Source organism: Centruroides sculpturatus, unplaced genomic scaffold, assembly GCF_000671375.1.
Source record: "Centruroides sculpturatus isolate CEXI.00-Female unplaced genomic scaffold, Cexi_2.0 scaffold22, whole genome shotgun sequence".
Taxonomy (NCBI): domain Eukaryota; kingdom Metazoa; phylum Arthropoda; class Arachnida; order Scorpiones; family Buthidae; genus Centruroides; species Centruroides sculpturatus.
This window is the reverse complement of record NW_019384323.1, coordinates 1,397,844-1,469,932: the sequence shown is the minus strand read 5'-3', so window position 1 is coordinate 1,469,932 and position 72,089 is coordinate 1,397,844. Positions and strand designations below refer to the sequence as shown.

The 72,089-nt window shown below is 28.6% G+C and overlaps 2 protein-coding genes and 1 long non-coding RNA gene across 4 annotated transcripts in view; 2 read left to right on the top strand and 1 right to left on the bottom strand.

Moving 5' to 3' along the window:
* Nucleotides 1–14,661, top strand: part of LOC111626067 (mucin-17-like) — a 105,026-nt gene extending 90,365 nt beyond the window's left edge. Inside the window, exon 12 of the mRNA XM_023369355.1 lies at nt 13,600–14,661. Within this exon, the coding sequence (XP_023225123.1) occupies nt 13,600–13,771 (172 nt within the window). The 3' untranslated portion in view covers nt 13,772–14,661. The remainder of the gene's footprint in view (nt 1–13,599) is intronic.
* Nucleotides 14,662–17,278: 2,617 nt separating this feature from the next.
* On the top strand, nt 17,279–50,761 carry LOC111626336. The gene is made up of 3 exons (XR_002756875.1): nt 17,279–17,699; nt 26,476–26,676; nt 50,220–50,761. It is a non-coding gene; the product is annotated as an uncharacterized LOC111626336 (long non-coding RNA).
* LOC111626324 (slit homolog 3 protein-like) lies at nt 32,958–67,701 on the bottom strand. Of its 2 annotated transcripts, none has more exons than XM_023369649.1 (2): nt 67,505–67,701; nt 32,958–36,130 (listed from the first exon to the last, which is right to left on the bottom strand). In XM_023369649.1, the coding sequence occupies exon 2, from the start codon at nt 35,701–35,703 to the stop codon at nt 33,046–33,048; it is 2,658 nt and encodes an 885-aa protein (XP_023225417.1). In that variant the 5' UTR covers nt 35,704–36,130; nt 67,505–67,701; the 3' UTR covers nt 32,958–33,045. The 2 variants fall into 2 exon arrangements, with proteins under 2 accessions (XP_023225417.1, XP_023225424.1); XM_023369656.1 differs by lacking the exon at nt 67,505–67,701 and adding an exon at nt 48,695–48,803.
* Nucleotides 67,702–72,089: the final 4,388 nt, after the last annotated feature.

Here is a 72,089-nt window from a genome sequence, read left to right as displayed (position 1 = left end):
GCCAAGAGTGTAGCCGAATGTTCAGTTTTCGGTATTCGGCAAAATCACCATTCGTGGCATCACTAATATACACAGTGCAACTGGAAAATCCAGTAACGGGGACAATTGAGAAGTATATAGGGGCAACGACAAGAATGCTCGCTTGCCGTATCGCAGAACATCAGGAGGATATAAACAAAGGAAGACAGACCACAGAGCTCGCCAGAACAGCAGGGCTATAACCCGTTATGGTCAAAAACAGTGTTGCTCAGGAGCTGTAATAACAGAAGAATTGTATTTATTTGGGAAGCACTCCTCACAATGACCACAGACGCATGCAATGTCCCCACACTCGACTTGCCCAAAATATGGGTTATTTTATACCAGCATTTAAACAGCAAAAAGCGCTAAGAGTCACACAATTAGTACGATCGCTCCTCAACGCATGCGCTGCTAGTCATGTGGATTTAAGATATTTCGAATGCCCGCAAAAGCTTGTTGCACGTGACCAACGGAATTATCGAACGTTATAATTTAGAAATTGACGAGAAAAATTTTCCGTTTTCTACTTGGAACACTCTGCACGTTCTAATTTTCAAATTTGTTCTTTTTCGCCTGAGGACGACAATATAATACTCGTCAAAAGTACTTGCGATATAAGAAAAATCGTATTAACGCTGAACTCAGTGCTTGTTATCAAGAAGTTAAATTTTTTGTCCCAGAAATTGTGAATGCTGGATATTATACACTTATTTTGACACAGGGATCTCAAGAACATTTTTCTTCCTTTTTGATTCAGTTTGCTTCATTCTTGTGTTTGATTGGATTGGGCGAAAAAGCAGACTGATAGTCTGAGAGTTGTTTTTATGTTGGTGTACCATCATGTTTTGAGTATAGGGTGAGCTTGGTATTAGTTGTCTGCAGAAAAGCTAGTCATTGTTTGTAAATAATTTTTTTTTTTAGTGTATAGGTTTTGAGTATGCTCTGGTGTTCTTTTGCTGATTAGTATGCTAGTTTTTGTTTGAGACTATCAATGTATTTCTGTAAATGGCTATTGTGTTATTCATGCTGTCTGTTTTAATTTTCCTAAATATTTTCCTAACATGTTTTATTTAATTTGGTGTTATGTTGGTTTTAGTATATTGTCAGTCTGCCTAATTGTTATCTAATGTTATTTATTTGTTTCTAGTCTTGTTTTCTGGGCATGCTTATGATTTGTCTGTGTTTTAATTGTATCTGTTCATGATTGTAATTTAAGTCCATGGTATGCAACTATATTGACTGCAGCAGAATAAACTAATATATGTATGTCTGAAAGTATTGAATGTGTTCTGGTAATACTGTATATGTGTATTTAGTAGTGATGTAATGAATATTCGGTTACTATTCGGTATTCGGCCGAATACCGAATACCTAAAATAGGAGTAATAAATAACAAAAACACAGTAAATTAATCATTTTGGTATTTAACGTTATTAAGTTAGTGTTGTTTGTTTATATTTATTTATAACTTATAACATGCACAAAATAAAAAAGAACATAATATTAGTCACTTGTATTCACAATTTATAATTACAAAGATCAGCACACGTACAGACCTATTCGTTCGAGAATCATCGCACATCTGAGGGTCTGACCCTGCCTATCCTTCTTTTAAAGCGCTTGTCTTTGCTCTTCCCTTTCTCTTTCCTCTATCGCTCTAGTTCACGTATGCATACATCACAATACACGCTCACAATACTTTCGATTCGTCACTTTTCCATCGTAGATTTCCAATTTTATAATTACGTGACTCTTAGCCTGGTGATAATGGAGAAAAGAGACAGAGGACATCAGTATAAGTCACAGTTATGATTTCGCAGATTCGAAACAGCTTGGTAGCCCGAATGACCCCAGGTTTTTGCCTGTACACACTAAGTGACTGTCATTACAAGCATTGTAATGACAGTCACAGTACAAACACTTGTTTGGCATTGACGGCCGCGAAGTTCAGGCCAATAAGCTGCCTTGGATTGTTCAATTATGTTATCAACTCAATTTCATATTTATTTTCACATTTTCACTTTGCGGTTCTTCTCTGTTCTGTTATTTACATGTGTAGGTCATTTCATTGTTGTTCACATTTGATATCATCACTTATCACATTCTGCCATGATGCTCATGTCTGTCCACTACAACTCTCAAGAATTGATGCGATTGGCGAAGCGTAGTGACAGCGGGCCAATAGAGATCAGGGTCCTTATTATAATGCGGTTTGCGTGCCAATTTTCGTACGTGCGTTAATCAAGCCAAATAGTTTGGCCGAATATTCGGTTATTTGGCCACGCTCCTGGCCGAATATACTATTCGTTGCAACACTAGTATTTAGATAGTGTGGCAGTTTTACCAGTTTGTTTTAATATATGTATTTTGGGTTCTCTGTGCTGGTTCTACTCTAACATATATAGGGAGTGTTTTTGGAATAAATTTGTGATTGTGTTTATTAATTCTATGACTGTAGTCTCACAGGTTATAATTGTTGTATTAATGTTTTCATTGATGTATGTTATGCTGTATATATTTTCATGGATGACTGCTACTGTCAAGGAGTGTTTAGTCTTCTGTGTGATAGTATTACTGTACGTTGATGTATCTGTTGTTCATTTTTTGGTATGTTCAACCATTGTTTATGAAATATAGTTATGTACAATTGTTCTTTTCTGATTAAGAACTCTCTGCACTGTAACAGAGATGTAGGTATTTTTGTGGGAATTTGTCATGTAGTGTCTGCAGGTTTTCATGTCTATTTCAAGTTTTGTAATAGTGCAGGGGTCATGCTGCCTTTTGCAAAATTCATGGCAATTAGAGTGGAAAATAGCTGCAGAGCAGTCCACCACAAATTCACTCAGTAAAAATTGATTTTGAGAAGACTTTCAAAGGCATAGGCTGAGTGGCACAAAGGATTCAATTTCACTTAGATTTGCTACTCACGCTATAACACAAATTTTACTGTTAATAAACAAAAAGTTGCTTGAGAAGCTCAATGATAAAAACTGTGGTTTTTTTTTTTTTTTTATATTGTCAGTCATCCTTTCATTTCTGGTTGGTACAAAAAGTTACAGTAAGCGAAAGTAAAAAACCTCCGAATAAAAGTTAATCGTTAAAGCAATAATTAATAGTTGTTACTGCTTGAGTTGTAAAGATTTTAAGATTTTCATTCCAAGAAAGTATAATTTTCTTTTATTTTGAATTTTGATTGAAGTTTTGAAGTTTCCTTTAATCGTTATTTTTAACCTTTAATATAGTAATATTTATTAATTAAAATTTTAAAAAATTATCTTTGCATTTATTCTAAAATTGTCTTGGCAAAGTACAGTTTGCTACATTTTTCTGTTCTACTAATTTACTACTATTGTGAGAAGCTTAATAGTTAGAATTTGTTATTAAAGAACTCTTGATAATGGTCTATAAACTAGACCAAAAACATTCAAATTCGACGTTATATTGCTTCAAACATTCAAATTCGACGTTTATTCTTCAAAAATTACAGCATCAATAGTGTATAAGATTAGTAACTTTGAATACTGACTAATATACATGTACAGTAGAGCATCATTTATCCGAATCTATTGAGGACTGGGGTTGTTCGAATAACCAATTATGTACGAAAAAATATATTAACCTATCCTATGTTGAAATTTTTCTCCATTGCCTGTTGCTTTGCATTGAATTTTCGTCAATGTTAAGCCAGACATAACTTTTTTAAAATAATAATTGTGGCTATTGTATCGTTAAAAATTATTTCTTTATTTTGTACAAACAAAATAAATACAGTGGGTGATCAGTCAATGAACATAATCTGTTCCAAGACTTTGTTCGTTAACCAATTATTGATTTACCATAGGTTTTTATGGGAATTTGATTAATTCGTTCCGGAGACTCCAAAAAGTAAAAAATATATAGAGGAGAAGGTGGTATTATGGAACCCCAATTACATTTTAGTGAATTGTAAACAAGGTATCATAACTACACCCACATTTTTTGTGCGAAAAGTACTGGTAACTAGTAAAATAAATGTTCCTAATTGGATTTTTCACTAGTGTAATTATAAGTATGGTTTTTGAAGGCTATTACACAAAAAGTCCAAAAGTAGGCTTAGAGAAAATAGGGTGGTAATATGGAACCTTACAGTATATTTTCAAAAAAATGCTTTAATGTAGCCAAAAACAAATAGGAAAGTACAAAAAATGTTAAATAATTACCAAATTATTTACTCCAATGTATTTTATCGTAAAAATGATTTTATAATAGAAAAATATGACCTCCATCAACAATATATATTCCAGCAGCTCTTTTTCAATATTCTCGGAAAGAATTGACTTTCTACCTAGTGTCTTTTTCACAAATTGCTCCAGACGAATGTTTGCTTGTAAAGAGAGAGTTCGAAGGAGTTGAGTTCCATATTACTGTAAAAGCATCAATGGGGTCCGTATTTCACGCATCGCCATCTTGAATTAACTTACGTCTGTCGAGACCAAAATTTAAGAAACGTGAACATCACACAGATTAATATGTACCCCTAAGTCTCTGGAACAGAATACATGCACTAGTGTACCTACAACTACACGATTTATATTTTAAAAATAATTAAATTCACTTAGCATTCAAAACTTGCGAATTTTGAAAAAAACAAATTTGCTGATTAAATACGGACAACCGTTTAACTGAAGTAGAACGGGTTTTCCCCTTGCTTTGGATGTCTGCCTAGTTCAGTTCAGCCACATTCCGCTACAGTTCGCCTTTATTATCAGTTTGAAATGGGGTGGTTCCATAATACCCGCAGTGTTCCATAATACCACCTTCTCCTCTACTTTTTTACTACGTTTATTTATATGTAATAGTAAAAATACATATATATATAGTCTTGCATTTTTATTAGTCATATTTTTTTGCTTGTGGGGGTTAAAGAATCTGTCCAATGTTGATTGCTTTTCTCTTTTCATCAGGATTTTTCAGAAGAAATTAATAGAATTGTAATTGTAAAGATTGCCAACCCCGTTAACCTTATTCTGGTTTGGATGCCACTTGGATGATCGTCATTCTGATATCCTCCCACTTCTTCAAAAGATCTTTAGTAGCAGATGCAGGGCTGTGGAGTCAGAGTCAGAGTCGGAGTTTTGGTGTTTTAGCCTGAGTTGGATTGGTAAGGAAAAGTTGGAGATGGAGTCGGTAGATTTTTATGCAACTCCACAGCCCTGAGCAGATGTCAACATTGGTCCTCTTTCATCTTCCTCTTTTTCAAAAGAAAACGCATCTCGCTGAGTTTCTTGGTATTCTTCATTTGAGAGTTCTTGGAGTTCTTCTGTCGTCAGATCAGTTTCAGGTTCCATTATGAGCTCTAAAATGCTCTTTATTTCTCAGATGTGATTTTCATGACTCCATTAGCAGCTTGAGACTTCCTGATATATCTTTCATAGCTAAGATTGTGCCTAATGTAGACCAGTTCAAGCCATTCTGCCTAGCAATATTAGACATCTTGTGCCCACTTTCTGCCTTGGCTATGATCTCTTGCTTTGTTTCTATGGTGAGCACAGTTCTTGACACTCCTCTTTTTAGGCTCCATATTATCAGTTTATTTTTTAAATAAAAAAAATTCAGAAAAGCACTTAGAAAAATTCAGAGAACAGAAATCAACTAACCCACAAAAAATTATTTAAGTGCAAGGCCCAGATGAAATTCAAAATTTGATATTAAAACGTTAACGAATATCCGATGAGACAGTTAAACTTTCATCTTTCATAAATAAACCCCGATGCAAAACTTAACAAGTGCATGTCAAACAGTCTCGCGAATACTATAAAAAATTATTTGTCAGAAAGGTAAACAAACAGCTGAAATTACAAGGGAGAGTTTCAAAATTCGGAGGAATATTATACTATCCGATCGGTATCTGGTTGACGTTGATGTTGACATCTCCCGTGCTCCGAAAGGTTTCGAATTGTTACTTGAAGACAAGAGAAAATCAATCGGTTTTCGTTATTTTCCGTCACTTATTTTTGTTTGTTCAGTAAAGTGTTCATTAACCGAACATGGGTTCGTTGTCCGATCATAAAAATCTTTTCCGAAAGTGTTCGCTATCCGAACCATTCATTAACCGAACACCCACTGTATATTGAAAAATATAAAAATAAAAAAAAATTATATTTTGGAAGTTAATTTAGTATCAAAAATGTTTGATTCAGCATGACACAGTCCAACTGGAACGCTTTCGGTTAACCGATGTTTTAGTTGATCAGCTTTTGGATAAACGATACTCTACTGTACTGTAGTTTTTAATAAAACTCCATCTTCTAGAATATAATATTTTTAACCAATAAAATGAATTTATTTTTTTCAAATGATATGATACTCTTATACTCATAAGCACATTAATATAAACTGACTCAGATAAAATTTTGTATTTCAAATCATATTTTTACACAAGAAAGTGATTAGTGTTGTTTGTAGGATGTATCCTGAAAATTTGCACAAATATGAATAACATTTTCTAGTAATTTTAAATAATTGCACATACACATGAGATAATATATATTCTTTTTATAATGTTCTTGGTTCCATTTATTGAAAAAGTTTATGTAAGTAACACTCGATGTTAAAAGTGGAACAATTAAGTGATTTCAATCAAAGAAATGTAATTGGCAGAATTTTCACTGAAAATTGGGAAAATGGAAATCTTATGCAGTTAAACATCTCTCTGCAGTTATACAGTGTACAGTATTACTTCAGGAGTAGAGCAAGAGGAACATGCAGAAAGAAGAATGAGAAGTGGTTGAAAGAGGAAAATGACCAAAAGGAAGAAGAGCCAATTGGAGGAAGAAGTCTTGGAAAAAGTTGGACAAATGCTTAGAAAATTGGAAAGAAGGTTCAAAATTTCACATGGACATGGTTGCTGGATTCTGAAGGAACATTAAATGACACTCAAGAGCAAAAGTCCTCTCCAAAATACACAATGAAACAACTTGCTGTTCAAAAAACCCTTCTGTGGAAGCTGCATGATGGAATCTTGAAGATCTTAAACAATCTTGATGTGGTTATGGACAATGAATCCTATTTCACTTTTGATGGAAGTGAATGTGCTGGTAACAATTACTATTTCATGAAGAAGGGCTAGATGTGGATCCCAAAGTCATTCAAAAGCCATTCCAAGTTTTCGTCAAAGTAATCAGTTGGTCCAAAGAGATGTTTACAGACCTTCATTGCTCTATTACAGCTGTCCATTATGAAAGAAGTGCATGACAACAAATGCATTCAGAAGAGGCCATTATCCTTTCTCTAAAGAAATACTATCCTGACCTAGGATATGTCTTCTGGCCAGACATGGCCACCACCCATTGTGCTCATGACAGTTTTCAAGTTGGACCATTACAGAATTTGATAATCTCCCATGAAGCCAACATTTCAAATGTTGTGCAACTGAGACTGATTATGAGATTTTGGTACTATCTGAAGCAAAAAGTTTATGGAAATGATTGAGAAGTTGGATTCACAAAGAAATTAGAGGGTAGAGGATCAAGGACTAACTGCCATTTCAAAGCTGACCCATTCCAGAGGCTAGTGGAATGGGTTTAGACTGAAATTCTAATTACGGCATTGATCATCTCATCTGAATGTTAACAACTTATCTGTACCTAAACATCTTTATTTCAAAATAATGAATTTCAAATAACTTTGAAATTTGTGCAGAGTTTTTAGGATACACAGACTTATTTAATACGGATTTTTATCAGATACTAGCAGATGAGCCTAGCATTGCTCAGGGAAAAAGTATTGATAGCAAAGATTAAGATTATTAGATTATAGCTGATCTTACCCGTTTTATTGAGTGCAAGAATGCCCCTTCTCTTCTGAGACTAATTAGAAAATTTTTAGATATCTGCTTACCACACCAGGATAACAATAATTAAGACTCACTGCAACCACTAACCTAACCAGTGCATAGTACCACTAAGTGATTAATAAACATTTCTGTAACTCTTTCTGGGTTCTTCTTCAGGTTTACTAAATTCGAGAAATAAGCTGGGTCTTCCAGAATCATTTATAAATATAAATTCAAACATAAAATCAAACATTAAGACGAAGAGTTCAAATAAAGCAAACTTATGTGCATGCGCTCTTCATGTCAACTTTATATATGAAATGCTCATATACACACACGTCACCTATTGTAGGATAAATGTACTATGCCAGAAACCTTCACGGGAGTGTATTAAACAACTTCCCAAAGTTTCATGACAATTGGATAAATGGGTAGTAATGCATGAAGGACAGACAGACATACATTCATTTTTACATATATAGATAACTTATATTAAAATAATATCTAAATTTTGCATAATAAATGGCATTATTAGGAAAAATTGTTTAATTCAAATTTCAAAAATTATAACTGGAAATATTGGTTTGAACTTCAGATAATTTCATATTACTTGATTTTGTTTATAATGCTGTTTAATAATACATTTTATGAATTCTTTCTCTTTTTAGTTATATAATTGCATAAACTAAAAATTAATAGTTCATCTGTGTTTTTATCATGAAAACTCCCAAAGTAACATGAATATTACTTCATAATTTTACAAATGTTATATGAATTTTTAGAATGATTAATTTATTGAAAATAAACAAATATTGATTATTCAGCATGTTTAGAGATAATTATATGTATATTTTATTTTTTTTAGTTGTTAAATACAGAAAAGACTTGTTAATAACAACAATGACAATATAAATAATAATTATTATTTATAAAATAAAATAAAACAATTGTATATTACTTTAAAAATTGTATAATTTAAGGTTTAGCTGATTGATAGGAAAAGAATATATTCATTAAGATAAAATATTTATTTTTAGAAGTATATATAAAAACTCACTCACATAAAAATTTACAAATTCATTTCACTTAATATAAAAAAAAGAGAAGTGTTAGTATAAGTGCAATAAAGATGGCTGTTTTTAAGGAAACTAAATTTTTTTTTATTTGAGAAACATTTTTATATCTAGGGCCTAGCTTCAGCTCCAAACTTTAAAAAACAAAAATGAAACAAATATAAGATTCTCATGATATTGCTAGCAATTTCTAAGTTCAAAAGGTCATACATGAACTTAACTGATCTTAAATGACATTGTTGAACATTTTAAAAATTGAAGAAAAATAATGCATGGTTTTAAATATATTGTTCTTTAAATGTTATGAAAAAGTTGTTGACAAAATCTCAAGGTTGTAGGTTGTTTCAGTCTGTATATTGCACAAAACAACAGTATACTGTACCATATGTGCAAATAGTAAAAATTAAATTACTAAACCAAAACCTATAGATTGGTTGTTTGTTATATTGTGACAATTTAATGAAACATTTTATTATTTCTGCTATTTTCAATTCAGTATCTTGAATTCATTTATATGCATAATGAAAAATAAGTTATTTAAACAATAGATGTTATCTCTTCATACTACCAGTTGTATATTTTCATTTTTTAGTTCATTTTCATTATGTCATTCCTAAACAGAAATGTTCTGATAAAAACGAAAGTAATTTTTTTAGAATAATTAACAGAGTTGTGTATAAGCATAAAAAAGAAATTGGAAGCAGATATGATGCACAAAAGAGTTTGTAGTTGAATGATATATCTTGAATTTCATTTGAAAATTTTCAATTTAATGGCGTTAAAAGAATTTGAAGTAAATTAATTACTTTCCAATACTGAAATACATTACTTAAACACAGACAAAACTTCTATGTTTTATATGCCTCTTTAAGATGTCTCTTTATAACAAACAAAAGCATGTAAAACTGCTAATTTTAGGTAATATACTGGTTTAGGTGTTTCATTTGTATTTAAGAATTTGAAGTAATTTATATAATACAAACACACACTTATATTTATTTATTTAAGAACAATATGTTCTTAAACTGTTCATACAGTTCTTTCACTGAAAACATAATTATGAAATATTCTGTGCAGCTTATATCCTCATTCATCTTTTGAAATTTTCTTAAAATTTTTGACTTATTACTAATAAAATCTTCAGTTATGTAATTTTATTTTCTGATTCTCTCCAATTAATATCATCATTTATAATAATTTAAAAATAATATATCAGTAGTAGAAATATTAGAACTGATGATACAGTTAAAAATTTATAAATGTTGTGCTGTATAAATAATGACTTTTAATCTGATATAAAAATTTTTGAATTATTGATGGTAGTAATTTTTTCAATTTTGTTAGTTTTCCTGCTGTTATGTGTACATAACAAGAGAAAATATTGGAATCATGTCAAATTTGACCCTCTAAATTTTTTGCAAATCTCCATGTTCTGAGACCTCCTGAGCCCAAAAAAGTAAAAAAAAAAAAAATCTGTATATGTGTATATTGGTGTCTATTTTGTTTAAAATCTCAGGATGGGGTAATTAAGAAACAAAATTTGGTGTTGTGGTTTGTATGTGAGGGGCATTGATGCTATTAAAGTTTGGTTGTGAAAGGTAGAACGGGTGGTAAGATATAGGGGTGTCATGTCATATTTCAAGGGGACTTAATGAAGATTTTATTCATTATTAACATTTATATTTTTTTATGAAACTCATCTCTATCCTCAAAATTAAGGTTTTTGCCATTTTATAATAATTATATAATAAAATCTGATATAATAAATATCATTTTATAATAAAATCTGATAACAAATGGCACCACATACAATCTTATATATTATAATTAAATAAGATATATTATTATAGTATATTCTGTAAAAGTCATTTTTTTAACAGTCAGGAAAGTTACACAGTTTGTTGCTGGATTTTTTAAAATTGTATTATTAAAAGAAAGTTTTGAAAAATGAAAATGGACAATATTTTCATTAAATTTAAATATGTATTGCATATAAAGATATTTTTCAATACATGTATTTTTTGCTATTGCTTCAAAGGGAATGGTGTGACTTTGCAATGTCATTCAAAAGATATTATAGGAAAAAAATTATTAATAATTGAAAATTTTATTTGGATCCAAAAACTGATTGATTAGATTTTTAACTTCAAAGATATTTGCATTTCTCATTGTCTCAAATAATTGAGAAAAAGACAGGTTTACAATGTTTATGATGATAAGAATTAACAGATTCTTATTTCTCCTAGTTTTATATAAGTGTTGAAGCCAGTGAATATAATAAGATACTCAAACACTATAAAATTAATCTTTTTATGTTTAGTATTTTTAATATTTTATTATGTTGAAGTCAAATTGATTGAAACAGACAGTGAATAGTGACTAATATGAACAAAGACAACAGATTAACTCAGCAATCTGGACATTTGGCATTGATATTGTATATTGTACTATAATGATAAAGGAAAAAATATTTAAATTGACTGTTATTTGTATATTAGTTGATGGTTTTCATAAGTCACCCAATCAATAAACTTGCATAATTCAATCTTCCAACTAGTCTTATCTCAGTTTTTTATGAATTATGTTATTGAGAATTTCCCTGCAGAATTTCTGCCAATTTTCACATCATACAATTTATTTGATTCATTCTGCTTCTGTTTTTCTTTTTCTCCTAAATTTGATTGTTTCTTAATGCCTTCCTTCCAGATGCAATGTAGAAATATTGGGATTAATCTACAAAAGTGATGTGAAGTGTCAGAGTACTGTCTAAATATGGAATTGTGAAAACTTCATTTGACAGGTTTAAGGCCATAAAAAAATCTTAAAAAGCAATTGCACCAAAGATTTCTTAAAATGTTATTCACAGAAAGCATATAATTCATTGTATTGTCCATTTAATAGGGGTTTGAAGAATAGGAAGGATACGAGGATATTTTTTTTCTATTGTCTTCAGAACGGTAGTGTTCACTTAAGATAAAAATACATCAATAGTCTTATTATTATGTAAGGGGCAGACTTTTTGTTTCCTAAACCTAGGTTTCACTGTATTATTGTACAAACTAAAAGATCACTCTCATATTATTTTCTGAAACTATTTATTAAAGTTTTTGTTTTTATGAAAAATATTTGTAAACCGTTTAATATGAATTACCTTAACAGATATTCAAATTTCAACAGATATTGATTAAAAAATACTGTGTATTACGAATAAATTCCTTTCTAGTTTTTCTGTTAGAATCCTAAGTATCAGTTTTCATATTTTTTAAGTAAATTTTTTATGTTATTATATAATAACTATCATTTTATATATATTATTTAAGTGTAATTTATCAATTTGAGTTACTTGTTATTAATTATGAGATTATCATAGAACGACAGATTATAATTGTGTGAAAATGCTTCAGATATTTAATCTTCCTTTTTTTTATAAATTGATTAATAAATTTTTCTAAAATAAATGAAGTGAATATCAATAATTGTTAACAAAATGTTGTCAGTATTGCTTTGACTCATTTAAATTTCATTTTGCATTTTGTTTATTCTTTCAAATACAGTGGTGCCTCGTATAATGGACGCTGCGAATAACGAACTTTCTGTTTGGCTGTTATGTGACTCGAGCAACGGACTTTCCGTTCGGCAGTTACGTGAGGCGACCAATGGACTTTCTACGAACAAGTGCAAATGATGTTTCCACTCTTTTGCCGTTGCCAATGACAATATGCTATTTTTATAATATATTAGTATTATTAGAATATATTATCAGTATATCTGAAGNGAGAAGCGCCTCAAAGTAAAGGTCAGCTGCATCATGTCACTCTGATATGTGTAAAAAAGTACATATTATAAAGACTGTTTTAGTTTTTGGAGGAGTTTTACTGGTTTGTTTTAATATTCACATTATTTTTTCACATGTATTTTTGTAAATTATATTTAGATGTATTTCCACACGTTTAAATATAATTTAAGAAATATTCATATTAATTTATGTTATTGCATACACAAATACTCATATTAATTTATGTTATTAATTATAAAAGTATAATTTTGATATTACATTTTGTATCTTTATTGGAGCTTCTAATACGTATAGTCTATGAAATTATATCAATCATATTTATCACGAGATAATAATTTTAAAAAAAACTATGAGAGGAAAAATTGATTTAATAATTCTGAAAGATTGATTAGTTTAATTACAATAATTCACAATTTTTCTAGAAATCAATAAAGTACCAAATTATTATGATTAAAGTACACCTATATATTTTGATATGGTGAAATTTCATAATATGCCAAAGACATTTCCGTAAAAGTTAGTACAGAAATTCGCCACTATGGTATTTTTGAGCTGCATACAATAAAAAACAATTATATTTGCAGGGATATTTTAAAGTGTGATTTGTCAAGTAATTTTCGCAAATTTTTCAGCCTTGAAAGACAATGTCATATCGCATGAGAACCAACACAGATCATCAATTTTTATCGCCTCTTAAACACTGTCTATTGTCTTCACACATATACCGCTAGAACGGAGGCCACATTAAGCAGCATCGCTTGCATTGCTGTGGTCTTTGTATGGCATAAGTGCCTTCTACAAACGAAATTTTGTTGTTTGCAGAGCCAAACGTGCAATGTGTGAGTTTTGGTAATTATTTTAATAGAAATGATTAATCAAGATTTTTAATTTTACAGAGGACGTAAAATGAATACACATTTGGAAAATGCTATCCAAGAAGCAATGCTTGAATTAGATAGACAGACAACAACTTTAGTGAAGGGTTCTTCAGTTGCTTCCCATTCCCCACCTATTACTAATAGCCGAGCAGGGAAATCTCGGGGACCTAAATATCGGAGACTAAGATAACAAATCTGTGAATCTGTACATGTATTTAGCGACAACTACTTGTTATAGCCATGGTGATGACTTGTTGACTGATGTTCTGAGTAACACTTTCTGTGTGCCTCACTTTTCATTAGATTATTATGAAGAAATATCATTGGCCTGGTGGTTATCATAAATCCAGCAAAAACACTTCTCAGTTATGCACCTGCAATTGTTTTTGTTTATTTGGAAGTTTTAAGAATGTCTGTTGGCGTTGAAGCTTGTAGTTTATGGGCCAATCATGTGTATAAAAAAATCCCTCATTTTTGTCTGTATACTCATCATGTAAGCACCACAAAGACTGGTGCTGTTGACAGATTTCTCAACTGCTTATTGGATCTTTTGAAGTATCCATGAGCAGATATCATCCTTGAGGGATATGACAATAATTGACAGTGGAGAAACACAAATCATTGGACACACCTGTTATCGCTTAGCTGAGTTAGTTTTGCCAGATGAAGAGTGTAAAAGTTGACTACTCATCGAGTGCAGTTGTTTCTGTTTTTATAATGCATAAGCATAGGGTGATGCGTCTATGCTCAATGTAGTTTATTTCCCTTAAATGGATTCGGTTGTTGACGTTGTGTGTGGATGTGCTTTGTGCACCCATTTTTAGCCAGATGCTCCTTCAGAGATTAAAACCTTATGCACTTCAAACCCATTGTGTGAGTGTCTTTGTTTGCATGTTAAAAGTTTTGTTAGTACAGTATATGGGAAATACTGGAATTAAATTGAAAATTTTACTGAAACTTAATATTGTATCTTGCAAAAGCAAAATATTTTGCATTAATTTGAAATACAATTAATAATGATCAATAAACGTTGTTTAGTATTCCTTACTCTGCCATACTGAAAATAAGATCTACAAATTATTCTTGCAAGCATATTCTAAAGAAATCAAAGTATTTTCACAACATTAAATTACTAAAAAATTGCTAAAAATTTAACTTTTTTCCACATAACTAAAAGCTGATATCCACAAACATTATTTAGAAAAAAATAAAAACCTTTTTAAAGTAATAATTGATGATCATTAGAGCATCAAGAAATAATTTATAAATTAATATAACACAGTAAAATTTTGATAAATAACATATCAAGAATATGCAATATGTTTTAAATTTTATTCTAACAACCATAATTATTTAAACAAAATTTTAAATTTGTAAGAAAAAAAGGAATACTATTTAAAAATATAATCAAAAGTTAAAACTATTAAAAGTTTATACAGACCAAATGATCTTTTCTAGTATCCTTTTAGAATATTTACCAAACATACTTTCAAAAATTTTAATTTTTTTAATACTTTCAAAACCATTAACATACTATTACAAGCAATTTAAAATATGTTTCAATATAAATATGGTCAATTACAAGGTTAAAATAGTTTAGTTATTTAAAGCGATTTCATTTTATTAAGATTTTTTAATGAATATTAAAACATTGCATAACAGACACATTTAATTAATGGAAATTTACATTACAGTCACCATTTTGCCAAATATATTTAATGTATTCTAATAGTATAGTTTTAAACTGAAGCTATCAAAAATATTCAGGAATATTTTTGACATCTTCAGTATAAAACTACTATAGATAACATTTTAATAAAAAGATGATAAAACTAAATCATATTTAGTTTGAATACAAAAATTTTCCTAGTTTATTGTTGAGAAATTTATCCTTATCTTTACAGATCATCTGTTTAGTAAAGTTTTATAATTTAAAAATAATTTACTAATATTTGATTTATTAAATTACAAATGATTATTTAAAAAATGAAAAATAACTCTTTATTTCCAAATATTTAAAGTTCTCAATTTTAAATATTTGGTAGAATAGTAAAAATTGTCAGAGACTTTTATTAGATGGACCTATCTTATATTAGTTTAAATTAATTAAATTGGAACTCTAATACAAACATTATCTTCATTTAGGAACAAGCTGAATCAAGGGTTAATAAATATATTTCTTCAAATAATTGTTTATTTAGAGTAAAATGTTTGAGTCACCATAATATTTCGTAGATTTGAAGACTAATATAATTTTATGTAGTAAATTTTAATAAGAGAAGAGGAAAAACATGGTTAATTTGAACAGTAAGTTTAGCTTAGTTTATTAATATTATACAGTATCGCAAAATTACTGGCATGAGAAATTGGATTATAATTATTTACGTGTATATTTATGTAAACTATAATCCATTTTCGTATTGTTAAGATTGATAATAAATATGGGCTTTCTAAAAATATGAAAATGAGAATAAAAATAAAAGATGATGCAATACAGAAAAACGAATTATATTTTTTGTTGATTGAGTTACGAAACTTGCATAAAATTTAAATGCAGTTGGATCACTTGCATACAAAATAACATACTATTTGGAAGAAGGAAATTTATTTAGTTCATATTTATTTTAAATCGTATAGATGACAAATGAATTCTGATGATAAAAAGACGTAATAATAATAAAATTTATGAAAACTTTTTTTAATGTAAGCATACGTTTTTCGCATTGGAATATTCATATGAAAAATTGAATAATGACTCAATGACAACTTCTCAAAAAATAAACCTATATCCTGACATCTATATATACTAACAGATGGCAGCACAGTTTATTTGATAAGATGTAGAGAAGAATGTTATATAACTACCTAGTCTTAACAAAATTATTTCAATAATAAAAATGTCTATTAATACATTATTTTTTACTTTAAATATAGAATTTAATCTTTATTATTTTTAAAAACTGAAAAGCATCAAATGTGTGCTATCAAGAAAAAACTGTTTATATGATTATAAATTTTATGTTACAAGTATCAGTTTAATTTTTTAATAATAATTTTATCAAAAAAGGTGAAAAATCTGGAGTAGAGGTAAGTGAGCCTCAATTGGAAAGTAAGTTGTACTTAGTCGATTATCTTGATAGAAAACGTAGCTATCTCCAGATTGACTTTATCACCTGATAGTAATGCTTATCAGTAACAGAGGAATTTCATCAATAAACTGCCCAACACATCGAAAGTAATTTTGGTAATATGTGTAAACTTGGCTTTGATTATTGGCTGAGAGATGTAAGTAAAAACAAATTTTAACGCTAAGAACACATTTAGTAGATTCTGTTTCTAGAAATAAGTTTTTTTTATTAATGTTTTATTCAAATAGTCTCAAGCTCTCGAGAATTTCGGATGAGATGATTATTTGAAAAAATAATTAAACTCATTAAATTTTAATTTGTAAAAAATTAATGTAATTAACAAGTTTATTATTATTATTATTATTATTATTATTTAGTATAAATGGTAAATTTGATCGTTTTTAATTTATGTTTTTTTTATTACTACCAAATAAACGTTCTAGTAAATTAACTATTGCTACTTAATGAAATCAATAACAATGTTCGATTCTTTATGACCAATAACTTTGTTGGTCATATGACATTTTATTTAATTGTTCGAAATTATGTTTTAACAATTATAGTTTTAACATCTGTGCTGTTTGCATATATTATTCTGTCTAATTTTACTAATTTTAATGAATTATAAATAAAAAGGTCTCAAGGTTATCATCGTATATACTTTACTTTTTCCATAATTATCTTTCAGACTTTTAAGATTGCCATTTATTATGCAAACAAAAACGATTTGAAAATGGTCTTTTCTATATTGAACTGTAGTATCTTGAGTATTAATGTTCTCTCAAACTCCCATCAACAGAATGAAAGCGTCACATTTATATCTTCTGCCACCATTATCATTACTAGTGGATAACTCTCTTATGGCATGTAATTCGTCTTCTAGATAAAAACACCGTCAACACTAGATTGAAATGTTCCGCCTTCACATTTTTTTCCATTTCGTAAATGTTGGAAACTGAAAAACTTTAGTCGATTCTTATCTTTTCTGCTGTAAGTTATTGAATAATCACTTATTATATAAGGTCAAAATATAAATTTGATAGTTTTTCTTGTACAATTTTGTCTTCGTGACGGTTACAAATTGAACTTATTTGGTAAGATGTATTTTATATTATTGAAAATGTACAGATTTCTAGCTACAATCTTTTGAGATTCATGTAAAACATAGATAATGTATTCGAAGCTCGGTGAAAGATATTACTGGAAAGAAAACGAGAAATCTAGTTAAATCAATCATGAATTTCAATATTCGTTGACATTTGGCAAGATACTTACTCTTTTGAAATGTTTTCTCCTTTATAACGGTCGTAAGAAGAAAAATATATGATTGATGCTAAATTTAATTTATTAAAAAATAAATTTCTAGAACATGAGAATAATTGTCATTCTCTGATTCATTTTGAAAAAAATAATATTAAGCTGCTGTTAGTTCATATTGGCTTTGAAATATTGGGAGAATATTGAAACTTTTGACTCGGTTTATCGCAACTAAATATTTTTAATGGAAGAATCGAGCTTATAGAGATATTAATGAATTTGAAACAATTAAAGGAGTCGTGCCATAAAGATTTTACAATGGATTAACGGAGATTAACTATAAATAGCAATTATCCAGTGGGATCCTGAGTTGTAGCATTAGTTGTTTGTTCCCTGGTCGTGTTAATCTTCATTTACTCCCGGAATATTAAAAGATAACGTCACCTGGTTGATAACGATAAGAGTAGAAGGGTAATAAAATCTATCTAGCGCATGCTATACGCCTCTTTTGCAGGATATTAATTTTACATTTCCTACTCCGAAAGTAACTCTTGTTGCTTGGTAAGAAAACTTATAGCATCTTTTCGGATGATGTGAAGAATTTCAAACTCTTCCAGAGTGATTTTCGATAAAAATTATAATCCATCAAGATAAATATAATTTTTGATTTTAAACGGGAAAAAAATCGTTTTATACTTCTCTTAAGAAAATGAAAACTCAAGCTATCGCGTATCCTGTTTAGATGGCTATTTAAATATTTAATTTTATTTTAAATTAAGTACGAAAGTTAAGATGATAAAGTATTTATAAATTAAACTTTGTGTACGGTAATTTTCTCCTCATTCTATATTTAATTAAGAAATTTATAAATCTTTTCTTTAATATTTTGTGATTATCGTAAGGTAAGATTAATTTATGGTTAAAATTTAGTTGTTTATCTTAAAATATGTTTTACTATTAACAAAACTGATGATATAAAAGGAAAGTGCAGCTGAAATTTAGAATTAACAATGGTTATTGTTTAGTTTAATTAGTTTACTGTTATAAATAAAAATTCAACATCATCATTATAACTTATTCTGTAGATGAATTTTAATAATAATAGAAATTAATTAAGTTTTTCAATAAAGAAAAATTGTATTTTGTCAAGGCTTAACTGTGGTAATTTAACCAAAGGTATGTTTTTTTTTTTTTTTTAAATAAATTTAACTTTTAAAGGTGTTTTTAATGCAAACTTATACGCATGTTATAACTAATATTATTTAATTTTAAATACATTTTTATCTTAGAAGCTAATGAAATTTTATTAACTGTGTGAAAAACGTTCGCATAAGTTAGTTAATCAAGTTTTCTTGATTTATGGTATTCTTATAATGCAATTTCTAATAATGATAATTAATAAAATTTAAACAAAATTTCATTACCCGGAAAAATTATTATAGAAATTTAATTTCAGCAATAAAATATTGAAATAAGTTGCTAATGGAATTTATTTACTACAGTAAATTTTATTGGAATATGATTTTTTCCAAAAAACATTTTTATGAAATTATCCTTTTAGTGCATGATTCTCCGGCAAAAATTGATGAATTATTAAAATTAAAATTATATTGCAAAAAAAGGAAACTTAATTACAACAAATAAATTTCATTGGAAGCTTATCTCAATACTTTATTATTGTAAAAAAAATTTTGTTTCCTCTGAAAATGGTAATTAGAATGCATTAACCACTTTTATTGAAATGGTTATTTCGTGAAAGTTTATTACTACAATTGAATTTCAGTTAAAAGCTTATCATCAATAAGTTTCTTAAAAAGCATTTTAATAATCAAATCTGAACTATAAAATTATAATAAGCTTATCAAATATTCATTTAGTTAATTTAATAACTTAAAAGTAATTTATCCTGTTAAAATAATCCCATTTAAATCAATTTCGACAATGTTGTTTTAACATTTTTTTTAATTAAAAATTTTATTTTTTAAAAAAAGAAACGCCGCTTCTTCTTATTGATGCAGAAAAGAAAACAAAAGGGGAAAATCGAGAGTTTTTATGGTTGCTTCTAGCTAAATTTGTTAAAATTAGAAGGTAAACTAGAATATGTCGCTTAAATTACTATTAAAATTGATTATTACACTTGAACTGTATATCAGTTCAATAAAATTGAAGTATTTTTTTAGAATAACGTTTATCGATCCTACTGATCTCTCTCTCTCTCTCTCTCTCTTCATCTAGCATTCAATGATATAACAGAATAATTTTCTTATTATTTAATTAAATTTATAATTCTATATTTAAAAACTTAAACTTTATTATTTGTACATATTTTTATTCTATAAAAGTATTTCATTAGAAATTCGTTTCTTTATCAATATTTCTTCGTTCAGATAGAGATAGAAGCAATTTTAACTTTCTTATCCGAAAATTAAATTTTCTGATTTATGTTCCGTCATCATATAGTAATTTTCTTTCTGTTTTTAATATGTTTTGTAAAACTAATTTTGAAAAATTTATCTTTTAGAACTTATCGGGATTCGTAAAATTAAATTTATTTATTACTTTGAGTGAATCTTGTGATTCTTTAAAAGTTTAAAAATAAATAAATAAATAAATCCAAATCAAATATTTCTTTTAAAAGTTTCAATATTTTCATATAGTTCTGATTGAATTTTTATTCTGTTTTTTAAAAAAAGATTCTTTCTTTAATATAAAACAAGTTGAAAAAATCACGAGGTATAATTGATTTTTCTAGCTAATATAAGATCATTGATATGACTCAGGGAAACTTCCTGTGGTGGAAAGCCATTCTAGGATTAGAAGAAAAGCACAAGAGTGGACTTACATCACACCATGAATAATAAGAAGTCTGCTTTATTTTTGGCTGTTTCATAAATGAGAATAGTTTCTCCTGCTGAGGGTTGAACGACCTAGATATCATTTGCTTTAATTTCAAAAGTTAACGGTATTAAAACACGAATTTAATAGGGGAAAAAATTGCATGGTTTCTTTACAGAGACGATTCTCGGGAATATAATGTATGAAAAACGCAAATAGTTTCGATTCATAATATAACTAATAACTTAAGGAACAAAGTTTATCTAGAGGAATGAATCGATAAATGGATGAAGAAGCCGTTGTTAATTAAATTATGGCCTATTATGCATTTTATTGTATATGCTCTTGGACATTAATCAAGAGTCAATGTTTTGATGATTAGAAATCGTCTCTTATCATTTTTCTTCTTCTAGGATGAAAGGAGTTGCTTTATTAAAGGAATTTTAATATAATCTTCCGATATGTTCGATCAATTTATTAATTTTATTTTCGGCTTTAAGTTTAGATAGACTAGTCAGTTGCTCCTTTCAAGATTCATCTGTTATGGACGGTTAGTTGATTATTGCAATCGATAAAACTTTACACGTGAGAATTTTTGCTTGTAATAGAAAATTAAAATTTGTTCTATTGGTTTTATTTTTATATTTAAAAATATTTATACAAGTTTGGTTTACTGTTAATCAATTTTATTAATTTATTCGAAAAATATATTGGATTTACTATATATTCTGATCTCAAAAATGGGTAAATATCTATTCTTTTGCTTTCGTTTAATATTTTGCATAATGATAGATTGTTTTTGCATCAAACTATAGATATAGATGTTCTTAAATTATAAATAGATGATATATAGATTCACATACGTAGAAAATAGATTATATCTAGTTCCTGGATATAGACTCTACATATATCATCTACATACTTTACATAATGATCTCTGGGATAAATCGGTATTGATAACTCTCCCAAAGATCATTATGTAAATGTAATTTATTATAAAGATAATTATAATATTCATAGAGATGGATCTGCAGTAGTTATTACATTTTAAAGCAATAATTCAATATTATCTTTTAAAATATTATCCTAATAACTGGCGTTAATATAGAGAATATAAGTTTTTACAATGTAAACATCCAGGAAAAGTCTTTATCGATGGATAGATTATTTTTTATGGAGTGTTTGCAGTGTAAACGTAGACTCTTCTTTACTTTCAGGCGTTGCGTACTTTAAGGTATTTTACATTTTAAAACTTTATCCAAAGAATTCTCTTTTAGAAGTTTCTTTCGCCATTCAAATGTTTTTCGTTGATGTTCACAGTATTGCGACAATGTGCTGTCATGTGTGCAGGTAAAATATCTCTTTTGGGATGTATAATAAATGAATCCAATCGATTATTCCGTGTTTTACAATAGTGAGATCTTATCTGCTTAACGGATATATATTACGAAAAGATTTTTTATAACTGCTATTGATTTTCTGATTGTCCTTTATCTGCATCCTATATCTGATAGATAAGTATCTTATTTATTGTAACATTTTATAAAGTTTTTTAATACAGTTTCATTTATTTTAAACTACATTCGGTACTTCGTGAATATTTATACAGAAATTTAAAGGAACTTCAAATAAAAAAAATAAATTCTCTTATCGATTGTTGAAATAGATGTTTTAAATACAACGCATTTTATTAAATTTTTAAAAAGTTAGATGTTTCTCTTGTATAGTCAGTTCATTCCTTTTAAGATATTTTGAAGGAAAAACAGGAAAAGAGTTCTTAAATATAACGACAAATACCAAACTCGAATTGCACGTTTTCTTTTGAAAGGTTGTTGAAAAATCTTTTGTCAACTCCAACATACTCGTAGCTAACAATAGAATTTCTGACATCTTTCAATGTCACCCAAGTAAAAAGTTGTCGACAAGAAATATGTCTGTAGTTCTTTAAATATAATACTAAAGAAAAGTTTTTCTTGTGCATGATTTCGCATATCTTGTCAGGTTAGAGACGTTTATCTTCGCATAGTTTGGATGTAACATTATCGTCCATGAATATTAATCTTGTTGGCAGATTTAATGTCTTTTACAAGCATTTTGCGCTTCGTTGTCTAATACATTAAGAAATATTCGTACTATATATAACGAAATAGTTTTATTCTTTAAAATATTCGTCAGATTTAGTGTTTAGGCAACATTTCTTATCTTATAAAATTTTTTGTTCTTTGAAAGTAGGCCTATATCGATTTTACAATTTTATCAATAAATTTTTCTTAACAAGAATCGTTAAATATTTCTATTATAGATTTTTAGTTTAAGAAAAATTAATTTAAAAAATATGTGCTTTAAATTAGGCTTTAATTTTCTTAATTAATCAAATAAAAATAGTTTGAAGTTTATGAGTAGTCTAATCATTTTGAAAATGACAAAATATTTATGATAAATTAAGTTTTCTAACATAGTTTTGTAGTAGTAAACAGAAATATGCCGTAAAAATTGCACATTATCTTTTAACGTGTTGATGAAACATAAATTAGACTAAATCTTTAATATAATAATTTTGTAATAAAATGCAGTACTTCAATTGATATATGACAGTATAGATCATATTTTTGTAATGGAAGAAATAGTATTTATTGAATATAACAGAAACTTTTGTAAGTTGCACTATAACTTTATATATTTTATTGAAAAATACAGAGGATAATATTAAACTTTTTATTGGAAAAATAATAGAAGCGATTAAATAAACTTTATATTGTAAGAAAAGACAGTAATAATTGTTTGAATTAATAATAAAAGCCACAAAATAAATTTACAGGCCACAATATATGATTTTAAAGTGAAAGATTAAAAACTACAAAAACTATTTCATCGCTTTATAAAATATCGATAAGTGTTTTATAACGAAGCCAACTATATAAAGATACTCCGAAGAATAATTTGAAAAACTGCTTTTAAATGAGTTCAATTGGCTCAAATGATATTTTTATCCTCTAGCACTTTTAAATGAACGCATTTCATATTTTTCGGAGACTTTGAAGCTAAATTTATCATTGAGGTGGCAAAAACCGCGATAAAATAGGGAAAATGTCAGGTTTATGTATATTAACCAATAACAAAAATGTTGATTAGAGAATAAAGAAAACTTACATTTTTCATCATAGAACGGAAATTTATAAGAAAGCAGCACATTAATCTTCTCCTACGAATGACTATACTGCAAAACTAAATATATAATCTGAAGCTATCTTTACTTATTCAGGTTGACTTTAAAAGAAGTCAATTCACTTTATATAATAAATCATTTATATTCAAAATATATTCTGTCTTAAAAATTTTATATATCTTTAAAAAACAGTATGTTTACTCTAGACTTGTAAGAAACAAAAATCGACATTTTCAACTTTATTTTCTAGCATTTTCTTTTCAGAAATAGGAATTGTGTTTGTCAGTTTTCTCAATAAATATTTAAATTTGATTTTACTTCGTTTACTTAATTAAACAATATTCCGACATATTTTTCTTACTCTTTAACTTGTTAATTATTAAAATACTATTTTAAGATTTGGCTTTCAATGAAATTTCATCAAAAGCGACATTTATTGTTTTATATTTACTGATAATTAGAATATTTTATTTAATTTTAAAATAAACTTTCGGCATAAATATGAAATTACGATGATTTTAATTGATAGATTTTTTTTCAGGAAAATTTCTAGCAAACTAAGACAAATTATATTATTCATTTTATCTGAAGAGGTTTGCTGTACTTCAGACAAAATGATGTCTAAGCTAAATAATAGCCGATGATGTAAATCAGTATTAAATTTTAGCTATCGACAAATCGATAATACTTAAAATTCATATGCTTATCACCATAAGCGCCTTTTATAATGAAAATGCGTCTTAGAAGTAAACATTCTCTGCGAGAAACTTGTAGACAGTTCTGAATTTGTTAAACTTTGAGGAAGTCTAAAGGATACAGACATTACCTTTTGTATCCATGCATCTTTATTATATAAGAATAATGAAAGTGATGGAGAAACCATTAGATAATTTCTATAAGAATAAGCGAAAAGCTGTAGACATCGTACTAACAGTTAGTTTAAGAATCGGTAGCTTCCATTCAATAGCAGATGGTTGAGACTTTTTCAAATTTTTGAATTCTAGACAACTTCTAGAGGAGAGATAGGAATTGTGAACACCGTTTTCTAGTCAATGCGAAACTACAAGGACCATCCTGAATTCGGAGTGTTTTTCAGAATCCGAGGTTGTCACTTACAGATACAATTCTGTTACAACTCAACACGAAAGAGATTCTCATCTACAAACCCAAAATCGAAGAAATATCGAACATTTTCTCTATTAAACCACCATTTTATTTATTTATTTATAATAGAAATATATTTATAAGAGCGTTTTATAACTCGGCGGTGATCAAGTGGCAACTTTGTTTTAATCTGAAATGACAAGATAATCTTACATGTGATTTGGCCCCGAAGAAAAACGCATAAAAATTATCGATTGCGTTTTTTTTTTTTTTTTCTTTTTTAAATTCTTAACTAGAATTTATTTTTACTAGAATTTAAGTTTAAGAATGCCATTTAAATATGTGTTATTTTTCGTTCTTTCGGAAATCTAATCCTCGTATCTATTTCTTTTTCTCTTTCTTTAAGAATTTTTTTCAATTCTGTTTAATTGATTCATAAGTTTATAAATATTTAAATATTAAAGAAATGATAGCGTAAGATCTACTTTTTTTAACAACAAAATGATTAGAATGATTAAAATACTTTATCATTTTGCTTATGAAGAACATTTTTATTGCATATTTACTTGAGTAATTTCTCTTAAAAATTAAATTTTTAATATATATTTGTTAGTGATGATCTTTATAATTTATTTACTTTAAATGAAAAATCATACGGAGGAAAGAACCGATAATTTTTCATTTGTCTATAAATCAATAATTTTCAGTTACAGTATTGATTTAGCATCGTGCTTGATACATTTACTATTCTGTAAAAATTAATGAATAGTTTAAAATACTTTTATGCTTTTAAAATTTAATATATATTTAAACAGCTTCCAAATTTAAAGTATTTTTTTTTTTGTTACTTTCTTCGAAAACGAATGAGCGAAAATGGAAAAAAATAAATGTTTAGTATCTCTTTATTTCATTTTAAGAGGTGGAAATACTTTTATATTTTTTTAAATGTTGATTTAAAAACAATTAGATAATTTAAAATATTATTTAAATTTCATATAGATAAATTATTCAGTAGATCTGTATGAATTATAAATGTCTTCGTTTAATAATATCTAATGTAATGTGATATATGAATAGATGACTATAATGATAAAGCTATTATTACATTGTATTATCACATTTCATAACGATTTTCACTAAAAATGCTTTGATAAAGAATAATTTATGTAACGTTAATTGAATTTTAATTAAATTCTTAAACTGGAGGCTTCAGTAATAAAATTAATTTATATTCAAATTTATGTAATATTTAACTGGTAAAAGTTATCGATGTTTATAGGATATTTAAATATTTGAATAAATTATTTATTTTGCTAGATTTTCACGATAAAAATACTAGAAAATAGTTTCTACATTTTTACAAATAACACAAGTAGGATGTAATTTTGTTTCTGCTTTCAATAGATGGAGAGAAGAGAAATTAGATGTGAAGCTGTTCTCTTTTCAATAGAACTAAAGCTTTTCCATAGTTGAGTGCAACAGATAACAGGGAAGACAGTAAACTACCTTTTCCAAAGAAGTTTTGTTGATTGGAAGTCCTGATCTTCAATCGATGACCAGTAATTCTAGAAAATGCTGTGAAGAACCCCGAAAAATGCAATAAAGGTAATTTCACACCTGTTAGAAAAATCGCTAACAAATTTTTATTATTTTAAAAATAAATATAATGCAAGTAACCTTTATTTTTATTCAGAAAACTATCAATTACAATAAATCATTTAAATTTAAAAAAAAAATTATCAATAAATTTATTTTTAATTTATTCATGTTTTTTTAGTCTTGAATTTGTTCATTTCATTCTATATTTGGTTCATATATTTAAACATTATCTTTTCTATTTCATAAAAATATTTTAAAAAATGCAATTTAATCGCTTCTTAAATGAAACGTGAAGTAAAATAGGAAATTTCAAAGATTAACTTTGAAAACTATTAAAGCAAAATGCATTTAGCTGAAGAGGACAAAAAGGAAATGTATGTATAATCATTGGATGTTTTTTAAAGTTAATAGGAACAAAAAATGTTGCATGTTCAGTAGGATATTTCCTTTTACATTTAATTCATTAATTTTAAAATTTAATGATATTTTCTATAAATTACACAACTGGTGATGATGATGTCTGCTTGTTTATTTGTATCTCAGTCGAAGTATCCATTAAAGAGCAAAGGGATATAAATCTTAACTTCAAAAGCAGTCATCTCCAAACGATTAAATTGCTTTGTGCCTCCAATCGCTTCGTTAATTATGCTTGGTTTAGCATAAATCGCGAGGTATAAATTAAATATAAAATCATCAAACTAATATCGAAGATTTACTTTACGGTAGAGTTATTATTGATCCGCTTATTCTATGGATTTACATACTGTATAGATAACGTAAGAGTGAAACAGTTTGCCTTATACATAATAAAATATTTGTTTCAAAGTGAAAAAATATACATGGAATTAGGAGCAAACTATCATATTTGGCTAGTAAAAAGGGAAAAAATCGCAACTTGATATACGGCTTGTTTACTATATATAAGCTTACAGAAAGGAAAGATGCCAGGCAAAAAGTTGTTTTTATATTTTCAAACTTCATCTCCAGGAAGTGGTGTCAAGTCTCGAATTTATGAACCACGACTCGACACCAACCTAAATTAGTTTCTGTTATAGCAAACTATCCGCTTGTTCACGGCTCCCGTCTCTTTTCTTGCTTGCTGCACATGGTTAATAGATGAAGTGATATTGTCAGCAAAATATGACTACAGTTATTCGTTATTCGTATCTAATCTTAAACTAATATCTATCAGTCTAAAATAAATGGAGTTGATGCGCACCGAGTAAATCTTTCATAGCAACGAACAATAGATTAATCGATTCAAATTAAAAATGCAGACATTCGTCTAAAGATCTCATTTTAAATTATTTAAATGTATCTCTACGAGAATTAAAGAAAGTAATGCCGATTGTTTAAATTACCTTTTTGTTGAGTGCGACAATTTTCAATTGTTTTCTATAAAACTTTCATTTATCGAGAAGTTTTAACTTAAAAGAAAAAAGAAATTTTTCAATCTTTTTTTTAATAACATTCTTTGAATTGTAAATAAGAAGCGAAAAGCAAAAAAATAATAATAATGAAAAATAAATTTTATTGGAAAGTGAATGAATAAATGAAGAAAAACTGTTCAATATTGCATAACTGCGAAATTAAATACGAAATTTCTTTTCATAGCGGCGCAGTCATTTACATTTTATGTCATAGAAGAGTGACACTATTGTATGGTTGCAAATACCATTAGACGTTTTTGACACCGTTATACATGTATATACGTCAATAAATAAAAAGAAATTCTTTGTAGGATGCCTTGCAGGAATAATCAGACAAGTGTACATTTCTAAAAAATAAATATATCATCACATTTCTTTTTTGTTTTGTCAACATTTGTTTCTTATGTATTATAATAGTTAAACATAACAGATACTTTTCCTCTGTTTTTAATAAAGAAAAAAATGTCCTTATTGCATAGTTCTTTATTAAACTACTAATAAAATGTTAAAGAAAAATATTGCTGTGAAAGTGCATTGATAGCGATATTCCGTATTCTGTATAGAACGCATAAATATTTCGAATAAAATAAAATCGAACGTTAATGTTTTTTCTTTAAAAATAAATTTTGAATTTTATCGATTATTAAAGTAAATGTATAATTCTTATATTAATAAAAACAATTATTTTCGTTGATATTATCAAGATTATATAATTTTATAAGCAGAATTTATTCAATTAAACGATTTAAAACATTATTTTAAGTTTAAAAAACTATATTCAAATTATAATAATTGATTTTACTATAAATATAAATATAGATCTTTTATAATGAATTATAAATTTAATAATACAAAATCATTTATAAGCTTGTATTACATTATTAAATTACATTATCTTATTTGATAAAAATGGATATCAATACGCGTATTTAATAATTAAATAGAAGAAAAATACGGAAACAGTTTTATAAATAAAAAAAAATAAACAAAATTGAATACGTTATTTAAGTCAAAAAGTAAGCTGCTGTGTAAAAAGATTTCTTTTAAAATAAAATTATCTGATCTGAGAAACAGATTGGATAAGAAAAATTCAATCTGTTTTCGTATTCATTAAAAGAGAAAGTTAGTAATGTCGCTTGTTAAGATGTTTACTCCGATACTAAATCAAACAAAATAACAATTTCTGACTGAATAGTTACGAAGAAATTCGAGATCTTTAATTGGTTAATTTAGTTTAATTCCATATTCATATATTGCGATGTATATACGGGTTATTGTAATATTAGATGATATGACAATAATGCGAAGTTGGTAATGTCGAGTAAAACATGATAAAGTTTCATAAAATGTATATTTAAAAAATCTAAAAGATGAAATAAGAGGAATGGAAGAGGAGAAAAGGGTAATTGATGAAAAGAGGCCATTTTTCTTTTCATTAGAAGAGAAGGCTAGTAGATCAACTTTATCCTTAGGCAACGAATCAATCAATAAAACCCATCAGGAGAGAAAGGAGAAGGCATTGTAGATGTACTGAAGTTGCGATCGACCTCTAGCTTTGGCAAGGGACCAAAATGAACGAATGTCATTAGAGCAAGAAGTGAGCCTATTGGTTATTTCTGCTCAAAGTCACTCTCGGTCTTATCAATGATAGCTTGGGTTATTACGAGCCTGAATGAATCTGCCCAATTGGAAAAAATCCAACCTGCAAAAAAGCAAATACAGTAACGCAGCGAATCTCTTTAACTCAGGATTTCTCTCAAGAGAACAAAAGAGAAAGAAAGAATGCAATCGAATGATTCTTATTCCTTTAGGAATATCATTATCATAGGCAGAGTCAGATGAGATTTTATTAAATAAATCATCATTTTTTACAGTAGATATCTTAAACCGAGAAAAAAGAAACGTTATTCTACTTGGAATAAGTCAGAGCATGAAAAATGTAGACATTATATTGAATATAAAAAAAATTCAAGAGTAATGTTATTAGTATTTCAAATTTTATTCGAAACTTAAAATGATTAATGCGCATATTTATACCGTTAGCAATTTGTAATTATGTAGATATAAAATCTTCCTGATATTTTTCCCTCCATTTTTGTTCTTAGCTCTCACTCGAAATTTTTAAATAGAACTTTTAAATTTTAAGTGAAAACGCTCGTATAGATAATATAAACAAATAAGTTACAAACTAAAAATTCGTTAAACCTGACAACCATGAAATCATAAGATAAATTGAAGTTATAAAGTTTTAAAATTTTGTTTGACTTCCATTGTTCGAATGTCGTCGATCGATCAGTTTATCCATCTGTCATTTATAGTTAAGACAACCAGGTATATAGGTGGATTATTTGACAAATTGGGTTAAGGAATCAATCTTCCGCTTTTCTAGTTAACAGGATCAATGCTAGCTTTAATCAAGACACAACACGGCATACATTAAGCCACGCAACCAAAATTCACGCACGGAAATTATAAATCGACGATAACTTTTAATATCGTATACGCAATTTTTCTTGCTCGCCAACCAATAATTATTTGAGCTTAATTTTCCTTGGTAAAATCTCTAATTTTATAATTTATAAAACACGCCCAACAAAGAAAAATAAAAAAAGAAGTATTAATTTAGAAAAAAGTGTTTATCGCGTTGGCTATTACCGAGCCAACAATGATTAATTGAATCATTACAGTCACGTTACAACCTCATGTAATCCAATGTCATGTAACCGGAAGATATTTTTGTCGCCGTATCGTTCTTAAACAGAAAACAAACTTCATCCTTTAATGCCTCGTATCGAAAACAGATAGCCTAAACAGCATCGGCACGACGTCACTAACTTTACTACCTTGCTAGAATAATTGGAAATTGTAGTTTTGGTAATAACCGAATGCTCGGAAATCTCCTTTTATTCCAGTAGAATAAAGGCGAAAGTTTATTTTACTTGACAGTTACGTCTTAAAGATCAATAAAGCTGTAAATCTTAATCAAATCGATATGCTTCTGCCTGTTTCACACTATCTTGGGCATTAATTAAAGAGCAAATATACATATACAGTATAAACAAATACATTAAGAGAGAGGAGATCAGTCATTGACTGAGATTATATTGCTACCGCATAATATTCGCAATAAAATCCCTACTGACCAATAGATATTAATCTCTTTTGGATATTACATTTAATTAAGGAATTTAAAATATACACAAATTGAAAATTGATCAAATATCTTGTTTAAGAGTTTTTTTAAAAGGAAATATCTAATTTAAATTTTAAATTATGATCAATAGTAATTGTTATAAGTAAATTTAAATTGTTTTTGCAAATAAAATTATGTAAAGAATAGTTTTTATAGTTCAGTAAATTGTAAAGAAATGATAATGTAAGATACTTAATTCTTCTAATGGTCTTTTTAAAAATACTATTTACAAATTTGTTCATTCTTGAACAATTCCAATAATTGTTTATCGTGAAATAGTTAATAAAAAATTACTTTCTTCTTTAAAAGCTACATTTTTATGAGAAGTAATTTATTATGAGTGCTTCTTTAAAAATAATTCTTCATAAATTATTTTTTAAGAAGTTATTATTTAAAAATTCTTTGCACAATTATCATTTTTTAACTTCAAGAATTTTTAGTAAGAATCCAATTATATAAAGTTTTTATATATAAATATATTTTTCTGGGAAATCAAGGGAAATTTTTTATAAATTCTAATTTTGAAATGAAATGAGAATTTTTCCAACCAAAATTTTATAAAATTGTTATTTATAAGTAACGATTTTTTAATTTTTTTACGTGCTTATTATTATTATATGTTACTCATTAATATATTTTATAGACTAACTTGTTCAAGAATGATTTCTTTTTATCAATGAAGTAAACTTTTATTGAATAGGACAATACTATTACTATAGTATTGTCCTATTCAATAAATATATCTATATTCTTACGTTTGATTCGTGTTCGCAGCAATCATTTTTATGAGATTACTCAAAAAATAACTCTTTTAAAAGCTTTTTGATAAAAAGCAATTTTTGTAAAAGTTAATGTTCAAAAACAATTTCAAGAAATTGTTGTTAAAAATACATTTTTATAAGAGTTTTTTTCTAAAGATACATTCATAATTTGGATGCTAACTCATTATTCTTATTTTTTTAAAAGATTTCTACTACTAACCAGTGCATTATATGACATTGTCAATCATAAAAATTTTTTATAACAATGTTAATCAAGCATAATTGTTATTTTCTAGTAAGTAATTCTTGTTTAATTAAATTACTCGAGAATAATTATTTTATAGCTCGAGTTAATATTTACAAATGGCCACATAAAAATAATTTTGCTGAAGTAAATATTGTAGTAACAGTTTTGTATACTTTTCAAGATAAACTATTACAAATTCTTTAATTATTCGAGAAAATCGATGTAATATTTTTTGTACAGAAGTAAAATNGTTAAAAAAAGATATCAATTTTTTCCAAAGTCTTCTATATTTTTTATTACAGATACAAATAGTACAATTGTTCATACAAGAAGAGAATTGACGATACCTTTATAGTAAGGTATAGCCGATTGTATATTGAATAACACGAAACACTTGACATTATTCGAAGGGTCGAGTACAAAAATACCTTTTGTGATACTAAGAATTAATCAGCACGTTTAGGCTACTCTTGCCTAGACAAAGGCCACTAGGATAAAAACCGATTGACACATATTTTTGTTTTTTTTTTAATATATATATATATATATGTATATTTCCATGGCACGATTTTTCGATTCCGAGAGTTAATATTCACATTTGAACAATAGCGATACTAAAGTTCTAAAATGATACTTTGTAATCTTAAATAATCTTATTTTTATTTGTTTTCCATTTATACTCGTGTGGACATTCGCTCCGAAGGCAAAAATCTTGGACTGTTCTTGATAACATAGAACGCGAAGTTATCTGGGGCTGACATCACTTAAACTTTTACCATTGAATAAATATTCATGGTCGGAAGCTGCGGGTCTGGGAAGGAGTTCCTGCAGCTGAGGATCAGGTAGAGCATCTTTTATAGGATCTCTAAACACATCACCGTTTTCCATGATATAATAAAGTTTGTTTCCTAGCCCATGATGTGTACGAGTCTGTAAACCAACCGTACCTTCAGAGACCGTAACTATTGAAATTTCGTCTCTTTGAGGATAGTATGATATACTACTGCTCCTTCTTAGTAAACAATGCTTGCTTCCTATTCTGTATTTACGACACTTATAAAATGCAAAAGATGTTACGATACCAATCACAAGAACGAGACTAGCTGATGCTACCGAAGACGTGACTATGACTGTTGTAGCATTGTCCCACCAATGGTTGGAAGATGGAGGACGAGATATATGGTTAGCTAACAATCGCGAAGACATGTGTTTATTTGAAATCAGTTCTTTCTCTGTTTGACTGGTAGTAATTGTACTGTTTTCGACTGTAGTCGTGTGCGTTGAATTATCCCGATTGATTTTTATCAATTCCGTTATGTTTTGGCTTGGATTTTCTGAAATTGACTCCGTGATTTCTGTTCCGATTACGCTTTCTGTTATATTAGAAGGTTGGGTCATTTCCAAAAAGATGTGCGATTTTTGATAGAGGGTGGTGTTGGCAGAAGTGTCGATAAATTTGGAGGGAGACGTTGTAGAACTGATTTCTGAAATAGTGGTTTGTTCTGTTATTGACGTGGTCAATTGTTCGATGTTGACGGGTGCGTTTACATCGTCTCCAGTTAACATCATTATCGGTTTGAACTGAAGATTAGGAGGGGAGGAACATCTTATGCTATAACTTCTATAAAACTGAAGGTTAGATTTCTGGATCCAATGAGAAAGCCACAGTATCTGTTTGTCACAGATCCAATTGTTTCCACTCATTTTAATTACTTTGAGATTTGGAAAAAATGAAGGAAAATCTGGCCGAAGATAAATTAGCTTATTATGCATTATATTTAATTCTCTAAGATTACGTAAACCATGCAAAAGACGAGTAGAGTTGATAATTTGAAGAGCAAAATCAGAACTATCGTACACTTCAAGCATCTGCAGGTTTTTCAGATGATCGAATAACGATTCATCAAATTTTATGCTTGTTGACATTCGAGAGAGTTGGAGCGTTTTCAAACTACTTAGACCTTCAAAACAATGAGCTTCCATTATTTTTATACTATTTTGAGACAAATCCAACATTTCTAGTTGAGTTAAATTAGCGAAAACGCCGTTTGTAAGATTCTCGATTTGATTTGCCTGAAGATCCAGACTTTTTAGACTTAATAAATCACAAAAAGCGCAAAAGGACAATTCCCTTATTTTATTTCTCTGTAAAAACAATTGTTCTAAATTCACTAAGCCTTTAAAACTATAGCTGTGAATTGCTAAAAGTTCATTTTCCTCCATGTAAAGAGCTTGGAGACTCGGAGGCAAATTATCAGGCACTCGATTCAAGTGATTTCCATTCAACCATAATCTCATCAGATATTCCTGTCGACCAAGTGCATCCGGCTCGATTTCTCTGATTAAATTATCATCCAGTACTAAAAGTCCTAGGTATGGATAGCTATCAAAATCTCCAGCACTAATACGAGTAAGATTATTTTTGGCAAGACGCAGATCTCGAACAAATTTGGTGAGACTCTGCGGTATACGCTCCAAACCCATATGAGATATGTCAATGTATTGTAGTCTAGATCCAAAGAAATCAAGGCGCGATAAAGTTGTTAGAGGATTATTACTGAGTATCAGATGAGCAAGATTGGTCAAATATTGAAAAGAACCGACTTCGATATACGAAATCTGATTTGAATCAAGGTTGAGGTACTGAACTTTAATGAGCCCGGAGAAACTCTTTGCACTCACCTGAGAAATGTTATTGAGGCGAAGATTTAACTGTTCGACACTCGATAATTGCAAAAAAGACTCGTCTACATTCACCAAACAATTAGAAGATAAATCTAGATAACGTAATTTCTGTAAACCGTCGAAAGTTGAATTTGTGATATTTTCGAGAAAATTCTGGCATAATTCTAGCCGACGAAGATTTTGAAGATCGGAAAAAGTACCATTTTCTATTAATTTCGTCTGCGTTTGTTGAAGTTTCAGTTCGTGTAATTTTACTAAACCGTATAACTGTTCGGCCGACAAACTAGGAATGATATAGTTCCTCAGTTCTAATCTGATAGCAGTTCTGGGCACTTTAGGTAATGATTTGAACATTCCATCTCCTATACAGCTAACAAATTCACCTGTCGAATCGCAATAACATGAGCTGGAACAGGTAACTTTTGTACACGATGCAATGGGCGAGTTCAACAGCCAACACGTGGAAATCAATATGGCTGTTGACATAAATGAAATATGTAAGGAATTCATCATACGAAAAACTCGCAGATATCTGCATGATTTCATTTCATCTGTAGCGTTTGAAACTACGGATGAACGACGATCTTCATTTTTATGTATGCGTAACGAATTAGCAGCCAATAAGCAGCCGCTCCACTTTTTAGAGAGGTGTTTGGCGTAGTCGAATTTTATTGACTGCAGACTTTTTTCTGAAATTAAAGTTTCCATCAAGTTCATTTTTGAATTGCACTATTCTGGAAAATGATTAAGAGCCATAAGTGATTATTGGATAGCATTTTCTGATTAATGTAAAAATTCTTTAAATGTTCATAACATCTTTATTGAGAAAACATCAAACATTCCCAAGTAATTTTGAAGATCCATACGATGTCCGAGCTTTAATCCGGAGACGTCTCGATTAGAAACATTGAGCTACTTCGGGTGTCGTAGATTCCTTCTTTAATTTTACTACCCGACCGATTTCCTAGATCTGACACTCTTGGGAGCTTTAAGTTCCGCTTCTAACACGCAAGGGAAAAGGAACTTTCCTGTTAGATTGCCCTCACTTCCGGGCTAATTTCCAATAAACTTCTGTATCTAGAAGACTGATATTGGTGTATATGTGACTTTCAGAATGTAGTAGAATTGATGTTCCATCTGTACACTGCAATAGAAAGAACGGTTATTGTTTGACACATAATCATCAGTTAACTCATAAAAACTAACTATAAACCATTTAAAACTTTTCTAACTATTTTCGATATAAGTTTACAAGATAAAGTAGAAAATAAAAATATAAGTTTCTTAAGTAATTTTAATAATTTACTCCGTTGTAAATGTCTATTTTATTGAATTTTATTTTTATCTGACTACTTACATGATTAATTGTTGTTTATTTATATTTCAATATAAGTAAATACGGTTTGTTTTCTAGTTTAGAAAGATGAATTATAATACAAATGTTGTTAGGAAAATCTTAAATGTGTTATTATTTTTTATTTAGTTATAGTTATTTTTTTTCTATTCTTTCTTCTAGAATTTTTGCTTTTCGGTTTATTTTCCTTTATAATCTTATAATCGTCTTTGCATGACGGTCTCGTGTTGACATTAATAATTTCACTTTTTTTTATCTGACTGGTTGCTTTTCTGGCATCAGTCCATTTATTTAACATCAGTATAAAAATCCACTGAATAAGAGAATTTAATTCAAAATGTTTAAAAGTGTCCCAAAAAACTTTTTAAATATTTANGATTTACGTAAAAATTGCTAATTTAATATTACAATTTCTTCTAAATAATTTAGGTTTTTTTAAAAAATTAACTGTTCTAAAAGTTTAGACATTCATTTTCCATTCAGTAACTATTAATTAAAAATCTTACCATGCTGAAGGCATAAATTTTAAATGTTAAATTCATGAATAAACTCAATTATTACTTATAAATAATTTAATATTTTATAATTTTATTAAGCAATTTTTATTGTAATTTTAGAATGAATAAAATTTAAGGTATTTTCATTATATATTTATTCGTCAAAATCTAAGATCATCATTTGCACTCCTCCTTAGTATAAATCGAAATTTTGTGTTTAAAATCGCCAATTAAGAAAAGATAACTTATGAAATTCTTAATGACATAGCGATATTGTACTCGATGGAAACGACTTTATCGACAATTTTCATGAGGAGTTCGTGTCGATCCGACAATTCTTCCTCCCCTTACATCTAATGGAGAGAAGAAAGAGGGAGCACTCATTCGATTTTACCACTAGATAATAAATGCAAACTCCTAAGATTATATTATATTCCTCGAACTTTTTTCAACTGCAAATTAAAACAAAGATAGATGCCCGTAATTCTTATGCTTGATAAAAAAAAGAAGAGAAAAAAATGTAGCGAAGGAGGGGGGAAAATATACTGACGATACGTTTGAGTGCTTTCTATCGGATTAGAGGACGACAAGAGTTGCATCAGATAAATTCGAAAGAAAATCTGGAAGCGATGTTGCTACAAAGAAAAGTAAATTCTCAGAAGTGGATTTCACTTCTATACTTTAAATAAAAACCAAAACTAATTAACTATTCCAGCTGTATTTATAGGCTTATTTTGAAATTGCTAATGAGCTACGTTTAAATTTCTTACTTCAGTTATTCTTAAATTTATTTACAAAGAAAAGACATAAAAATGTCATAGCAATAATGCTCTAACAAAATATAAAAATGTATAAATTTAAATTGTTTTTTCTCCTCTCTTCTATGACAAGAATTTGCTGTTTTCTTTTCCTAGTCAGTCACGAGCTGTACTGTACGTGAAAACCTGTAGTCGACGATCTTCCAAATATCTCATTTACATCTAAAAATAGTTCCTTTGTGTAACAGAAAGAATGGTAAACTGTTTTGGCGACTTTGTGTCCCATTTCTTCACGAAAATACTCGTTTTGATGGACGTTATATATGAATATGTCCGAACGATATGGGCATTCACATCACATACTCTCTTATCTATATTTATTTTTCTGGTCGTTTAACCCGCTAAAACTTTATTATTATTAAACTGCAAATAACAAGCGATTCTACTGATGAGCGTATTAATCACCGTAATTTATTCTAGGAGATGTTACAAATTCGAAAAAGTCACTGTGTAAATTATAAAAATAATTATTACTTTATTAACACCGAAAATATATTAACTGGTGTTGCTAAATTAACAGATTTAAATGCAGATCATGCCATCTATTGAACACACTGAATACTAATAGCGTGTTTTCTATTGACTTTCGAACCTAATTTAGTTTATAATGGGTCGAGAATCACAATAACTGTGATTGTGCAGAACTTTATGAGTAAAACAATAATAAATTAAATGATGAGACAATCAAGTTTTTTAGGTAAATATATTTTGTAAAATTATAATATTTATTTAACGTTATAATTTTTATTTTTAAATCCATAGAGGATCAAAGTTGACAATCGTTTCCTTATCGTAAACTGTTTTATCTGGCTTTGTTTCTCAATATTGTCTCATAGAAATAGATCAATATTGCAACAATATCTGCAAATTCGCTACTAAATTGCATCGTATAATTATATCGTGTAATGAAATTAAATGTCTATACCGAAATGGTTAAGTAATTTAATGTACGAAATATAAAATATATAGATTCCGTATAAACTTACACTTACACAAAGAAGCTTATCTCTTCGAAATATAATAGAGCAAAATAAAGGATCGCTCTACTTATAGCTGTAAAGGTAATAACTGTCAATTCGATAACGTTACAGCAAGTAATGATCATTTAAATGATAGTTAGATTGAATTAACAATGGCAGCTATAGGTTCGAGTAATGGTTTCCAGATAGAGAAGGAATCCAATCAAATTAAATTAGCCATAAGTTATACAGTGATCCATTGTACTTAATACAAATTAATGCTTCGAGGATTGTTGTTAATAGAAAGAACAGGATGGTAAATATCAAAAACAACAGTTGATATTGATGTTGATTGAATAAACTTTGATCGAATTTGTTTTAGGAGGACAGCTGCCATTTATAGGTCCTTAAAAGAAGTATAGAATTTTTCCATTGTTAACTAAACATTAAAGTTACTTCAAAATGCATCTCAATTACGAAGTTTTATGTTTAAATTACTTCTGATAAACGCTTTTTATTATAAAAATTTATAAATTAACGATATAAAGTTCGTTATAAAGGTATCTACATAAACTTTCGTAAATTTACTCGTCTAGCTAAAATGCTTGATTACCTCTAGCAAATTTTTAGATAATGAATATAATCTTTCCTTGCATATTTCTCTCTATTAATTGCCGTTTGTATAGTTATAAAAGTTTATTATATAAAGTTTCAGCTTGTAAATCTAATTGCTGTTTATTTTCCATGCAAATCTTTTTAATATGCATGGTATTTTGTATGAGATTATTCTTTACAAATCCGATAAGATTATCTGGATTATAAAAGGGAAATAGACTGTAATTAACTATTATCGTCTTAAGCGGATTATGGTATTAAAGCATAAAATCTGTTAAAATATAAGAATGGAGCGAATTAAAAATAACGTTTTGAATAAATAAAATTTATTAAATTTTTTTAATAAATGAGAATTTCCACTTGAATTTTAACAAGTTTTAAAAACTTTTTAAATATTAAATCTTAAAAAAACAATCATTAAATTTTAATTATTTTATTCCTCATATTCTCATTAATTATATTTTAATTAATGAAGTAAATTCTTTACAAGAAAAAAAAACAAATAATTAAACAATAATCTTGTAGCTATTATTAGCTATATATACTTTTTTAAAGAAAACTAAATTAAACAATGAAAGAAAATTAACAGCAAAATCGTTATTTAATATATTAAAAATAAATATTAACAAAAAATTGTAATTTATATCCGAGAGAATGGGGAAAAATGGAGTTTTTGAAGTTATCTCTCTTTGTAGTATTGTTTGTAATTAATATGTCGCACGGAGCTAAGGAGCGTATTTATGTGAGCTGTTATGGTGGTGAAAAACATAAGAGTTAATGAATATCGATTTCTTGTAAAGTTGAGAAGGAGCTTCTATTATCTGGAGAGAGATTAATATTCAACATTGACCAGCTTTATGAAGGTTGTAGGAACAGGTGGCTGGAAGTAGAGCGTCTTGGTTATGTTATTTTGAAAGCTACAACATACTTATATAAGGCTCGTTCAATTATCGGTAAAGCACCGAAAATAGAGTATTACGACCAGATAGAAGTATGTGATTTCCTTCGCAATTTCTCTACATATACACGCGGGATCATCTTTGATATCTTTCTCAACTTTTGTTAAGTTTCGATCGATAAATAATGAGTACATTGGAAGAATACTTGCTGACTTTAAAATCGATGAAAAGTGTCATTTAAATTCATAAGTTCGGTCCTATGCAATCATCTTTCAGGTGTAGATTCGGCCCTTATGTGAAGAAGAATGTATTTTATGTACGCTACTGATAATATTGTATACCCTGATAATAGTATATAAATCGAATATTGTACGCTTTTAAAATACAAGCGTACTCTTAGATCAAAATTATTGTCGTGTTTACAACGATCGCTAAGAAAATTTTACTTTTCGATTTAATTTGTTGAAACTTAAATGGGTCTTAAAGTTAATAGCGATAAATTAAGAAATGATCATCATTAAATCTTACGATCTGGCTCATTATCTGGTATACAGTTTAAATAATGTATTATGTACAAAACCTAACGATTTGTAGTAAATTTTATCGGGATTAAAAATGCTAATTAAAGTTTGTTGCGGCTATTATTAATTATTTAAAGCTCTAATTAAATATATAACTGGATATTACTTTAGCAAATATCGTAAAAATAGTTTTACAGATTTTGCGGATGAGTGAAAATATCAATTAAATTTAAAAGTTTTAATCGAGAAAAGTAAAATTAAATTTAAGAGTGACAACCTGGAAATAAGCTCGTTTAAACGACAACAGATAAATTAGAATGCTTCGAATACTTTTAAAATATTTTAAAGACAATCAAGTTAGAAGAAAAAAAAGTATTTTAGTCCATTGTAGAAAAAAATTTCAAGCTTCATCTTAGTTAAAATTCATCTTAAAAAATTGGATTTATCTATTATGACGCAAGTGTTGTCAGTTGTTAATCAATGCAATCGAGATTGTAAATTGGATTAATAATGTTTAATTGGATATTTATTAATTAATTTCTGTATCAATAAATTTCTTAAGAATTATTTTTTTCTTTTTTCTGCAAGAGGAGGGGAAAAAACTGGAGTCTGACTTTAACAACGAAAGAAATGGCTTAAAACGAAAGTGTTGAAGCATGAAATTATGCAACTTCTTTTAATTTGTTTTTACGCTGTGATTAGATTAAATATGGAAAAAGTTGTGTTTAATGAATAAATTAATATTTCTGGCATTGATCAAGATAAAGGAATGTACAATTGGGAATGACTGCATTTATAGATTTTGCCCACCTATTCCCCATTGACATCATCACAAAGAACTTCTTGAAAATATCAGGTCCATATGGGAGGGACTATTGTCCAATTTTCCATCTCCTACGGCATAATATCCCAACTTCACTATCTTCAGAAAATAGATACATTTGAAAAATGCTTGAGAAAAATCGATAACTCTATAACATAAAAGCTTTTAAAAGAACAGTCGCCGTTTTCAGTTTGAAAAGGAAAGAAATCGTTCGGTAAAAAAAGAATAAATCGGTAAAATATTATTATAAAAACATAAGTTAAAGTATAAATCAGAAATTACATAAAACATTATATAAACTTAGCCTAGATATAAGTTACTATTGAAATAATAGTTTTGGATCAATATCGATGTCATTCTTACTCCCACGAGAAATCAGTTTGTATAACTTTTTTCTCTTCTTTTTTTTGGCTGTTACTGTACATTTTACGCTTCACTTTCTAGATTATCGATGTGATCGAAACATCAACTAAAAAATCTCTATTATTAAAAAAATAAGATATTCCGAACCAGCGTAACTTTTGACGTAATAAAATTCAATAATATCGACATTCCCTAAGATCTTTACTTAGAAACAATAATATCGATCAAAATCACTAAATTAGGAACAAACACTTGCTTGACTAATTTCGTAATTAATGGTTTTAAGCTCTAAATTTTGCCCAAATTTGAAATGAATTAATGAAAGTTTTGCGTAAATTTAACTAACATTTACGAAAAAAAAATTCGAATGGTAGTACGGTTATTTAATATTTTGACGTATTATTCATATTTTTTAATTAATTAAATATCTTTAAAACAAAAAAAAGTTGTTTTTAGTTATTATATAAACACTTTTCTCTCCCCTTCAATATCTCAATGGCTAATTCAATAAAGAATTTCCAGGTATTTTCTTATCGAGAAGAAAGCGGAATAGTTTAGAGGCGATATGATATAATTATCATAATCGTGTATACTTTAATAGAGAAAATATATGCAAAAGCATCGAAGATGGATCAGCGTAAAAGAGCATGTAATTCAGTGATGCACGAAGTAGAGCTGTGTAAGTAGAAATGGCTTGTTGTTGGGATCTCGAATAAATGGGATAGATAAAGTATGATGAATGATCGTCTAGATATCACAAGCAAATATTTAGTATTTTGAAAAATCTAAAAGGGATTATAAAGTTTTCTAAAATGTGTCTGTAGATGCAGCTGTGCAATATGACATTTGTGTAGAGCTATTTATCACACTTTATTCGTCTAGGTATCTTATTCCATGAATAGTATAAACTTGCTGGCATTCTTTATATTTATTTGTGTAGTGTCCGCATCAAAAGAATTTATATTTATATTCATAGAATTGATATATACATGTGATGAATATTTATTTATATTCATACGTACTGTACCTATGTTTATTCCGACGTAGAGATATTTTTGTTTAATTAAATAAAATATATGCAAATTAGAAATTTTAAATTATATTATCTCTATTGTTTTTGTATTTTTTTATTGTATTTTTATAAGCTTTAATAATAATGTAACTTGTATAAAGAAATTTAAAATTGAAAATTTCAACCAAATTCAACATTTGCCTTTAACTTTATAGACTTGCATAAACGAAATCGTATAGTCGATATGTGTGTTGAAATATCAAGTTAAGCATTAAACAAATTCAGTAAGCATAATGTTGGAGTAAAATAAGCTTAGAATAATGGATACATTCCAGTCAGTTATTGAAAAATTATACAGCAAAGATCAAAAGAAAAAGGATAAAAAATCTAAAATTTTCTAAATATCATATGAGGCTTGAAAGAAAATGTAATAAGTTTCCTTAAAAAAATAAAATAAAATAAAAATAATAATAATAATGTAGGGATATATTATATATAAAAAGGATTTTTCTTTTTCAATTAAAGATAGATACAATTTTTTATGAGTCATTACATAAACTATATATATTTTTTTGTTTTAAATAAGAAGTTTCTCTTCTGAGATTGGTTTTTATTTTCAATTATTGACCGTAACGGGATTTTTTCTCTCAAATATGGTTTTTCCAATCTCATGTAAAATAATATCTGACAAAAACTCTATATTTGTAGCTAGTATAAAACTAAAATATTATGCATTGTTAATATTTCAAATCTCTTCTTTTTAATACTGGAACAATCATTAGCATACGATCACTTTGAATTATTTAATTAGTTACTATTTATTAATTTATTAGTTATATATATATATAAACTGTATATATATATATATAATGGTGTTATCGCTGTTTAATGAAATAGATTTATGTGAAATATAATTAGAAATGGGATAAAAATTTTAATGAGACCTCTGAACAACGGCCGTTTTTTACGTTCCCGTCAGTGGTCGTTGTTCAGAGGTTTGACTGTATATGGTTGAAACTATAATAAATTGACACTAATTACTAATATAAATCATATTATTTATAATTAACAGCTAAAAATTATTTTAAAAAATTATAATTGATTAAATATAAAATGTTCTTTTACTGTTATTAATCAGGATAAATATTTATTACTTTCATCTCGATATTTTGATAGAGAAAACTATTGATCTAAATATCAGAATATCGATTTTTGCTGTCTTTTTCTTAAAATATTGATTCAAAGTTAATACAGTAATATCCGTTGAAAAACAAAACAGTTAGGCTTTCTCGTGCTTTTTTACATGCGAATTTAATAAATATAAAGAAAAATTGTTTTTTTAAAAGAACAGTCGCCGTTTTCAGTTTGAAAAGGAAAGAAATCGTTCGGTAAAAAAAGAATAAATCGGTAAAATATTATTATAAAAACATAAGTTAAAGTATAAATCAGAAATTACATAAAACATTATATAAACTTAGCCTAGATATAAGTTACTATTGAAATAATAGTTTTGGATCAATATCGATGTCATTCTTACTCCCACGAGAAATCAGTTTGTATAACTTTTTTCTCTTCTTTTTTTTGGCTGTTACTGTACATTTTACGCTTCACTTTCTAGATTATCGATGTGATCGAAACATCAACTAAAAAATCTCTATTATTAAAAAAATAAGATATTCCGAACCAGCGTAACTTTTGACGTAATAAAATTCAATAATATCGACATTCCCTAAGATCTTTACTTAGAAACAATAATATCGATCAAAATCACTAAATTAGGAACAAACACTTGCTTGACTAATTTCGTAATTAATGGTTTTAAGCTCTAAATTTTGCCCAAATTTGAAATGAATTAATGAAAGTTTTGCGTAAATTTAACTAACATTTACGAAAAAAAAATTCGAATGGTAGTACGGTTATTTAATATTTTGACGTATTATTCATATTTTTTAATTAATTAAATATCTTTAAAACAAAAAAAAGTTGTTTTTAGTTATTATATAAACACTTTTCTCTCCCCTTCAATATCTCAATGGCTAATTCAATAAAGAATTTCCAGGTATTTTCTTATCGAGAAGAAAGCGGAATAGTTTAGAGGCGATATGATATAATTATCATAATCGTGTATACTTTAATAGAGAAAATATATGCAAAAGCATCGAAGATGGATCAGCGTAAAAGAGCATGTAATTCAGTGATGCACGAAGTAGAGCTGTGTAAGTAGAAATGGCTTGTTGTTGGGATCTCGAATAAATGGGATAGATAAAGTATGATGAATGATCGTCTAGATATCACAAGCAAATATTTAGTATTTTGAAAAATCTAAAAGGGATTATAAAGTTTTCTAAAATGTGTCTGTAGATGCAGCTGTGCAATATGACATTTGTGTAGAGCTATTTATCACACTTTATTCGTCTAGGTATCTTATTCCATGAATAGTATAAACTTGCTGGCATTCTTTATATTTATTTGTGTAGTGTCCGCATCAAAAGAATTTATATTTATATTCATAGAATTGATATATACATGTGATGAATATTTATTTATATTCATACGTACTGTACCTATGTTTATTCCGACGTAGAGATATTTTTGTTTAATTAAATAAAATATATGCAAATTAGAAATTTTAAATTATATTATCTCTATTGTTTTTGTATTTTTTTATTGTATTTTTATAAGCTTTAATAATAATGTAACTTGTATAAAGAAATTTAAAATTGAAAATTTCAACCAAATTCAACATTTGCCTTTAACTTTATAGACTTGCATAAACGAAATCGTATAGTCGATATGTGTGTTGAAATATCAAGTTAAGCATTAAACAAATTCAGTAAGCATAATGTTGGAGTAAAATAAGCTTAGAATAATGGATACATTCCAGTCAGTTATTGAAAAATTATACAGCAAAGATCAAAAGAAAAAGGATAAAAAATCTAAAATTTTCTAAATATCATATGAGGCTTGAAAGAAAATGTAATAAGTTTCCTTAAAAAAATAAAATAAAATAAAAATAATAATAATAATGTAGGGATATATTATATATAAAAAGGATTTTTCTTTTTCAATTAAAGATAGATACAATTTTTTATGAGTCATTACATAAACTATATATATTTTTTTGTTTTAAATAAGAAGTTTCTCTTCTGAGATTGGTTTTTATTTTCAATTATTGACCGTAACGGGATTTTTTCTCTCAAATATGGTTTTTCCAATCTCATGTAAAATAATATCTGACAAAAACTCTATATTTGTAGCTAGTATAAAACTAAAATATTATGCATTGTTAATATTTCAAATCTCTTCTTTTTAATACTGGAACAATCATTAGCATACGATCACTTTGAATTATTTAATTAGTTACTATTTATTAATTTATTAGTTATATATATATATAAACTGTATATATATATATATAATGGTGTTATCGCTGTTTAATGAAATAGATTTATGTGAAATATAATTAGAAATGGGATAAAAATTTTAATGAGACCTCTGAACAACGGCCGTTTTTTACGTTCCCGTCAGTGGTCGTTGTTCAGAGGTTTGACTGTATATGGTTGAAACTATAATAAATTGACACTAATTACTAATATAAATCATATTATTTATAATTAACAGCTAAAAATTATTTTAAAAAATTATAATTGATTAAATATAAAATGTTCTTTTACTGTTATTAATCAGGATAAATATTTATTACTTTCATCTCGATATTTTGATAGAGAAAACTATTGATCTAAATATCAGAATATCGATTTTTGCTGTCTTTTTCTTAAAATATTGATTCAAAGTTAATACAGTAATATCCGTTGAAAAACAAAACAGTTAGGCTTTCTCGTGCTTTTTTACATGCGAATTTAATAAATATAAAGAAAAATTGTTTTATATTAATAATTTTTGTAAGTCTTTTTCATTTTGTATTGAATAAGCATAAGTTTACAAATTCAATTATTAAATATTTAATTGATGTTTAATTATAATTTATATTGTAAATTAATGTTTATTCTTATTTTATAAAATAAGAAAACGTTTATATTTTATAAAGAAGAGGTTAAAAAAANATTCCCATTGCTCGAGTAATAAGCATACTTTTCTTTTAGCTAGAAAACTGCATAATTTACAAAACGTTCGGACAATAGTCGAAGTAATGGAGAATTACACGATATTTTGATGAGGATAATGAGATTATAAATTCTTGTTAGCGAAATACGATTAGGTAATCGGCGAATAAAGATGTTATTATTCAAATAATTGGATGCAGTTAATGTAATTAGGTCCAATCAGGAGATGAAAAGAGCTATAGACAAAGGAATGGCTATCGATAAAAGATTATTATCTTCAATTAGACAAATGAAAAAAAAATCTATAATAGTTGTAAATTTCAATAACAGAAATTTTAATTCGGTTCAATGTTAAATATTATCGGCCTTCACATACAAAACGATTGGGTTTTTCCGAATTTTTTCGTATGGCTTCAACTGTTCAAATGCGCTTTTTATAGGTTTCTAATGGCATTTAAGAACATTGTCATAAAATATTTCAGCTTCAACATATCGAGTTATTTTTACATTAAAAAAGTATAAGAAAAAACAATTAAATTTATTCAATTCGAATAAGAAATTTTCCATTTCAAATAATTCCGAATGGAATGCTTATTCAATGATTTAGCTAAATACTCTTAAAGTCTGTTTTAAACTTTTAACTCCTTGTTAAAGACAATTAGAGCGTAAATGACGTTTAAGGAAGTGAAAATTTAGAATATAGACGACGTTTGTCGGTAGAAAAATGAAAATTTATTCTGTTTATCGAATTTCTTATACATTCTATTATATATGTGCTATTTATATGGCAAAAATATATTTATTATGTAAATTAGTTAGAGTAAAATATGCTTGTAAATTTGAAAAGGAAGAGCGATTTGTTGATTTATACGAAGCGAATTAATATTTATCGATATGCTTCCTTTATAGTAAATTCAGAAAACTAGCTTCTGTTTTTAGATTTACTTATATATATTGTATATGTGTAGTGTACAGTAGTTTTTCGGTATGTTGCCATGAAAAAAGACACAAATGACATTCATGAGTTATTCGAAGATAAAACTGGAAGAAAAGATTTTTCTTATATTTGCTTCTCTTCCAAGAGAAAGAATAACGATCCATAACTATGATTGGTCGTCTCAAATCTGAATGCAAAAAAGTAAATAAATGGATTACTCTATATCATATTTTAGTAGTTTATTTCTAGTAGATAAATATAAAAAAGACAATTTTCTCTTTAAAAAAATTAAATTAAATTAAATTATAGCAGCAAACTCCAACATTAAAAATTTATGTTGTTATAATGTAAGAGTGTAAGCTCTTACTTTAAATGATTAGTATTGCTCTGATAGAAGAGTGCGAAGAAGAGAGAAGAGTTTTAAATTTCAAAACTTTATTTTAAATTTGTTAATCGTATTTTTGAAAACTTTAATTAATAATCGTAAAGATATACATCTTAAAATATTAAATATTTTAATAGTATTAACCTTTAATAATCTAATTAATAAAAATATCATAATAAAGTTTAGATATGTTTAGAAAAAAACGTTTGTTTAGTTGTGTGAAGACGTTAAACTTTTCTAGTATCGTAGTTGTGATAACTTTCTCAAAATACGTTTGTTGACATTAAATAATAAAAACGAAGGAAATTCTATTTAATTAGAAAGGATTCTAGTAGAAGTGGGCTTGGCAAGATGCCTGCTTCCGATACTTTCTACCCTTATGCGGAAGATAAAAGAAAAACAGAAAGGGTTAAAGCTGTATTGGGACGTAATCAAACTGTCTGACTGTAGCAATCACTCACCGAGAAAGAATGATCCAGAGAAAAATGTTTGTCCAATAGTTCACTGTCTTCATGTTAACCCAAATTTTTTTTCTTTTATTTCGTCTCCCTTCGCAAAAAAAAACAAAAAAAATTATTCATTGCAATATGTTCTTTCAGACCCGTGCCAATGAGCGAATAAACATTTAATTAATTCATTAATCGAACTTTTATCGAAAAATTTGCATAGTTAAGATATTACAAGGAAAAAATATAATAATAAAGATTCAAATTAATTAAAAAAATCTTTTTTGAAAAAAAGTAATTCAAAATTAATTTTCTTGTCAGATTTTTAATACGAAAAATGTTTCAAATGTGAAATGAAATTATTAAATAATCAAAATTAAACATTTCAATTATTACAGTCAAAAACTTGATTATTATAAATTTTCTTTTACTAATTATGCAAATTGATGGTTGTTAATGGAAATATTTGAAAGGAAAAAAATGTCCAACATCTTTGGATTCCCACTCGCGCAAATAATAAATAACATTAATTCGAATTTTTAATCGCTTCTGCGTAATAATATTACTTTTGGCATGATTATAAGGGTTGAATAATGAAACAGGAGCTGGTTTGATTGCCTAGTACAGAGAAGAGTATATTCACACTGTCAGTAATTATTTGACAGATGAGAAAGGAAGCAGATGAAGATCCGCTTCCTTTCCCTCTCATTCCATATAACAGTCTAAAGCCTGTTAAATAATGGACACTCATTGAATGTTTAAAAGCCTTAATTGCACATATTCTGTCTTTAAAATGTAGAATTATATACGTATATCTGGCGAAATTCTAAACCCTTTAAACTTATGCAAAAATTAAACACAGATGCCTCTGATTAAAGTTAAATCATTAAATGAGAAAACTCGCTTCAAAAATGCCATCAGCGGATCCAGATTTGTTTTTATTATAGTTTGTTCTTCATCAAATCAGCTTAACGTGTCGAATGTGAAGCAGAGAAATGCTCTAATTGTCAGCAATTAGCAGAATGGAGGTTGCTATCTTCTCTAACGTGTGCAAAAGGGAATGACCTACTTGGCGATCATTTAGTGATATCCTTTTAATGTCCAAAGGCGTCTATCACCGCAATTATAATTCCAGATGTATCCACATTACATCTTGTTATAATAGATGTTACTTGTTCGATATCTCTGTAAGCAACCATTATAAGCGAATTTCGTTAATTTGATATGTAAAATGTTTCGTAAACGATGCAATTTATGACATTTTTATTATTTTCCAAAGTCGTAAATATATTTTTATTTTTTGCTAATTAACATTGTCATAAAATATTTCAGCTTCAACATATCGAGTTATTTTTACATTAAAAAAGTATAAGAAAAAACGATTAAATTTATTCAATTCGAATAAGAAATTTTCCATTTCAAATAATTCCGAATGGAATGCTTATTCAATGATTTAGCTAAATACTCTTAAAGTCTGTTTTAAACTTTTAACTCCTTGTTAAAGACNAAGATTAAAGAAAGAATATATATATATTTTCAGGTTATAGAATTTTAAATAAAGCATATAGAAAAGTAACATAAGAAACCGCAAATTTCCAAACAGAGAGGAAAAAGAAAACTAATTATCATCCTGAGAGAGCATATTGCTTATTCCCAGAAGGACAAAGGAGCTAGCAAGTCGACAGTCGTTTCGACAGGTATAACAAATGTGATGAATGAACCAACTTCGGTCTTATTTACATAGAAATTACCTCAACGAAATAGGAACTCTTTTTTTTTATCTTTCTGCGTTCAAATGTTCTTAAATTATCGAAGAAGAAAAGAAAAATCCATCGCTTGCTATAAACGAACGAAAAACTTTCGTGTGATGGAAAATATGCAAGACAAATACCTTACAGAATTTATAATTTCCATTCTAAGCTCCACTGACAGAAATAAATGGAATTAAAAAAATAAAAAAATGAAGTAAATTATTTATAAGTGCGAAACGCGTTTAAATAAATTAAATTAATAAGAGTAACCAAAGAGCCTTTCTTAATTAAGTTTATTTTATATAGACTTTTAGAAATTACTAGAAGGAGAGAAATTATTTTACTTATAATCAAATGGCATTGCGTTGTGTTAGGTTTTTTACACCCTAAATGAGTTAGTAGAAAGGATCCAGATGCTATCAATCTGTGATATGTCAATTAGTTGCAATGATGTCATCCCGAATTTGTAACGACCATCGTAACTTATACCATAAATTGTGTACGTAATCAGATTAAGGGTGGAGAAACCTCTGACAGCGCAATGGTATGCTGGAAAACCACAACACGACTCTTGGTTAACCCGACAATCGGCATGTCCACTTTCCAATAATTTAACTAATTTACCGAGAAAAGATGTTTTAGATAGTAATTCAGTGTATTTTACTATCGAAAAGTTTAGTACGATGATGATTTTTCAATAATACGAGTTCAGTAAATCAAATTTGGGAAAGTTCAAAGCACTTGTTGAATCGATAATATTTTTGTTTTGTTCTAGACTTTCTTGTGTCTTGTACAAGTTCAAGCTGGTCCTTTCTAAGATAGATTTGACAGATTTCACGGTTGGCCAATCGCAATCACGGCAAACAAACGTTCTTCGTTTCACATCAGAAAGGCGAAGGAAGACCTGTCACTTTCGTTTTCAGGTTGCAGACGTGCAGCATTGTTGGTTAATTAGTCCTAGACGGACACTGTAATTACTGTGTCAGGCAGTAATTTCATGCTCTGCATTCTGCCGATAATTGTAACTTCAGCTGTTGTTTAATCAGTGTCACGAACATCGTATAACTCTGGAGAAGTAGGCGTCGAGTCGACTTTTCTTCTCCCTTATTTGTGAATCTTCATTCTATCATCTTACTGTTTGATGTTTCACGGTCGAGAAAATTAATTCGGGAATATTCGTGACAATGAAAGTAATTGAAAAGATCCAAAATTATATTTTAATAAGTACCAGAAAGAGTTATTAAAACTCTCTAATATTAAAAAAAGGAGCAACGTTAGCAAAGTAAATTGAATAAAACGAATTGAATACAAAAAAACTTTGAAAGAAAAATTAGATTTTTGTTATTATTAATGGATATAATCGATTTTAACGTCGTCACCTCTTTGTACCGAATGATCTTGATTCTTGCTGATTGTGCAGTCTGATTATTCATTAGAAAATTATTCAGAAGTTAAACTCGATTAATGAGGAATTAGGAAAACAGATTGAGGTCAAGGTACGATTGAGTGATCGATTAGAGAACCATAGTTATATAATTCAGAAACAAATTACAATATTAATATCCTCAAACTGTATCGATTTTTAGATAATAATGAAATATGTCAATAGAAAATGCGTAAAAAATAGAATTTTTTTTAAAGATGTGTTGAATTTCTTCATTTTTTTTATTGAGAGAATTGGAATTTTTTCCTTTTTTTCGTCATTTTTGAGAACTGAAAATAATGATAAGGCAAAGAAGAAAGTCGAAAGTATGATGTATCATTATGGAGAATAGAAAAGGTTAGACGTCTTTATGATCTAAAGCGAATTGAGAGTCGTTTGCAATAACAGTAATGATAAGTTGACACGAAGAATCTACTGTCTATCCTTGAAATAATATCCTTCCTTTATCTGCGCGATGGCAATGCAGTCAGTTAATTTTTGACTTCCTCTCTATAATCCGCCTATCAACGAGTAGTCGGTTCGTGTGGAGTAGTCCGATAGCGACAGTCTCATTCCTATTTGGAACGGCTTTACTTTCCACAAGCTACTAAGTACCAACGATTGGAGAAGACGTGATGTGACAGAAGTCTGATAGAAACGACGAAATGCCTCCCTTTGCAAAAAAAAGTTGGAACATTTCGTCTTCCACACAAAATCTTCAAATGACAAATGACAGTTTGGAGAATTGTGACAGAAACTTTTTTCAGCGCAGTTTTATTCGAGAATAGCAATAACTTATAGAGTTTTCGATTAAATCATAATCCTCTCTTCTCCAAAGTGAGTTATGGAAATTAAGAAAATGCAATATTTGTCAGCACTCCCGAAACAGTTATTGCATTGGCTGACATGTTTGTAACCGGAAGGGATCTTCAACATTGTAGAGCGTAAACCAAATAGATGTTCGAAGCGTGTGTCAACACGAGTGTTCTCTCTCAATAGCATTCTAAACAGCAGTTCATATTGGGTTTAGATAAGCAGCTAATGTTTATTGATACTGTAAAATTCAAAGCACTTTAGTAGCTCCCGTCTATCTTTAAACGTTCCACTGACCAGTTTATTAAGCTCCATAGTTTGTTATAGAATAATCTAAATTGAAATTCGGTCAAATTACCCGAAAATGTATTTTAATAACTCTCTCACTTGTCTAGCTAAGTATTGATAGAGTATAATTTCCCAGATTTTACTGTTTGCTTTAAAGGAAACGGATGTGGAACAGACAGTTTGGGTGACTATGACTATTGATAGTAAACAGTCTAAGTTAAAGGGGACGACCTCCTGCTCTTTCTGGTTGGTCTGCGAGAGAACAACAAATATTGGCACACCATCTCGTCATAATTCGTAGCATGGGATCATAACCGTCTGGAAACGTTTCATATCACCAGACAAACCCCAGGCCGTTTTCTATCGTAAATAATATTTTCACCTAAAATATTTATTGAAAAGTTCCACCAATATATTATAAATGTTTTCCTACTTAATAATTTTAACAAAATTTTATACGTTTATGTTATTCTTTCTAAAGCATTTATTCACTTGCAACACTAACTTAACAATGTTAAGGATATTTAAAATTTAATTTGTTTTAGCCGTTTAAATAATATAATTGAAGTTGATAAAAGTTTATTTTATAAATATAAGAAATTAAGAATGATTAAAGTCATATAAGATGAATAATACTTTAATAATAATTTCTGAAGCTTAGTTTTTAAACAAGAGCAACCAGCTGCGACAAATTCATGTTTGGCGACAATCTAGTGACACAGCCATCGCTCGACAGATGGTGATAATAACATTTTTCGAGTGTTTACGTCTGGTCCGGAAGTGACTTTGAATTGCGGGAAAAAGAATGGCAGATGATGGATGAACATATTCTTGTACAGCGCTACACAATATCTGCAGCAAAACAGTTGGCATGGCCGGTTACTAATCTCATTTTGATTAAATTTTACAAAGAAAAAACAATAAATAAGTCATAAAGATGTATTTTTTCTTATATTTTTTATCAGTTAAGTTTGAAACTGTTACATTTATTACGCGGCCCTTTAAAAAAAAGACGAAATTTTTCTTGAGGTGTCTCAATTTTTATAAAAAAAACACCGAGGGAAAAAATGTAATAGTTGCATTCACTTTTATAAAAAGTAAACAGTTCTCTGATAATAAATATGCTTAGATAAAAAAAAATGGAAAAGCTTTTTGTCCACTTTCCTCGCTTTGTCTTCAGATAGAATTTCCACTCAGATGGTCTTCATTGAATCAACCCAACAAGAAACACATTTCGTTTCTTCAATATTATAAGTCAAAAGAGCTTATCGTGAAAAAAGAGAGTAACTTTTCCTTTATTCTAATTAGCATGAAGTGCAAGTAACGCAAAGTTATTAGTGGAAAGAGTCGTCGCTTTTACAAAAGAAGCAAGATGGTCGATAAGGTTTTTCAATAAGTAAATAAATAATTTTTCGAAATACCGGTATGCATTTTTAAAATTTATAAATATACATTAGATTAAAAATTTTATAATTTAAATAAATTTTTAGATTAAATAATATTTTCTTCAATACTCTAAAGATGTTGAATTGAAGGGAGGAAAACACGATATTTTCGTGCAACCACCTACTCAAGGTCAAGTCGAATGTTCACAATTTCTTTCCAATAGATGAGTGCCATTCTCAAACCGTCGGCATTTTCACGCCTTCTATCAGAAATCCTCTTCGTTCTTTATGCTGGTTCGACATAGCCGATGTTTTCTCAGAGAAAATACATAAATATTTGATGATGTAAGCATTTCCATACGCAACTGGCTATTTGCATTGGAGGAAATAACTCTCTTATTAAAAATATCACATTAAAATTTGCCAGTGAAACATATTTTTTAAAATAAACATAAAAGAAAAAATGCGTGTATATTTAAATAATAAAATTCTAGTTTTAACTTAACTGGAATAACATTTTCTTCGTATATTTCATCTGCCTTAGTCTTTGTATTTAATATTATTTTTTTTTTTTATGTATAAAATTTTAAATTTGCCTAAGTTAAAAGATTTAATATAATCATCGACTAAACACAAATAGTTAATTGGGTTTTGTGCCTTTCCGTTCAAAAATTAAAGAATAATTACGTAAATGACGATAAAAAGCTCTGATTCTCGAGTTGAATAGAAATTTGTTGGCTCTCGCAGAATATGATCTTTTCTTTTATTTAGCAGATTTTTGTCTCTTTGTTTGAGAAGAAAGAATCTCCTGACAAACAAATTTATTATCCTGTTTTTGTAGACCAAAATACCCATTTTAAAATGGATCACAATCTTCTTTTTCTGCTTCTTTTATAAAACTTCGGATACTCGCAGCCATTATTTGCTCATCTCTTCTTAAAGTATCTACCATGAATGCGAAGAATGTGTATCTAGTAGTGTATGTAGGAGTGTAGAAATCCTAGCTGCAGACTGTTTTCGTGCTATTTTTCAAGGTTTTAAGTACATAGTGTAGAAATTACAAAGAATAGCTTCATTGATATGGCCTGCATTCGATCTTGCTAGAAATATCTGGCTGTTTTCACAAAAGCAACACGAACTGAATGAGAACAAGGATGTAAAAATCTACTTCTCCAAAGAAAAAGAAAACGATTAACATAAACATTTGCACTTATAGAATAAAAAAGAAATACCTATTTTATGAAGAATCTCTCGAGGTTTATTATGTTCAACACATAAAAGATATAAAATATACTTCTGCAATCGATTAAAATTCCTGATATAAAAATAGGATGTTATAGAGTCGAGTTTTATAAAAGCTCAGAATTTTCTGTAGAAAGTTGTCGAGTTTTGGTGATATCTTAATGCGTTTTTAATTGCATTTTAAATCTGTTTTAAAATATTAACATCGAATAAATCTTAAGCAGGATATAACAAAATCAGATGACGAAATTATCTCTCATCAATCATTATTAAAGCGAACGAGATACATCATAAACTTAATTATAGTGACATTTTCTAGTTACAGAGCCGAAACAGAAAAAAAAAAGCCAAAAGGAAAAAAAAGTGCGTAGACCAAAGTGCATCTCTACTTAAATGATAACGCTTACGGTACTGAAGTGGTGATGGCGATAGTGGCGAGCATAAAAGCTGAAGGAGTTTGCCTCCATATAACAACTTTATCATAGGCATATTATTATCTATCAGCAAGCAAATTATTATTAAAAAATTACCTCTCTAGAATGTAAAAAAAATCAGGTAGCTTGTTCTATATAACGCTATTTTGTTAACCCCTAAACAACCCTATAATCGATCTATATATGGATTCTAACCAAAGACTAGACGTGATTTTACTCTGATCAATTATCTCAACGATATCAAATTTAGATAATTACAAGGAACTCGATTCGTTTCTTCAACTTACCTATAAAACACGAAGAAAATACAATAATTAGCGTGATTCTGGTTATAATGAAAACTTTTAATTGAAGTAATTAAAATTAAATGTAATTTTTGTAATTTTTTTTCTTTATTACACTATAAATACGAAGATTCTATTCACCAAACAATTATATCCATTACGATTTTAACATTTAAGTACGTTATTAAAACATTTGAATGATTTTCTCTGCTACAAAAATCGATACAAATATTTTTTTGAATGAACGTTTCAATAAATTACGATAATCTTAATAAATGAGAAACATAATTCCTATACTAGATATACTAAATATTGAATTATTCATTTATTTTTTTAAGTAGAATAACCGCATCTTAGCTTAAATCTAACTCAATAATGATTTCATTAGAATTTTTTCATACATATTACTTGCTTTCTTGACAAATAAACTAAGATACAAAAACATCAGCAAGTGTTCCAGATGGTTATTATTACTTTCATTACTCTTCTTGACAACGAAACTTCTTCAACTTTCAGAAATAAAATGTCAAAAAGAAATTCGGAATATTTTTTTGTATTTGGTTTATCATCTTGTCTCTAATAACAAAGTCGATCGATAACCTTACCTAACCCTTTTGAACACTGCTTCCATTATTATGAATTTCACTATTATAAAAACTAATTTTATATTTTTATTAAATAAATCCATTATAAATAAATTCGATGAAGCAGTTTTAATAGTATTGATACTGCGAGAACTGACGTCTTGTCTAAATATATTTGCGGTTTTCATTAATCCTGTACGCCGGTTAAACAAAAACTAACTAACAAAATTAACAGAAACCACACATTTATTTTGGCTTGTACATCGAAGTATATTTTTCGAGTCACCCGAACCGATACGTAAGTTTGCGTTTCATTTTTGCCCCTCCATTTCCCCCTAATTTATTAAGTCACTTAACGATTTACCTAAATTTATCACCCTAATTGAACTCTTAATTAAGTTTATAAACTCATATTTTTATCGCGTGTAAATTAAAAATTCGATGTAGTAAACTTAAGTTTCTTATAGATGAACGTGCAATGAATAGTTCGATGTCAACTTTATTAGACACGGCCATTAAGAAGAAAATGAGAGAGAAAGAGAAACGGTTTATCCTTAATTTCCCTTTGGATTTCATTACCGTTTTATTTTTGACTTATGATTATTGCCGGATCAAGGATATTAGCAGAAACTTCAAGCAAAATATTATTAGAAGCTGGCTACCAAATGTTTAATTCGTATGAAACCAAATCGTGTCAAGGTCCCATGATAAAAGAAAAAAAATTAAAAATAGACTTTGTATCCTATGGTTTATCAAATCAGTTTTATAATTCGCAAATGTTTGGATCGAACTTTGTCTTTTCTGATGTAAAATTTAAATTTTGAAAAGAAACTAAATTATCGATAAAATATATGGGAGAAAAAATGATCTTCAATTTCTTGCTCGCTAGAATAGCACCGAAAGGCTTTCTGTACGCTTCAAGATATATTACATTCTAACTTATTCTTGTACGTGACCATTACTCAGTCAGAATTAAAATTCAATACAAAACGATCCCATAGGAAGCTCATCTTTCAAGATCTCATCCATTATACGTTATTCCTTCCACTCACTCGATTCTTGTATAAATAACTCACAAACGAGATGATAAACATCGAATCAAAATCTGGAGGAACGTCCTCATTTTCTTAACCGAAACCTTCAAAGACATCAATCAAAGAAATCATTTAATGAAGGATTATGAGTTCGGCAACCTTTAACACAAACTTCTTATTAACTACTTCATCGATTGACAATGAAATTGAAGGATGTATTTCCATCGCATAGCTACAATCGACTTCCATTAAGCAATTAAAAATTGATCCAGTAGAACATCGTCTTCGCATTATCGTGTCACGTTCGCTACAGGCATCTGCACTAAGTGGCTAGACAGCTGCTTTGTTTGCATGACTGCATTGTATCTGTCATTCATTGCTGCCAATATCCGTTCTGGGGTAATATATCTTTTAAAAATTCATAGTTATCATTCTCGGTTTCGAAACTATGAGATCAAATGCCACGGAAGAAGTTTTGCCACACTGTTAAAAAGAAAAAATTTATAAAAGCTTGCGTGTAAAGTTGGCATAAAGTTTCCTCTTTCCGTAAATATATATTTTAACAGGTGAATAAGCCAATGAATCTTAATTTATATCCGTTTTCGACCTTTTAACCGCGTGCCACGTTAAATAATGGCTATGCCATTTATAATGTCCGCCTTTCGGGTTTCAAAATATTTAATGAATTGGAAAACAAAGAAATGAATGCGAAGGTTTTTTAAGTTTGACTCAAATGATTTGTTGAATTGAAGAGAACGGAAAAAATCTCAATTTCCGTTCTATAATGAGGTAGATATTTCGGTGTCAAACGACGTCACGAAGATCAATGGATGTGAATGAATTGTTGCCATTTTTTATTTTGTTAATGTTTTCCGAACAGATTTACACACAAAAATGGACAAATGATAAATCAAATATAAGACGTCAGCAATTTAAATGAGCGCTTCGTGATGTGAAATATGATTTTTTTTTCTTTTTTCTTCTCTCCACTCCCCCTCTTCTCTCTTCTGTCTACCCACAAAATTCAATCAAGAAATTTTCGGTGCGAATGTCGTTTAGTATGATAATAGAAATATAAATTGTCGGAAAAAGAATAATTCTATTTCGATTTTATTAATTCTGTTTCGATTAATTTTGTTTAATGTAGAAAAATGGTTTTATTCATCGGTAAATCGGTTCCGAAGCTCTTTAATAAGGATTTGAAAAAGTTCATTATCTGTACCGAGACATTTATAAAGTGTGAAAATGAAATATGAATGAATTTAATTATAAGAAGTTTTTGACATCTTTCATACTAAATACCAATTTACTTTTAAGTATCCGGCTAATTTAATCTTCTTTTCGGAGCTTCTCACTATCCTTCTCGTATCAAGTTTTTGTGAATCGACTATAGAAACCGCGACATTGACGAATGGCAAAGGGGCAACTCTTGACTAACCAGCTCATCAGTTTTCTATCTGTCTTAAGGTTTCGCGGCCTCTATTTCCTTCCTTAATCCTCTTTGATCGTCTCGTTAAATCGATTTAAAGTCGATTCAATTGTTCTGTCAATGAAAAGCCAAACATGCGACTTTTTTCTAGCTATTAACGTTTTCTTCTACACACTTTCGACATCGTCACCCGCTTTGGATAGTGTTTACTTTCTTTTTCTCGAATTTTCCTCGTTTTACTTTTATCCATAAAACCATAGCAAAGAAAATTTTAGCTCTGCCGTGTCAAAAACAAACATAAGATCTAACGAAGCCGGTTCGCGTTACCAAAACTGACATGTTACCAACTAGAGAAGTTCACCAAGAAAATAACGAACTGCAGCCAACTAGGATAAGGGAATAGAAAAGAAAACGAACAATCATTTGATGGAAGAAGAGTATAAAAAATGGACGAAGGAAGAAAAAAAACAAAAAAAAAAAAACGTTTAACTAAAGACACAAGCCAATTACATCTGGACAGTCTACAGTAGCACTCAATGACTCCAACTTTACGAAATGTTAGAGTATAATTATATACTTTATTGCCAGAAAATCCTACTAAAATTGCTTTTATTACTGTATTTCATCATTAGTTCTATTGTCTACTGCAAGCTCTTATTAACAGCAACCTGTAAACATACAGAGATATCGAATTGTACGGGCAAATAACATATATCTGCAAGATGAGAATATTTGAGACCTTATTGTTTTTTTCAGATAAAGAGAAACTGATTTTATTTTAAAATGAAAAAAAAATCGAATTTTAAGATTTACTAAAACTAGAATAGTAATGACAAAAAGTACTCAGCAGTTTTGGATCGTTAGCTTTCTCCTGCTGTCGTCGAACAAAACCGAAGTAGAAGAAAAAAGGAAATTCTGTAGATGGTGTGAAGGTTTGGAAAAAGAACATTACTTTCATTAATAGCATGGGCGTAAAATTAATGGTAGCCAACAATGAGATAGAGTGAAACATTCTAAAAAAAAGTTAAAGAAAAATGCTCAGATCACCCCTTTGCAGACTAGTGGAAGCTGGATTTAATGAGATCTTGCACACCAAAGACGAAAATAAATAGGAAGAAAGAAACAGAATAAGATTAAAGGATAACTAATAAAGATAACAGTTGTTGCGTCGTTTCCGTTGAATGCGTTCTGTTACTTTTATATATGTTTAACGACGTTTTTTTTCTCTGTTTTAGTCCACAAACGACAGAAATATTGATTGGCTAGGAGAGGAGATAGCATGGATTCTATCATGGAGCCGTTCCATAAGCTGTAGAAAAAAAGTAACGACATCAAAATAAAATGATATTAAGCTGTTAATGGGGGAACTTTAGCGGGAGCATTTTTCAAAGAGATATGCAAACGGTTGATTTTTCTTACTTTTGGTAAAGAACTAGTTTCTTTCCAACAAATTTTCGACAGAAATATTAGCATAACCGAATAATAACAGCTTAACATGCAGTATGCGTCGAGAATTCCCATTGCTCGAGTAATAAGCATACTTTTCTTTTAGCTAGAAAACTGCATAATTTACAAAACGTTCGGACAATAGTCGAAGTAATGGAGAATTACACGATATTTTGATGAGGATAATGAGATTATAAATTCTTGTTAGCGAAATACGATTAGGTAATCGGCGAATAAAGATGTTATTATTCAAATAATTGGATGCAGTTAATGTAATTAGGTCCAATCAGGAGATGAAAAGAGCTATAGACAAAGGAATGGCTATCGATAAAAGATTATTATCTTCAATTAGACAAATGAAAAAAAATCTATAATAGTTGTAAATTTCAATAACAGAAATTTTAATTCGGTTCAATGTTAAATATTATCGGCCTTCACATACAAAACGATTGGGTTTTTCCGAATTTTTTCGTATGGCTTCAACTGTTCAAATGCGCTTTTTATAGGTTTCTAATGGCATTTAAGAACATTGTCATAAAATATTTCAGCTTCAACATATCGAGTTATTTTTACATTAATACAGTATAAGAAAAAACGATTAAATTTATTCAATTCGAATAAGAAATTTTCCATTTCAAATAATTCCGAATGGAATGCTTATTCAATGATTTAGCTAAATACTCTTAAAGTCTGTTTTAAACTTTTAACTCCTTGTTAAAGACAATTAGAGCGTAAATGACGTTTAAGGAAGTGAAAATTTAGAATATAGACGACGTTTGTCGGTAGAAAAATGAAAATTTATTCTGTTTATCGAATTTCTTATACATTCTATTATATATGTGCTATTTATATGGCAAAAATATATTTATTATGTAAATTAGTTAGAGTAAAATATGCTTGTAAATTTGAAAAGGAAGAGCGATTTGTTGATTTATACGAAGCGAATTAATATTTATCGATATGCTTCCTTTATAGTAAATTCAGAAAACTAGCTTCTGTTTTTAGATTTACTTATATATATTGTATATGTGTAGTGTACAGTAGTTTTTCGGTATGTTGCCATGAAAAAAGACACAAATGACATTCATGAGTTATTCGAAGATAAAACTGGAAGAAAAGATTTTTCTTATATTTGCTTCTCTTCCAAGAGAAAGAATAACGATCCATAACTATGATTGGTCGTCTCAAATCTGAATGCAAAAAAGTAAATAAATGGATTACTCTATATCATATTTTAGTAGTTTATTTCTAGTAGATAAATATAAAAAAGACAATTTTCTCTTTAAAAAAATTAAATTAAATTAAATTATAGCAGCAAACTCCAACATTAAAAATTTATGTTGTTATAATGTAAGAGTGTAAGCTCTTACTTTAAATGATTAGTATTGCTCTGATAGAAGAGTGCGAAGAAGAGAGAAGAGTTTTAAATTTCAAAACTTTATTTTAAATTTGTTAATCGTATTTTTGAAAACTTTAATTAATAATCGTAAAGATATACATCTTAAAATATTAAATATTTTAATAGTATTAACCTTTAATAATCTAATTAATAAAAATATCATAATAAAGTTTAGATATGTTTAGAAAAAAACGTTTGTTTAGTTGTGTGAAGACGTTAAACTTTTCTAGTATCGTAGTTGTGATAACTTTCTCAAAATACGTTTGTTGACATTAAATAATAAAAACGAAGGAAATTCTATTTAATTAGAAAGGATTCTAGTAGAAGTGGGCTTGGCAAGATGCCTGCTTCCGATACTTTCTACCCTTATGCGGAAGATAAAAGAAAAACAGAAAGGGTTAAAGCTGTATTGGGACGTAATCAAACTGTCTGACTGTAGCAATCACTCACCGAGAAAGAATGATCCAGAGAAAAATGTTTGTCCAATAGTTCACTGTCTTCATGTTAACCCAAATTTTTTTTCTTTTATTTCGTCTCCCTTCGCAAAAAAAACAAAAAAAAATTATTCATTGCAATATGTTCTTTCAGACCCGTGCCAATGAGCGAATAAACATTTAATTAATTCATTAATCGAACTTTTATCGAAAAAATTTGCATAGTTAAGATATTACAAGGAAAAAATATAATAATAAAGATTCAAATTAATTAAAAAAATCTTTTTTGAAAAAAAGTAATTCAAAATTAATTTTCTTGTCAGATTTTTAATACGAAAAATGTTTCAAATGTGAAATGAAATTATTAAATAATCAAAATTAAACATTTCAATTATTACAGTCAAAAACTTGATTATTATAAATTTTCTTTTACTAATTATGCAAATTGATGGTTGTTAATGGAAATATTTGAAAGGAAAAAAATGTCCAACATCTTTGGATTCCCACTCGCGCAAATAATAAATAACATTAATTCGAATTTTTAATCGCTTCTGCGTAATAATATTACTTTTGGCATGATTATAAGGGTTGAATAATGAAACAGGAGCTGGTTTGATTGCCTAGTACAGAGAAGAGTATATTCACACTGTCAGTAATTATTTGACAGATGAGAAAGGAAGCAGATGAAGATCCGCTTCCTTTCCCTCTCATTCCATATAACAGTCTAAAGCCTGTTAAATAATGGACACTCATTGAATGTTTAAAAGCCTTAATTGCACATATTCTGTCTTTAAAATGTAGAATTATATACGTATATCTGGCGAAATTCTAAACCCTTTAAACTTATGCAAAAATTAAACACAGATGCCTCTTTTTAAAGTTAAATCATTAAATGAGAAAACTCGCTTCAAAAATGCCATCAGCGGATCCAGATTTGTTTTTATTATAGTTTGTTCTTCATCAAATCAGCTTAACGTGTCGAATGTGAAGCAGAGAAATGCTCTAATTGTCAGCAATTAGCAGAATGGAGGTTGCTATCTTCTCTAACGTGTGCAAAAGGGAATGACCTACTTGGCGATCATTTAGTGATATCCTTTTAATGTCCAAAGGCGTCTATCACCGCAATTATAATTCCAGATGTATCCACATTACATCTTGTTATAATAGATGTTACTTGTTCGATATCTCTGTAAGCAACCATTATAAGCGAATTTCGTTAATTTGATATGTAAAATGTTTCGTAAACGATGCAATTTATGACATTTTTATTATTTTCCAAAGTCGTAAATATATTTTTATTTTTTGCTAATTCTTCTATTGGATCTACTAAATCTACTGTAATATCGAATATTACAGTAGATTTAGTTTTTTTTCTTTTTTATTATAACGAAGATTGTTATAAATGCCGACAATCTAAACTATCTCGGTATCTAATTAAATTCCGTATTAAAAATTCTTCCTTGTCGTTTTAGGAATGTTAAGAATACCCTTTTAATTGTAACAAAAAGACTTTTTAACTGCACGTCATTCAAAGCATAATATAGAAAGCCTGTTATCTGCCTAATAGTCCTTGACAGATTGTAATATCAAGTGTAGAATTATTTAAAAGTTTCAAAGTACGAGCTAGAAAAAAGAGACAATATATATATATTTGTTCTGTAATATCCGTCCTTATTTTGTTATGAATTCTTTTTTTTTTTTTTTTCATTCAACTCCCGAAATTACCATCTTTTATCGATTAACAGAGTGGAGGAATCAGTTTTCTTTAAATAAATTACATGAGAATTTAATACTGCATTTTGATAAATAATCAAGTTATTACACGATATACGAAACCATTTTTTTCGTAGCTTAAGTTAAAATTAACCTTATTTACAACTTTAAAAATTAAGGGGGAAAGTTTACACTATTAAGTGAAGGATAAAAAAATTAAAACGTTTTGATAAAAATTTTAGTGAACAATATTTGAAAAGTAGTAAATGCTCTCCAAAGTTTGTTTACAAATTTTTTATTGGTTTCTATAGACGAAGCATTTTATTTTCTCTAGAGTCATTCTTCACATCCAACTACAAATCAAGATACGCTACTGGCCATTCTTCAAAAGTTCTCTTCGTTTTTTGATAAAACGAGATGGATTGTTTTCATTGCAAGTACCATCTCGACGCCAAAGTTCAGTTTGCAGTCTAAGGACTTATTGCTATCTATCTCTGCTGACAATACGAACACGGCCATCGATACACGCCACGCATGAATGCCACTTTGCTGCTATAGCTAGGAAATAACCAAAAAAGATGCAAGCTTATTTCTTACTGCTGTGAACTTATCCGTGAATGTACCTCTCCTTTTTTTTATTATTACTCTTTTTTCCCTTCTTATCGCATGGCGCGATGAAAAATATCTACATCTGTATCCCTCGAGACCACTTTAAATAACCAATACTTAAGACGACGGCCTAAAGGGGAACGAACCTCAGTTTGTTTATCGTCTTATATAATTTTAACAAACAACAAGCCGAGATTATTACGAACTTAATTAAAATTTTACTATTAGAACTCATTCAGAATTTAATACCCATTCGGCATTAGGGTGCAATGTTAATGAGCCGAATCTTTAAAACTGGGCTTATTCATTAACTTAAAATCATTTTCCACTTAATCATCGTCACGTCGACCCTTTTCTATTTTAAACGTAACACTTCTCGAGAGGATTATAACTACTAGTCTTCTCCATAAAGGATTTTAGTATATATTAGCAGTCATCTATGTAAATTAAATATTTTCAAGAAAATATTCTATGATTCTTCCATGCGTGCGTATTATGTAGAGTTATAATGTCAAGCAAAGCTTTTATGGGCTCCACTAACTAACAGCCAAGCGACTAAATGGATCGTGAATTCGTTGCATTTTCAGGTGTAAGTGCAGTTCGTCAGAATTATGCTTCACGTATTTATAACTTATCTGAAGAAACGTCGAAGCAAGTTTAATCCAGTTGATTAATCGTTTTAAAATCAATTTATTTGATATTGTGTCATCTCCGATTTTACTTACCAATATTTTTAGGAGGATCCCATCAGGATTTGAAACGTATCAGATGAATTTAGTAACCGTATAGATAAAGATTGAAGAGTAGGATTTTGAGATTTTCCAGATCCAAATGGTGCGAGCAACAAGCCAGATTGTCTAAAACACCCCGCTCCACTTCAAAACTTCTAATTTATTTAACTTTACGATTATTTTTACAACCTCGGAAATCTCCAACCAATAGCAAAGTCCGGTAGCCATTTAACGAGCCGGATTAAGAGGTGGACCGTAAATCAAGGTGGCGCTCTTTGGTCCATTAGGTTAGAAGTGCCGTTGGAAAACGTTGACGCTTTATGACGTGGCCCAAACTCACGTACTGCTGACGTCATCGTTTCCTGTGTACAGTATTCGGCATCGGCAGAGATGGAAAAGAACAGGATGGAAATTATATAATTACAGTTCAGTGTCATTTCAGCGAGGAAGCGACGCTCGTAAAGTCATTGATGATGAATTCACAACTAATTGATTCTATTAACTCTAGCGGAATTTTCGGTTGTTAAGATTCCTTAAACCGCTTCTTTTTACCCACAAAATTACGAGATTAAAGCGATCAATCGAGTTGTAATTTCAATACCGAAATGTTATCTTGTTTCTGTTTAAAGAAAATTTACAATATTTATTACAAACAAAAAAAAAGCCACTTCTTTTCATTAATACGACTCGTGTCGTTTTTCTAATATAGCTTATATGTTTGTTATATTCAATGTTTTTTTTTATATTCATATAAAAGAATTTTTCTGGGTCAAAAAATTTTTTCAATATTCTCGCTGAAAGAGTTGATTGTGACAGGCCGGAGTAGAAAACCAATAACTTCTGGAAAATAATAGACAAACGAAAATTCGCAGCTAGGTTATTTTTCAGAAAGATTTGTTATATCTGGTCCAATGGAAATGGTAAAAGAGATTTTCTTTCCAAATCCCAACACAACGGAATTATTAATCATGTTTTAAGTGTGCGTTTCGTTGAGTCACGAGTACTGTTTATGGTCGGGATGGAGTTGGATCGACGCATCCTTTGTCGGTTGCCATAGTTACCAATGCCTGAAGGCCTTTGGCTCGGATCTACTACCTTCGTTCGTTTTTATGTTTCTCTCGCCAATCCTTTCGGCGAGCGGGGTTACTCCCAGACGAATGAAAATTGTTGCGTTTTCTGGCGATTACAGATGAATGACAAATGAAGTTCTTCCGTTCTCAGAGTTTTTTACCCCTCTCGTTTCGGAGCCAAGATGGCGAAGATATGATAATCATTACTGGAAATAGATACAGTCTTTCTTATCTCAGCTGATAACTACCTGAATGGGTGATGTCTTTCATTACTTATCGTTTTAGGTGAAAATGTTTCCAACCTGACTTTTTATAGCCCCCATATCGTTATTATTTTTTAAATAATTTGATTTAATTGCTGATAGTTTATCAGCAAATAAAATAAGTAATTTTATCGATTCTACTACTAATTTTTCATATGAATTTTTCTTGTGTTCTATTTACATAGAAGCTAATATAATACATATATATTAATATATACGTATTGTTTATTAAAATGGATGAATTTTATTAATTTAACATTTTATATTACGGGATGACTAAGTTAATTTCTTAATTTCGACAAAATTGCGTCTAACGATATTATTGTAAAGGAAATAACGGAATGATCTCTGTTATCGATTAAAAACATTTAGCAGATATAAAATCTAGGAAACAATTTCAGCTATAAAAACACGATAACCGATACTTTTTATGAGTTCTGAGCTGCAAAACTAAATATTAAAATTAGCGTTAATTGATAAGTGAAGCTCTTACCTTGTCTGAATCCACTTTGTGCCGAGCGATGCTCTCCAGATACATATGTTGGAAAGCATCCTTGATATCAATGTTCACTGCACATCATCCTGCGTGTCAGTTCGCCAACGAATTGCTACTGTAGAAGCACACGACTGACGTCACAGAACGCGCGAACTGACGTCACGGTGGTGTGAAAACCAACTAGCTCGCGCTCCTCGAGCGCTCTGCTTTATGTAAGGGAGTTGGGAGAGTCGATTTCCTCTCCAATCGGAGGGGAGACGAAGAAAAGGAGGAACCGTTTTCTTGTACTTACTTTTCTAATATCGTTTCTCTTTTAAGGGTCGGTTTAATTACAAAATGTTGCTACGTACAGATAAGATTTGTTCTGCAAGTCCTTCTGCCGCTTTCAAATGTAACAAAATAAGGTTATATTGATTTTACAATCAACCTCTGTAGAAAATCTTCTGGGCTACATCCGTGACGTCACACTCATTATCACCACGTCTTGGCACTAATGAAGTTTGCCCGAAACGGAGAAGATCAACTTCCTTAATTGTCATATTCTAAATGCGAAAGACGTTGTTTTGTTTGTTATGATGTTTAACAAGTTTCAACTCTTCTTATTTGCTGGAGATCTAGAATAAATGAATAAAAATGATTAGAAAATTCAATTTTGAACAAATATGATTAAGTTTGGTGTAAATATTTGAGATGACGAATGAATTTATGCTGTTCAATCTAAGTAAATATTACACGTTCGACCGTATTTCGTAGCATTTGATTTTGTTAGATTATAAGATAAATTTCTTTTTGGTTATTCAGACGTTCGAGTCATTTGATAACTTAATTACTTTATAGTTAGAAGATTTCTAATGATAAAAAGTATATTGACCTCATTTAAAATTACGACATACATGTGCGGTTATTGAATTAATTAGTTTTTCTCTCCCTCTCTTCTATTCAACTGAATAAAATACAGTTTTTTCTTAAAAATTATGTCTAAAAATATGAGTTATTTCTATTTAAAAAGATGGACGAGTTTAAATATTTATAAGTAAAAATTTTCTAAGTTTACTTGATCTATACGTTAGAAATGGTTCGGAGTGAGTACAGATTTCAATCTTTCATGTCTTATGAGATTTCTATAATGGTTTACTGACACCAACCATTCGAAAACCATTATCATAAAAGATAGAATGACATTGAAGAAGTTTTCCTGTATGTTTCTTATGACCACATTTCATTGTTTTGTGGAGATTCATGTCTTTCTATACCATTTTCGATGCGAAAGAAATCTATACAAAATAATAGCTTCGCCGACGAACAAAGCATAAATGTATATTTTTTTCTTTGTAGATTGCTTGGATAATAATCATTTGTTGTCCCGTCCGTCTTCATTAATAAATGATATTTACCTAAAGAAAAGTAATAAAACGTTTCGAAATAAATAAATCAATTCAAGAAAAATATACTTCATTATTAAACTCTAAATCGATACATTTTATAAACTTCACTTAATAAGAATAGTGATTAAAATATTTATAGAAATTAAGATTTTAATACGTTTTAAAATTAAAAGTTATTCACAATGGGTGATAAATTCTGACAAAAGATGAATTTAACTCCGGTGGTTATCTCGTTCGCGCTTCTATTCATAAGGGTGCTGGCTCGATGCAATCGTCACCAAACATCAATAATGGTCTGACACCCATCCCTGGGCTGCAAACCAATGAACAGTATCTACTACATCAAAAGATTTCAATGAAACTGACTCGAATAATAGAAGAAGGCAGATGAAGTTTAGATCGAATCGAAGAAAATTGCTTAATCTAACGTGACGCGATATATACATTGTACAGCAAATAACCTATTCTTCTACGGGTGCTACAGGTATTGTGATGTTTACGGAAGATCACATTTATAAATGGCATCGGAAACGATGGGAAAATTCCAGATGTCATTCGGAGCCGTAGATTAATAGAGAAAATTGAAAACTTGGCTGATATAATAGGGAAAAGAACGTAATAACGATAGATGCCAAAATGGCAATAAAAATGTGTAGTAAATTCGATGAAGTTGTCTTCATAATTCCGACTCTTTCTCGAAACTGGCAAATAAATAATTGTTATATGTTTAAAGAGTTCTTTTTTTCTATTCGTTGTAAAATTTATGTTTTGAGTAAATATCAGGTAAAAAGTAGGTTAATAGCAAAAGCAAAAGAATATAATCTAACATAAAAGTAGGTCTGGAAAGAAATACCAGTCGTATAAAGAAGCAGAAGAAATAGTATTAGAGCTAAAGGGAAGAATTGGAGAAAATGGTGTCGCCTTTTAGAATTGGTCGTGCCTCTTAATAAATTGTTTTTTTTTTTTTCCTTAGTATTTCCGAATACTTATATAATACCGGTTTTTATTAAATTATCCAATATAATAAGTTCAGTCAACTAAGTTTTATTGAAAAAATGATAAATTCTTCTATATTGTTAATACCATCTTTATGATGTTTTCTTTAGAAGTAAAGAAATGTTATGAATATCAAAATAATATACAAACAGTAAACTTTTTAAGAATAAAAAAACTCCACGTAATGATCTGCGTTCGTCCATGCATAAAGCTAAAGCTGTAATATGCTAATTATTTATTTTTAATTGGGGATTAGAGAAAGAGCTAACGTTTTATTTTTTTTTTTAGTTGGCAAAATATCACAATGTAGAAGATTTTCCTACTGCATTTTGGATTAAATCTCGAAAACAGGAAGGCTGAATTCGTTTCAAAGTTATTAGGTTTTAATACAAAAGACCTCCAATGCAACCGCAGAAGCGGCAAAGTACTTTTAAATTAGAAAAAAGAGAGAGAGAGAGAGAAAATGTAATAACTACATATTCAAAATTTTCATCTTTCATTTTGAAATGCTATTTTTCATTTTGATAATATCTAACACTTTCTATCAATGGATGAAGATTATTATATTCTTAGAGAAAATGTAATAACTACATATTCAAAATTTTCATCTTTCATTTTGAAATGCTATTTTTCATTTTGATAATATCTAACACTTTCTATCAATGGCTGAAGATTATTATATTCTATGAAATAAATCTATTTAATAATTTTAATGGAAAAACATGACGCTACATTCTACATATATCTTTAGAATTATTTCTAAAGCCAAAACTTTTTTCAAATTCGGGATACATTTATCTGCTCCAATATTAGTCACTACCGATTAAATTTGAATTGAATATATTTTTTTATATATATAAATTGAATTTTATATAAATTTTATAACTGCAATTTCGTCTTTCAAAAAATTTTCTGGACACATCCTCTAAGGAAATTAGAGCTTCATTTAATGTATAAATTTATAAAAATAGTAAAAATATATATCCTTTAAGAGTTTTTTCTTTAGACAGTATAATATATAAAAGCTATTTTTTAAACTTTGGATAATGTACAGAACTTCATACATATGACTTCTATATGTCCTAACAGTTTTAAAATATATCAGGTTCATACATATGTAATTTTATATATTATCATAGAACTACATATGTATGCTAGTGTATTGTCTTCCAAAAATCCGTTGGGCTTTATCCAAGATGTGCCTGTAATTTTAATAGAAGTTTGATGATTTATAGAGTTTTAAAGTTATTATATATATTTAATAATCTTAAATTTTTTAAGAAACTATTATAAAATTATTATTATTTATTAGCTAGGACGACTTTAAAAAATTCTAAACATATGACTTCCATATGTTAAAATAACAATTTATAATATGTGTATCGTACGTAGTCCGTTCTACGTTATCATACAACTACATATGTATGCAGCTGTCTTTCAAGATGTATTGGGTTTCATCTAAGCTGGTTTGTAATTTTGGTATCGTTTATTTCATTTTGTAATACTTTAAAAGTTATTTTATTATTTAATAATCGTGTAACTACAAGAAGCAAATAGTTGTTTTGTATCAGAACATTTTCTATTTAAAGAATATTTTAATATATTTAATAATTTATATTCTAATATAACTTTTCATTTATATTAAAAATAATATTAAAAAATTGTTAGATTATCTTCTTAACTAACTTGTAAGTAATCAGTATCTATTTAAAGTTACATAACCTATTCTGTTATAATTGATTAATAGAATATTTTTTAAAAAATATTCTTAATCGGCCTAGATGCACGGGAATAAGTAGTAATTTAGCCTGGCCCTGGACACAGAAAACTCCAAAATTTAATATTCTTGTATAAAATATGGTCTAAAAGTTATATTAATGAAAATTTATTTTTATAAATGGTGATAAATGCGTTTTTATTAATTTAATTTGCGTATTTTTATGATATTTTGAGAAGCGTGAGGCTTCACATTTGTAAATGCTCGGGCCTCATTTCGCCTTTCAGTCCCTGATCCCAATTGAAAATAATTTTTTTACAAAACAAAAACGATGAAAAGGAACATATTCTTTTATCAAACTAGAAAAGAAAAAAATATAGGCTATATATATGGTATATTTATTTTTTTCAATGACAAACCTATTTAGACATTTTATAAATACATTTATCAACAATTAAACATTCTTATTATAGTCTATAACAAA

Excerpts from the sequence above, each read along its gene's own strand:
- LOC111626324 (XM_023369649.1), bottom strand. The coding sequence starts at position 35,703 with ATGAACTTGATGGAAACTTTAATTTCAGAAAAAAGTCTGCAGTCAATA.